This window comes from Lissotriton vulgaris, chromosome 3_1 (genome assembly GCF_964263255.1).
Source record: "Lissotriton vulgaris chromosome 3_1, aLisVul1.2, whole genome shotgun sequence".
Classification (NCBI taxonomy): Eukaryota; Metazoa; Chordata; class Amphibia; order Caudata; family Salamandridae; genus Lissotriton; species Lissotriton vulgaris.
In genome coordinates, this window is record NC_141689.1 from 728120048 (window position 1) to 728192136 (window position 72089).

A 72089-nucleotide genomic window follows, 5' to 3' on the forward strand; every position below is an offset into this window, starting at 1 on the left:
ATCAGGAATTATCATTGGTTGATGGTCAAAAACCGGATTAGATTCAAAACTCTGTGTCTTACCTTTAAAGCCCTTCATCATCTAGGGCCGGAGTTTCTTAAACAGAAGCTCATTCCCTATCACCCTACCCGACAATTAAGATCCATAAATGTACACCAACTAGTGGTGCCACGGTCCAGGACTGTCACTTGGGGAGATAGATGTTTCACCTACACCGCAGCCAGACTTTGGAACACTCTTCCATTGGTGATTAGATCCACACCTACACTGTTTCAATTCAGGAAACTGTTGAAGACCTGGCTGTTTGACCAGTAGTTCCTCTCCTCACCTCATCACCTTTTAAAATTTGATACTGTTCTCTTTGAGGCATTAGTTGAGTCATAGCGCCAAGACGCCTATGGGCATACACCGCGCTTTACAAATCTTAAAAATAAAAAAATAAATAAATAAATGTTAAGATAACAGTGCTCGAAGGGGTTGTGAGAAGGTTCATGCTGAAGTCGGACAATGAATCTACATACATATTCTGACGTACTTTATTAAGCAATCTAAACAATACCTACTCTATGATATCATATGGAAGGATGCTGACCGCTGGAATCAACCAATGAAAACATACCATTCTGACATCAATCTTTCACATTTCTTAAGAATTTTAATGCCCTGCTCAGAAAACCGACCTTCGTCCTCAAAGCTAACTGATGTATATCGGAAAATACACACTCCTAGTGAACAGCTTTTTTGTTTTAAACCCAGAAGTAGGGACCACTATTTCCTGGAAATCCTATACAAAGTCACACTTAGTCACAAAAAAAACTTAAAGAATCGGGACCATTAGTTAAGCTCCAACCTGTAAAGTAAGATGTCAGGCTCCAGATAAATGTAGCAGTTGTGTATTATTTCATAAAGGCATTGAGGCTCCATGCTCTTTTGATGTACATGTGTACTGTTATTTGCAGCAAGAGGACTCGTGATTGGTCCATGTTTGAAGTGGTACAAATTTAGAACGCACCCAGTTCCTGCCTTATTTTTAAGTGCACCGAGATTCTTTCGTGCTAAAGTAACAGTGTCCTTCCATTTGAAGCCTGGGGAGATGCCACGACAAATGCACCGTTGTGTGCTTTCTATGCAGCCCTTGTATGGGGGATGGTGGGCAGAGGATTGTGTGCTCGCGCTCAGCTGTGGAATTCTTTTCAGACAGACAAGGAAGTGCTGTCCAAACAAACGAGTGCACCATCAACCCCACCACGAGAAACCTCCCAGCAACCAAAGCCAAGGGATAAACCTTTTATGCTCATCTGTGGTTCGCCTGTGATAGTACTGTAAATGTTGGACATGGTGCTCTTCTGCTCCTGGACTGGACTAAGTTGCGCTAAGTGACCAGCTGATTTGAACAGACAAAATCCTCAAATCGCTTGAAATATTAGTCTCCATTTGGTTAACAGATACCCTAGGTTGCAGCATCTTATTTCAAGAGTTGTTGTACATCAAATATGTTTGGAAATTAGAGTAATGATTGCAATTGCATTATATAGCCTTAGAATGCAAAAGATCATTTACAAATTCAACCCGTACTTTCATATTGAGAAAGAAAAACTTAACCCTATCAACAGACGCCATTCAGATCTTTCCTGTGGCGATTTCAGATGATTACAGCACACAAATCATAGTTTGGCCTGCAGGTGGCGATAGGCGACCACGTCCAGAAGTTAGTTTCACATCACAGGAGGGGGATAACATTTTGCGGCATTTAAAAAACATATTGTATGGCAAGAATGACAAAATTATGGGACAAGAAAATCCAAATTATGGAGCATATTGCCACATATACAGTGATGATGTTCTTTTTATTTTAACACCAAAGCAATTGGCAAATAAAACCAGCATTGCTTAAGAGCGGATGCCCATTACTCTCAGCAAGCGTGCTCAGATGGAGTGACAGGTGCCGGAAGGACGGAAGCAATGACGGGCAGAGGTGCGAGCAAGGAGGTAACAGCTGGCCAACAACAAGCTCTCTGCATTGCTGTGGGGGGGGTGGGCGGGGTAGTGAGTGAGTGGGAGGGAAGCGCTGGCGAAGCGTTGCGCTTTAAGAGCCTGGTGGGTGGGCAGGGAAGCGAGCGAGTGGAGCACATTCCAATGAAGTCTGGTGCGAGGCGTGGGGGGCGGGGGAGCAGGCATATGGGGTGTGAGTGAGGCCAAGCACGCGCCTAGGGAAGCTTCACGCTCCAGTACACAACATGCATTGTGAGAAATCCGCTTGGTTAAGAGAGTTTGTTCTAACACAATAGTTATGAGTATTAAATTACTCGACCTAAAAAGTCTCCCACGTACGAGAGCTGAATATTTCTTTTAGTTCTCTGTTTCTTTCGTGTTGGCCCCATGGTGCTATTTTTTGATATTTTTGTATCTGTAAACATGGTGTCATGTTTGTTTTCGTTGTTTAATTAAGTATATGATTTTTGTGTTTTCTCTCTTTTCCTTTTTGTATAGTTTTTTGGTAAATTTGCTAGTTTTTGGTCCTGTGTCTCACTATTTGAATGTTATATATATGTGTTTGTGTCACACTTTTTCAGGCCTGATAAAATCCCCAATATGGGAATGAAACGCGTTGGCTGGAGTTTCTATATCTGATGATCTTAAACATTTTTGGAATAAAGAAGTTACTTTTCTATCAATCTTTGTCTATTGCACTTCTTGAGCTGCTTACCCCCATTTGGAAAAATATTGAATGCAGACCACAAGCTTTCAAAAGTTTTGTGGGAGAATATCAAATGCTTTTCTGCTGGTTGTTCGAACTCTGCAGAGAGCTATGCAGCATTGGTTAAAAAAGACAGCAATCGAGTTAGGAAGATTGGTTTCAGATTTCATCTCTACATCATGATCCATCCTGTCCTTGACAGTTTGTTAAACCGCGGGCTCCAACCGCATATGAAAAATGGTTTCATATCTTAAATGAAAAGTTGCGAAGAGAATAAGAGAGAAATATACAAAATAACATTAAATAATGCTTTTGGATACACATTAAAAATGCTGAGAATTGGCACGATTCAATTACCGTTTTTACGATTTCACATGAGAATGTGGAAGTAAACAAGGGCATTGCATTATTTGTGGTTGTCAGTTTTTGAGAGATGTAAACTGCGGGAAGTGGAAAATACAGGATGACTAAAATCCATGTCAAAAGCATCTGGGCTGGTCTGACATTTTCTGCCCACAGAGAAGGGCCTTTTTCTAAACAAAAGGTGTTTTTCCCTGGTGCAGTTCAACGCTGAAAAAAAAACATCTGTTATTCTGTCACCACACAGAGATGGGGAAATCCTTCTTTGGAAAGAAATCTCCTGCAGGAAACCCTAGGAAAAGGTCTCCCATAGGCATCAGGCTCGCCCACGTACGAGAGCTGAATATTTCTTTTAGTCCTGTGTTTCTTTCGTGTTTGCCCCATGGTGCTATACAGAAAGCAGTACCAGTGATTAACACCTGGCAGGGGATTTCTGTCAGTGCTGTGTCAATGTGTTTTTTCGGATTAAAATGAAGGAAACAGTGAGACACTCGGGAACCAAAACAAGAGGTTACCATCAGCCATGTGGTGCTGTGCAGCAAGGCTTACCTACCTTTAAAATAGTTACCGTTATAGGAGGAATGACCAGTGCTTTAAATGGGCCGGTACTCACAGGCACTGCTGAGTACTGGCACTTCTTATTTTTATCACTCTGAGTACAGGCACTTCTCTACTGCCGAGCAGAGTACCAGTACTCATGAAAGGATGGGCACATTGGCTGCTAGGGTTGGTAACCTGTCCTATGACAGTCAAAACACTTCTGTAGCCTTAAGCCGAGCCCCCACTGCAATATTCAGTGGGATTCATTTGCATGATATCCGAGTGTTCACCATCCTGCTGTGTTGTAAGGAATCGAGGCAGCCTATTGACAGCGCAATGAAGAAGGCCATGAAATGTAAGTAGGTTAAATGGCTTTAATCAAACCCGATTCTTTTGTGTGAATGACTGCCTATTGTTATCTGTTTACCTGTGCGTATTTACTTGTGAGAGAAAAGATAGAGGAAGTCAAGACACTCTTGGGGGAATATTAAAGGAAATGTGTGGGAATGTTTGTTTGTGCACATCTGCTTGTTCATTTCTGTGTGTGTATGCATGCTTGAGAATATATAGTATTGTGCCAAGTAACAGCAAATAACTGTTTCCAAGCTGCAAATATTACAAAACAAGGAAATGTTAAAATATCACTGCGTTTGTCTTTTGTCTTCTGTAATGATTTAACCTATTTTGTTCATACAAACCATTTCTAATATATGTTTTGGTATGTGCTACAACTATTATAGAAGTCAATAAGTATGTCCTGTCTTACCTTTGGCCACGCCCCTAGACCAGCCCACTAGCTACATTTAAATGAGTACCTGGTCTTTTTTTTCCTTTTAAAGCACTGGGAATGACACTAAATTATGTAACTCAAAGGCAACGTTTGGAAGAGGGTTTAATGAGAGGCATACTTCTCATCTTATTATCGCCTAGGAAAGCCGAATTCATGTGCACTTCGACCCCCGTACAGCACCTCGCATGGCACCTGCCAGCATTATACAGGGAGTGTTGGCTGGGAAGCATGTGACACTTCAGTACAGAGTCACAGACTTAATTCACATTAATTCATGTTACTATTCAAACACAAAAGGTGAGCAGCGTGTCCTTTTAAGGGGATGATACCATGTATAGGCGACTAAAAGTCGCTGGGACATATTTAAGAGAGGTTTGCGTCATGCGTGCCCCATGTAAAGTGTACATACACAACGCCAAGCTCTAAGTCATAGTCATGAACCCACGCAAACTTTGAGTGGCTTTTTTAATGGCTGAAAAAATATGGAGTAATGCAACACAGAGCAAATCGCTGCATTGCACTACTCTGCGCAAGGGAGGAATTCCATAGGTGTTGAGGTGGGTGTTCCCACGCAAATCCCATGGTTTTTGACACATTCCCAGATTTACAAAACCTGGTGAACCTGGAAATGCAACAAAAAGATGCGCCTCCTGAGGTGAGGCATAACAAGGAGATATATCTTTATTTCTCCTCGTTTTTTCCTCTTTCTATGTATGCTGCATTCGGCAGCAACTATAGAAAGAGGAAAGCTCCTCTATGGATTGTTTTTGTGCAGGAAGGTGCCCTTTATTGCTCTGAAAACATCCAATACATGAAACCTTATTTCTGATTCTAAAATGTAATTCAGACACAAAATAAGGAGAACCACTCCTGTTCCCTGTGGAAAACTGAGTATTTTTTTTTGACTCGGGATCCAGTTTCAGCACAAATCTATACGTAAAGATTTTTAGGTGGGCGCATGGCTTGGAAAGCCAACATGGCAGGCATCTGTTAGGTGAGTTCAGGCCCATCAGGCCCATAAATCCGCAAAAAAATCTGTCGAAAAATACCTTCATGGGTGGACCATCAGCCAACGGATCCGGCTCCACACCTTGATGCCAGAGAGGCGGCACACTGGACCTCGGCATGACCTGGTCCAATCTCATGGGTTGCGGCCTAGACACCGGGGCCCTCATTACCTTGCGGCTGCCCGGCAGACGTGAGTGCCGAAGGTGCTGGACACGATCTAAGTGCGGGCCAAGAGGTGCGCTGCCTAACCGGAGCTCTCCTAGCAAGTCCCCGGATGGAGTGGTGTGGTGCATAGGAAGCCTAGTGAGTCACGACCCCGGCAATGCAGGGCCACCGTAGGAGATACCAGGCCCAGCAGCAACCATAATGACTGCACAACTACCCGTGGTGTGGCACAGGCCTGTCTCTGTTGCACAGGGCATTGACTGCGGCCCTCCGCCCGGCCCTTTGCCCCCTTGAATTTCTGGGCCGAGGCTTACTCTCCTGGCAGCTGGCCACGGTGGCTGGGCCTGTGGTGTCGTCCCGTCTTCTGTGGCTGCTCCCCTGGTGGCAGAGCTTCCCCTTCCAGGCCTGTGGGATCCTTCTGGGACCATAGAAGTCACCTCATCCTGCTCCCCATGGGAGGCTTGTGGCCCCCTGACTCCAATTCCCCTAGTGAAGGCCTGGTGCCTCCTTGGAGTGCCCACGTTTCTGCAGTGAGGTAGGTTCATGGTGCGGGAGCAGATTTCTTTAAGACCCCAGGTGCTGCGTGGCCCTGCTCCCCCGCGGTGTGGAGGGAGCTGGGGTGCTGGAGTTTAGACCTGGGTCTGAGCGGCTGTGTTACCCGGGTCCCTGCTGGACTGGGGATGCCCGGGGACCCTCTGACTGCTGGCCCTCCTGGCGTACACCGGTGAGCATTTGGTGGCCCTGGGGCCTACAGTAACAGTCGGGCACGTGGATGGGTGCTGAGGGTCCAGTAAGTGGGGTCCCTGTAGGGGGCCCACTTAGTGGCCCATCCCTGGGCTGCTGAGGCGGTCAGGCAAGGCCCAGTGCAGCTTGTGGCATGGGGCGGGCTGGTTCTGTGAGCCGCGGACCGTGGTAGCTCACCCAGTCATACTCTACAGAGCTCCTGGAGTGTGGCCAGGCCCGCTTTGGGACTCACCTGTTGTGTGGCGCTAGGAGAGCGACGCAAGGATCCTGAACAGGTACTTTACTCACCATGGGAAAAGACAAGCCCATCGGCCCTGCCACAAAATAAAGTACCATATATCAGTTTACCACCACCCCAGGTGGTATGGGGGTGCGGAGAGTGGGAGCCTCGTGCTAGATAATGCTGCCCTGCTAGCTCCGATCACCAAGGCCTGTGACACACTGGACGCAAAGATCAGCATGTTGGGTTCGGAAGTTTCCTTCCTGAGACAAGACCTCAGGAAAGCCGTCCACCTCATTAACAACGCTGACACCAGGGCATCGTCCATGGAGGATACCGTAGCAGCTCTACAAGACAAAGTCAATAAACTTATGGTGGAAACGCAGGAACTGGCCCCCGGGAGGAGGATGCAAAGGGTCGCTCATGGCAAAATACCATTCGCCTGATTGGCTTTCTGGAGGGATGCGAGGGTACCTCCATGGAACATTTCGTCACACAATGGCAGAAAGCCATCATGCCTGACAACTTCTTGTCCCCTGTTTCATGGAGGAGTGGGCCCACCGGGTGCTCACTTTGAACCCCCCCAGGCCCCCCCCACGAAAAAGCGACCCAGCTTCTTTGTGGTCATTTACTATTGGTGCACATCCCGAGAACCATGTACCTGTATAGAATGTGTGACATCTAAAAAAAAACTTGTGGATTCTGTGCCCGGAGAGACCCCTATCCCATTTTTAGAGGGTGAATCTATGCCAGATTTCACTTAGAAGTGTATTGAATTCTTTGTATTAATGAAATGGGTACTTTGCTGCTAAATTGTTCATAATATATTTCATGTAATTGCCTATTAATCCTTTATATATAACATTTCTAATGGCAACCCTTGCCTGTCATTCTTACAAGAATGTTGCAATGTTTGGTATTGAACTTGATTGAATTGTGCCAGATCCAATCAGGGAGCGCCAAAGTCCTATCAGGGTCTAAACGACTCCTGGCCCTAGCGGTTGGGTCATCCCATGAGTTGGATTTCAGGAGACTTTTGTGCGCTGACAAACAAGAGCTAGCAAAGGTTTGCAGGAGCATATATAAATGTGGTCTTTCAGGATTATTGAAAGACCACATCCTGTTTAGGGTCTCTGATGTAATCATATGGTAACTTTTGAATTCTAATCCGTTTGGAACATCGAATTAGTATGCTGATTACTTATTAGTTGCGGTCAACCTCCGCCTCATATCCTCAAAATAAGTGTATATTGGCTGATGATTTTATGTTAGCAATAGTCAATTGCCCGTATGGAATAATTGGACATCTTAAATATGGCGCACGTTTTTGTTCTATTTTTTCATCCTCATGCTGGAGTGTGATTCACGTTTGTTTATACGTGTTTTTAAAAGAGTGGTACTTAATCTCCCCACGGTGTTATGTAGAGAACGCTTGTAGTCTAAATGCAGGTCATATCCTGATTTACACATCTGGTGATTGAGGCTCTGAGTTTTTTGGTCACTCACAAATGGCGCCTCTTTTCATTTCATTATGCACATTACGTATTGGTTGTGGCTAACCTCCGCCACTTATTCTCAAAAAAAGTGTAATTGGCTGATGAATCTTAGCCATCGTCTTTTGCCTTCATGTAATGATTGGACATCTTACATTTGGCATCAGTTTCTTTCCTGTATATATGTTTTCAGCCTCGTACTGAAGTGTGCTTCACGTTTGCTTATTTTGTTTTGATAAGTGCGAAACGCAATCTCCCAACGGTGCTATGTAGAATATTTTTTAAGCTTTATTAACGCTTGCAGCTAAAATACAGGATATATCCCAATTTACACATCAGAGAAAGAATGCTAAGCCCCTGCATATTGTGACTGAGGCTCAGGGTTTTTGGTTACTTATAAATGGCGGCTTTTTTCGGATGAAAAGCCGATATCACTTCTTCCGACCGGGCTATGTACGCATCTACAATTGGCTGCCCAAATGGGGTTCGGGGTGGAGCCCCATGTATTTGTAGTGATGGTGGGGGGATCTAGGTTTAACATAGAAAAGAGAGGAAGTTTTGGTTGCTGCACTAAGGTAAGGAGATTTAGGATGGACAGAAGTGCTGGGTTCTTGGAAAATGCGGCATGGGTAGCGTAGACCTTAGTGATGGTTTAAGGGCCAACTTGAGACAGTTAGAGAGCGTAATGATTTTTACTATTTAGACTACCTGCTTATTTGCCTGTAAAAAATGGTGCCAATGTGGGGTGTTTTTTAAATGTGATTTTAGTGGCGACTTCTACGAAGTTGTTGTATATGTGATATGGGAGGCGAGGAACGTAGCGCCAGACTGGGGGCAGTGACAGCGCGTATTGGAACCTATTTCCTTGATTATAATAGTTGAATCGGTTTTCTTATTTGAAGAGAGGATGTCAGTATAACTGAATGGATTATGAGTTGTGGTTGATTGTATTTTACTGGCTGCTGGGAATTGGAGTTTATTTTGGGGACGAGGCGGAGAGTTTACACTCAGCTTTGGGGGTGGTCATGTGAAAGGAGAGTACAGGCGAATCCAGGGAAATTAACGTAGGATGACGTGCAATGGTGTGAATTTCTAGTGAAGACCCATGCAACACAGATAGAGAATTCCAATTGTGCCAAACGAGTTTCTAGTCTAATTGTAATTGCTAATCTCTTTGATTTGACAGGACTCTTCATATCTGTTCGGAGTGTATATGGGCCACAGTGCAATACACTGGACCTTATGAATTATTGGAAATTGCTACGAATATTTAGTGGATATAGAGGTATGATACCCTACAAACAATGCCCTCTCTTTCTTTTGAAGATCAATTACTGTGGTCTTTGCGACAAGATGTCTATGATCAGGCTGGAATTGGAAGGTACCTACTTCTATTTGGGAGGTGTCCATACTTTTCCATACAAACTTATCTCTTATCCTTTTACACTATAGATTACACTTGCCCGTTGACTTATCTCCATGGGGCTTTTATTATATTATACGGATTTGTCTCCCAGACAGCCATTGGTTTTTTGGACTTTTACAACAGGTGTGTTTGAGCCGATATGTGATTGTCAACAGTGCGATTGATGAAGATAAGCAGACACTGCCTTGTTTTTTCCCCAAATTGAGGCTGGTTCTATTAACTCGTCATGGCCTAATACCAACATTGACACCATACAGCTAGGAATGCTTGGATTTGGTGATTAAAGGACTTCTTTAGCTCACAATAAATACAAGTCAAATGATATCCTAAGCTCGTAAAGAACATGGGTGGATTCATATAATCTGGTGCCCTACAGACCTCCCATTTGTAACCAGCTCACGCACATTTTAGGACTGGTTAAGTTGTATACTTGCCCTTTATCATGACTTCGCACATATTATGATATGATTTAATGCGCATTTGCACGCCTCTAAACTCCAATCATGTTGTATCTTTCTCGCAGGCTTACATTGGAACACACCCTCCTCTTTTGAGAAGGTTTTGCCAACTGTTCAGAGTCAAGTACTATTACTGAAGGTTATTGTTATTTTGGAGATTTGCACTTTATAAATAATATTTTTTTGGTAAGATATATTATGTGTGTTTTCACTTTCTTGTTCTGCTTTTTAAAATTCTGAACTGTTTTTATGCTATACACTCTATATGCAATTATTCCTCCTCTCTTTTGTTCTCCTTACTTTTACTTGGCAAATAAATAGGAAACACACTGGTTTAATATTTCTATTATGGTGAAACAAGTTTTGTATTCATTGTTCATTGGTGCTCAACAAGTTGTATATTCATTGCTATATAATGTATTTTTAGTTTCATGTAAATATTTTGATATTTTTGTATCTGTAAACATGGTGTCATGTTTGTTTTCGTTGTTTAATTAAGTATATGATTTTTGTGTTTTCTCTCTTTTCCTTTTTGTATAGTTTTTTGGTAAATGTTGCTAGTTTTTAGTCCTGTGTCTCACTATTTGAATGTTATATATATGTGTTTGTGTCACACTTTTTCAGGCCTGATAAAATCCCCAATATGGGAATGAAACGCGTTGGCTGGAGCTTCTATATATGATGATCTTAAAAATTTTTGGAATAAAGAAGTTACTTTTCTATCAATCTTTGTCTATTGGACTTCTTGAGCTGGGCACCCCCATTTGGAAAAATATTGAATGCAGACCACAAGCTTTCAAAAGTTTTGTGGGAGAATATCAAATGCTTTTCTGCTGTTTGTTCGAACTCTACAGAGAGCTATGCAGCAATGGTTAAAAAAGACAGCAATCGAGTTAGGAAGATTGGTTTCAGATTTCATCTCTACATCATGATCCATCCTGTCCTTGACAGTTTGTTAAACCGTGGGCTCCAACCGCATATGAAAAATGGTTTGATATCTTAAATGAAAAGTTGCAAAGAGAATAAGAGAGAAATATACAAAATAACATTAAATAATTCTTTTGGATACACATTAAAAATGCTGAGAATTGGCACGATTCAATTACTGTGTTTTACGATTTCACATGAGAATGTGGAAGTAAACAAGGGCATTGCATTATTTGTGGTTGTCAGTTTTTGAGAGATGTAAACTGCGGGAAGTGGAAAATACAGGATGACTAAAATCCATGTCAAAAGCACCTGGGCTGGTCTGACATTTTCTGCCCACAGAGAAGGGCCTTTTTCTAAACAAAAGGTGTTTTTCCCTGGTGCAGTTCAACGCTGAAAAAAAAAACATCTGTTATTCTGTCACCACACAGAGATGGGGAAATCCTTCTTTGGAAAGAAATCTCCTGCAGGAAACCCTAGGAAAAGGTCTTCCATAGGCATCAGGCTCGCCCACGTACGAGAGCTGAATATTTCTTTTAGTCCTGTGTTTCCTTCGTGTTTGCCCCATGGTGCTATACAGAAAGCAGTACCAGTGATTAACACCTGGCAGGGGATTTTTGCCAGTGCTGTGTTCATGTGTTTTTTCGGATTAAAATGAAGGAAACAGTGAGACACTCGGGAACCAAAACAAGAGGTTACCATCAGCCATGGGGTGCTGTGCAGCAAGGCTTACCTACCTTGAAAATAGTTACCGTTATAGGAGGAATGACCGGTGCTTTAAATGGGCCGGTACTCACAGGCACTGCTGAGTACTGGCACTTCTTATGTTTATCACTCTGAGTACAGGCACTTCTCTACTGCCGAGCAGAGTACCGGTACTCATGAAAGGATGGGCACATTGGCTGCTAGGGCTGGTAACCTGTCCTATGACAGTCAAAACACTTCTGTAGCCCTAAGCCGAGCCCCCACTGCAATATTCAGTGGGATTCATTTGCATGATGTCCGAGTGTTCTCCATCCTGCTGTGTTGTAAGGAATCGAGGCAGCCTATTGACAGCGCAATGAAGAAGGCCATGAAATGTAAGTAGGTTAAATGGCTTTAATCAAACCCGATTCTTTTGTGTGAATGACTGCCTATTGTTATCTGTTTACCTGTGCGTATTTACTTGTGAGAGAAAAGATAGAGGAAGTCAAGACACTCTTGGGGGAATATTAAAGGAAATGTGTGGGAATGTTTGTTTGTGCACATCTGCTTGTTCATTTCTGTGTGTGTATGCATGCTTGAGAATATATAGTATTGTGCCAAGTAACAGCAAATAACTGTTTCCAAGCTGCAAATATTACAAAACAAGGAAATGTTAAAATATCACTGCGTTTGTCTTTTGTCTTCTGTAATGATTTAACCTATTTTGTTCATAGAAACCATTTCTCATGGGTTTTGGTATGTGCTACAACTAGTATAGAAGTCAATAAGTATGTCCTGTCTTACCTTTGGCCACGCCCCTAGACCAGCCCACTAGCTACATTTAAATGAGTACCTGATCTTTTTTTTTCCTTTTAAAGCACTGGGAATGACACTAAATTATGTAAGTCAAAGGCAACGTTTGGAAGAGGGTTTAATGAGAGGCATACTTCTCATCTTATTATCGCCTAGAAAAGACGAATTCATGTGCACTTCGACCCCCGTAATGCACCTCGCATGGCACCTGCCAGCATTATACAGGGAGTGTTGGCTGGGAAGCATGTGACACTTCAGTACAGAGTCACAGACTTAATTCACATTAACTCATGTTACTATTCAAACACAAAAGGTGAGTAGCGTGTCCTTTTAAGGGGATGATACCATGTATAGGTGACTAAAAGTCGCTGGGACATATTTAAGAGAGGTTTGCGTCATGCGTGCACCATGTAAAGTGTACATACACAATGCCAAGCTCTAAGTCATAGTCATGAACCCACGCAAACTTCGAGTGTCTTTTTTAATGGCTGAAAAAATATGGAGTAATGCAACACAGAGCAAATCGCTGCATTGCACTACTCTGCGCAAGGGAGGATTTCCATAGGTGTTGCGGTGGGTGTTCCCACGCAAATCCCATGGTTTTTGACATATTCCCAGATTTACAAAACCTGGTGAACCTGGAAATGCAACAAAAAGATGCGCCTCCTGAGGTGAGGCATAACAAGGAGATATATCTTTATTTCTCTTCGTTTTTTCCTCTTTCTATGTATGCTGCATTCGGCAGCAACTATAGAAAGAGGAAAGCTCCTCTATGGATTGTTTTTGTGCAGGAAGGTGGCCTTTATTGCTCTGAAAACATCCAATACATGAAATCTTATTTCTGATTCTAAAATGTAATTCAGACACAAAATAAGGAGAACCACTCCTGTTCCCTGTGGAAAACTGAGTATTTTTTTTGACTCGGGATCCAGTTTCAGCACAAATCTATACGTAAAGATTTTTAGGTGGGCGCATGGCTTGGACAGCCAACATGGCAGGCATCTGTTAGGTGAGTTCAGGCCCATCAGGCCCCTAAATCCGCAAAAAATCTGTCGAAATACCTTCATGGGCGGACCATCAGCCAACGGATCCGGCTCCACACCTTGATGCCAGAGAGGCGGCACACTGGACCTCGGCATGACCTGGCCCAATCTCGTGGGTTGCGGCCTAGACACCGGGGCCCTCATTACCTTGCAGCTGCCCGGCAGAGACGTGAGTGCCGAAGGTGCTGGACACGATCTGAGTGCGGGCCAAGAGATGCGCTGCCTAACCGGAGCTCTCCTATCAAGTCTGCGGATGGAGTGGTGTGGTGCATAGGGAGCCTGGTGAGTCACGACCTCGGCAATGCAGGGCCACCGTAGGAGATACCAGGCCCAGCAGCAAACATGATGACTGCACAACTACCCGTGGTGCGGCACAGGCCTGTCTCTGTTGCACAGGGCATTTACTGCGGCCCTCCGCCCGGCCCTTCGCCCCCTTGAATTTCTGGGCGGAGGCTTACTCTCCTTTCACCGGAGCGGCAGCTGGCCACGGTGGCTGGGCCTGTGGTGTCGGCCTGTCTTCTGTGGCTGCTCCCCTGGTGGCAGAGCTTCCTCTTCCAGGCCTGTGGGATCCTTCTGGGACCATAGAAGTTACCTCATCCTGCTCCCCATGGGAGGCTTGTGGCCCCCTGACTCCAATTGCTCTAGTGAAGGCCTGTGCCTTCTTGGAGTGCCCACGTTTCTGCAGTGAGGTAAGTTCACGGTGCGGGAGCTGATTTCTTTAAGACCCCAGGTGCTGCGTTGCCCTGCTCCCCCGCGGTGTGGAGGGAGCTGGGGTGCTGGAGTTTAGACCTGGGTCTGAGCGGCTGTGTTACCCGGGTCCCTGCTGGACTGGGGATGCCCGGGGACCCTCTGACTGCTGGCCCTCCTGGCATACACCAGTGAGCATTTGGTGGCTCTGGGGCCTACAATAACAGTCGGGCACGTGGATGGGTGCTGAGGGTCCAGTGAGTGGGGTCCCTGTAGGGGGCCCACTTAGTGGCCCATCCCTGGGCTGCTGAGGCTGTCAGGCAAGGCCCGGTGCAGCTTGTGGCTTGGGGCGGGCTGGTTCTGTGAGCCGCGGACCGTGGTAGCTCACCCAGTCATACTCTACAGAGCTCCTGGAGTGTGGCCAGGCCTGCTTTGGGATTCACCTGTTGTGTGGCGCTAGGAGAGCGACGCAAGGATCCTGAACAGATACTTTACTCACCATGGGAAAAGACAAGCCCATCGGCCCTGCCACAAAATAGAGTACTATATATCAGTTTACCACCACCCCAGGTGGTATGGGGGTGCAGAGAGTGGGAGCCTCGTGCTAGATAATGCTGCCCTGCTAGCTCCGATCACCAAGGCCTGTGACACACTGGACGCAAAGATCAGCATGGTGGGTTCGGAAGTTTCCTTCCTGAGACAAGACCTCAGGAAAGCCGTCCACCTCATTAACAACGCCGACACCAGGGTATCGTCCGTGGAGGATACCGTAGCAGCTCTACAAGACAAAGTCAATAAACTTATGGTGGAAACACAGGAATTGGCCCCCGGGAGGAGGATGCAGAGGGTCGCTCATGGCAAAATAACATCCGCCTGATTGGCTTTCTGGAGGGATGCGAGGGTACCTCCATGGAACATTTCGTCACACAATGGCAGAAAGCCATCATGCCTGACAACTTCTTGTCCCCTGTTTCATGGAGGAGTGGGCCCACCGGGTGCTCACTTTGAACCCCCCCCCCAACCTCCCCCCACGAAAAAGTGACCCAGCTTCTTTGTGGTCATTTACTATTGGTGCACATCCCGAGAACCATGTACCTGTATAGAATGTATGACATCTAAAAAAAACTTGTGGATTCTGTGCCCGAAGAGACCCCTATCCCATTTTTAGAGGGTGAATCTATGCCAGATTTCACTTAGAAGTGTATTGAACTCTTTGTATTAATGAAATGGGTACTTTGCTGCTAAATTGCTCATAATATATTTCATATAATTGCCTAATAATCCTTTATATATAAGATTTCTAATGGCAACCCTTGCCTGTCATTCTTACAAGAATGTTGCAATGTTTGGTATTGAACTTGATTGAATTGTGCCAGATCCAATCAGGGAGCGCCAAAGTCTTTTCAGGGTCTAAACGACTCCCGGCCCTAGCGGTTGGGTCATCCCATGAGTTGGATTTCAGGAGACGTTTGCGCGCTGACAAACAAGAGCTAGCAAAGGTTTGCAGCAGCAGATATAAATGTGATCTTTCAGGATTATTGAAAGACCACATCCTGTTTAGGGTCTCTGATGTAATCAGATGGTAACTTTTGAATTCTAATCCGTTTGGAACGTCTAATTATTATGCTGATTACTTATTAGTTGCGGTCAACCTCCGCCTCATATTCTCAAAATAAGTGTATACTGGCTGATGATTTTATATTAGCAATAGTCTATTGCCCGTATGGAATAATTGGACATCTTAAATATGGTGCTCGTTTTTGTTCTAATTTTTCATCCTCGTGCTGGAGTGTGATTCACGTTTGTTTATACGTGTTTTTAAAAGAGTGGTACTTAATCTCCCCGCGGTGTTATGTAGAGAACGCTTGTAGTCTAAATGCAGGTCATATCCTGATTTACACATCTGGTGATTGAGGCTCTGAGTTTTTTGGTCACTCACAAATGGCGGCTCTTTTCATTTCATTATGCACATTACGTATTGGTTGTGGCTAACCTCCGCCACTTATTCTCAAAAAAAGTGTAATTGGCTGATGAATCTTAGCCATCGTCTTTTGCCTTCATGTAATGATTGGACATCTTACATTTGGCATCAGTTTCTGTCCTATATATATGTTTTCAGCCTCGTACTGGAGTGTGCTTCACGTTTGCTTATTTTGTTTTGATAAGTGCGAAACGCAATCTCCCCACGGTGCTATGTAGAATATTTTTTAAGCTTTATTAACGCTTGCAGCTAAAATACAGGATATATCCCAATTTACACATCAGAGAAAGAATGCTAAGCCCCTGCATATTGTGACTGAGGTTCAGGGTTTTTGGTTACTTATAAATGGCGGCTTTTTTCAGATGAAAAACCGATATCACTTCTTCCGACCGGGCTATGAATGCATCTACAATTGGCTGCCCTAATGGGGTTCGGGGTGGAGCCCCATGTATTTTTAGCGATGGTGGGGGGATCTTGGTTTAACACAGAAGAGAGAGGAAGTTTCGGTTGCTGCACTAAGGTAAGGAGATTTAGGATGGACAGAAGTGCTGGGTTCTTGGAAAATGCAGCATGGGTAGCGTAGACCTCAGTGCTGGTTTAAGGGCCAACTTGAGACAGTTAGAGAGCGTAATGATTTTTACTATTTAGACTACCTGCTTATTTGCCTGTAAAAAATGGTGCCAATGTGGGGTGTTTTTTAAATGTGATTTTAGTGGCGACTTCTACGAAGTTGTTCTATATGTGATATGGGAGGCGAGGAACTTAGCGCCAGACTGGGGGCAGTGGCAGCTCGTATTGGAACCTATTTCCTTGATTATAATAGTTGAATCGGTTTTCTTATTTGAAGAGAGGATGTCAGTATAACTGAATGGATTATGAGTTGTGGTTGATTGTATTTTACTGGCTGCTGGGAATTGGAGTTTATTTTGGGGACGAGGCGGAGAGTTTACACTCAGCTTTGGGGGTGGTCATGTGAAAGGAGAGTGCAGGCGAATCCAGGGAAATTAACGTAGGATGATGTGCAATGGTGTGAATTTCTAGTGAAGACCCATGCAACACAGATAGAGAATTCCAATTGTGCCAAACGAGTTTCTAGTCTAATTGTAATTGCTAATCTCTTTGATTTGACAGGAGTCTTCATATCTGTTCGGAGTGTATATGGGCCACAGTGCAATACACTGGACCTTATGAATTATTGGAAATTGCTTCGAATATTTAGTGGATATAGAGGTATGATACCCTACAAACAATGCCCTCTCTTTCTTTTGAAGATCAATTACTGTGGTCTTTGCGACAAGATGTCTATGATCAGGCTGGAATTGGGAGGTACCTACTTCTATTTGGGAGGTGTCCATACTTTTCTATACAAACTTATCTCTTATCCTTTTACACTATAGATTACACTTGCCCGTTGACTTATCTCCATGGGGCTTTTATTGTATTATACGGATTCGTCTTCCAGACAGCCATTGGTTTTTTGGACTTTTACAACAGGTGCGTTTGAGCCGATATGTTATTGTCAACCGTGCGATTGATGAAGATAAGCAGACACTGCCTTGTTTTTTCCCCAAGTTGAGGCTGGTTCTATTAACTCGTCATGGCCTAATACCAACATTGACCCCATACAGCTAGGAATTCTTGGATTTGGTGATTAAAGGACTTCTTTAGCTCACAATAAATACAAGTCAAATGAGCTCCTAAGCTCGTAAAGAACATGGGTGGATTCATATAATCTGGTGCCCTACAGTCCTCCCATTTGTAACCAGCTCTCGCACATTTTAGGACTGGTTAAGTTGTATACTTGCCCTTTATCATGACTTCGCACATATTATGATATGATTTAATGCGCATTTGCACGCCTCTGAACTCCAAAACTGTTGTATCTTTCTCGCAGGCTTACATAGGAACACACCCTCCTCTTTTGAGAAGGTTTTGCCAACTGTTCAGAGTCAAGTACTATTACTGAAGGTTATTGTTATTTTGGAGATTTGCACTTTATAAATAATATTTTTTTGGTAAGATATATTATGTGTGTTTTCACTTTCTTGTTCTGCTTTTTAAAATTCTGAACTGTTTTTATGCTATACACTCTATATGCAATTATTCCTCCTCTCTTTTGTTCTCCTTACTTTTACTTGGCAAATAAATAGGAAACACACTGGTTTAATATTTCTATTATGGTGAAACAAGTTTTGTATTCATTGTTCATTGGTGCTCAACAAGTTGTATATTCATTGCTATATAATGTATTTTTAGTTTCATGTAAATATTTTGATATTTTTGTATCTGTAAACATGGTGTCATGTTTGTTTTCGTTGTTTAATTAAGTATATGATTTTTGTGTTTTCTCTCTTTTCCTTTTTGTATAGTTTTTTGGTAAATGTTGCTAGTTTTTAGTCCTGTGTCTCACTATTTGAATGTTATATATATGTGTTTGTGTCACACTTTTTCAGGCCTGATAAAATCCCCAATATGGGAATGAAACGCGTTGGCTGGAGTTTCTATATCTGATGATCTTAAACATTTTTGGAATAAAGAAGTTACTTTTCTATCAATCTTTGTCTATTGGACTTCTTGAGCTGGGCACCCCCCATTTGGAAAAATATTGAATGCAGACCACAAGCTTTCAAAAGTTTTGTGGGAGAATATCAAATGCTTTTCTGCTGTTTGTTCGAACTCTGCAGAGAGCTATGCAGCAAAGGTTGAAAAAGACAGCAATCGAGTTAGGAAGATTGGTTTCAGATTTCATCTCTACATCATGATCCATCCTGTCCTTGACAGTTTGTTAAACCGCGGGCTCCAACCGCATATGAAAAATGGTTTGATATCTTAAATGAAAAGTTGCGAAGAGAATAAGAGAGAAATATACAAAATAACATTAAATAATGCTTTTGGATACACATAAAAAATGCTGAGAATTGGCACGATTCAATTACTGTGTTTTACGATTTCACATGAGAATGTGGAAGTAAACAAGGGCATTGCATTATTTGTGGTTGTCAGTTTTTGAGAGATGTAAACTGCGGGAAGTGGAAAATACAGGATGACTAAAATCCATGTCAAAAGCACCTGGGCAGCTCTGACATTTTCTGCCCACAGAGAAGGGCCTTTTTCAAAACAAAAGATATTTTTCCCTGGTGCAGTTCAACGCTGAAAAAAAAACATCTGTTATTCTGTCACCACACAGAGATGGGGAAATCCTTCTTTGGAAAGAAATCTCCTGCAGGAAACCCTAGGAAAAGGTCTCCCATAGGCATCAGGCTCGCCCACGTACGAGAGCTGAATATTTCTTTTAGTCCTGTGTTTCCTTCGTGTTGGCCCCATAGTGCTATACAGAAAGCAGTACCAGTGATTAACACCTGGCAGGGGATTTCTGTCAGTGCTGTGTCAATGTGTTTTTTCGGATTAAAATGAGGAAACAGTGAGACACTCGGGAACCAAAACAAGAGGTTACCATCAGCCATGTGGTGCTGAGCAGCAAGGCTTACCTACCTTGAAAATATTTACCATTATAAGAGGAATGACCAGTGCTTTAAATGGGCCGGTACTCACAGGTAATGACTATCGACACTTCTTATTTTTATCACTCTGAGTACCAGCACTTCTCTATTGCCGAGCAGAGTACCGGTACTCATGAAGGGATGGGCTCATTGGCTGCTAGTGCTGATAACCTGTTTATGACAGTCAAAACACTTCTGTAGCCCTAAGCCGAACCCCCACTTCACTATTCAGTTGGGGCTCATTTGCATGATACCCAGGTGTTCACCATCCTGCTGTGTTGTAAGGAATGTAGGAAGCCCCGTGACAGTGCAATTAAGAAAGCCATGGGAGGTAAAGAGGCTAAAATTACTTTAATTCCACCCGATTCTTTTGTGTGAATGAATGCTTATGTTTGTCTGTTTACCTGTGCGTATTTACTTGTGAGAGAAAAGAGGGAGGAAATCGAGACACTCTTGGGGGAATATTAAAGGAAATGTGTGTGATGATTTGTGTGTGCACATCTGCTTGTTTCTTTCTGTGTGTGTATGCATGCTTGAGAATATATAGTATTATGCCAAGTAACAGCAAATAACTGTTTTCAAGCTGCAAATATTACAAAACAAGGAAATGTTAAAATATCACTGCGTTTGCCATTTGTCTTCTTTAATGATTTAACCTATTTTGTTCATAGAAACCATTTCTCATGTGTTTTGGTATGTGCTACAACTAGTATAGAAGTCAATAAGTATGTCCTGTCTTGGCTTTGACCGCGTCCCTAGACCCGCGCACTCGCTACATTTAAATGAGTACCTGCCCTATTCTTTTTCCATTTAAAGCACTGGGAATTACACTATATTACGTAAGTCAAAGACAACGTTTAGAAGATGGTTTAATGAGAGGCATACTTCTAATCTGATTATCTCCTAGTAAAGTCGAATTCCGATGCACTTTCACAGCCGTACAGCACCTCACATGACACCTGCCAGCATCATTCAGTGAGTGGTGGCTGGCAAGCACACGCCTCTTCAGTACAGATTCACAGATGGTATTCACATGAATTCACAATACTATTCAAACACGAAAGGTGAGCAGCGTGCTCTTTTACGGGGATTATACCATATACAGGTGACTAAAAGTCACTTGGGCATATTTAAGAGAGCTTTATGTCATGCTTGCACCATGCAAAGTGTACATACACAACTCAAAGACCTGGTTCTGGGCACACTAAAGCAGAATGAGGTAACCCAGAGCCCCCCTACAGGTGCCAGAATGGCATCAGGCCCCATCCAATGGGGGGGCCTGGCGAGGTACAAACTCCCCAATGGGAGAACAACAACGACAAGGTGGGAAAGTATGGGGGATATAAGCCACTGCTCCCCCAGGTAGCTCCTATCATCGTGGAGCAGGGGAGCGGCACACAGAGGATTCTTGTCTCATCAGATCATCGTTTGGCAGAGAGGTAAAGCTCTGCTGGTCGGCGTGTCCTTTCGAAGACCGGACGAAGTGCATGTGACCCAGATGTGTTCCCGTTCTAAACCAGCGTTGGGACCCGGTGCTCTGAAACGCTGCGTTTCGGACGGCATACCGGAGGTTGAGTCCCTTTTTTTCATCATCGGTGGGAGGCGGGCTGCGAAAAGCTGCCTGCAACAAGGCAACCATTGTCCTGCTTTCATGGGCCAAATCGCATATCCCGTGCCTAAAAACAACAGCGAGGGCGCCCCCCCCCCAGAGATCTCCCTGCTCCTAGAGGTAACGTGGCAAAGTGTGCATTCCCCGTCATTTTTCTGTGTCAACCGGCCCTGTTTCCAGGATCAGAAGCCCACACACATAAGGTTTGTGTCTGTAGAGTTGTGGCTTAAGGCGGCCAACAAGCATTGGCAATAACAAAAAGAAAGAAACCAGTGCCCAGCAGGCTGTAGCAGCAGCAATTCAAGGAGTGCACGCAGCCAGGAAAGGCAAGGTCACCAGCCAGAAGCCAATTAAAGCATTTGCGTTTGGTAAATAAGGAGGGCGGCAGCACCCCGCTCAGAGGCACGTGCCATAGAAGGTCAAGGCACAGGTGGGCAGCCAGAGGATCTCAATGAGCACAGAAGAAAATGTGGGCTGCATCGGAGGTCCATGGGACCAGCTGGCTGCAGCCACACTTGGGCCACGATGAAGGAGAAGGCACAAGTGGCCAAGAAAAGGGGGACACCACTACACCAGCACCCAAGAGAAGTCGGAAGGTGGCACCCAAACTACCGCAAGCAAAAGTACCCAGGAGAAGAACCCAGAAGAAAGACCTGCCGCCTGTAGCCAGCTCGGCGATGGCAGGAGCCTACAGCAATGCCAGCAGCACAGCAGAAAGGGTTGAGCACATTAATGCAAATGTACAGGATTGCTTGAAATCAATGGCACCCCTGTTGCTCAAGGGGCTGGAATCACATCGGACTGAGAACACAGGGGTGCAGGTTACAGAAGGAGTATCAGGGCTACCCTGGCATTTGATAGACCCGGGCTGCGTGTGCCAAGAATGCTTGCAAGGGCAGGCCTTACAGGGGGCACAGGGGAGCTAAGATCCCCCTTAGCGGCATGGCGCTGCACAAGCACACCAAGCGACCCACCTAGAGGGGTTTCGGCTTCAGAACCTTATGCCAGGCCCTCGCAAGGTCCGGCATCAATGACCACAAGGGCCATAGAATATTGGCGTGCATAACAGTGAAAATATTCACGGGCTACGCTGCAGACCTATAGTCATAGGAGGCCAACATCCATGGGGCACAAAGGCAGTTTCCAGGGGATGCATGGTTGTAATACGACAAAGGTTGCAGGTTAAAGATGGTGAGACAACCAGAAATGGAACGGATGTCTGGCTTTATACATAAAATGATGGTAGCTAATGAAGTGAAAACTTGGGCAGGGAAGAGTGAGCAGCCCTTTCGAGGGTCCTTCTACAATGGGAAGGGCAAGTCTTTTCGTAGACTCAAACAATTCAACACATGGAAACCCCCTCCAGCGGGCCGGCCGCAATCTGCTGGAAATATGATGCAATGAATGCACTTGTTCTTCATGCTAATTCCAACACATATGTTCCACATGTGGGGGGGCCAGCAGCAGGATGCCGTCGCAAGAAGGAACATAAAGGGGACTAGAAAGAGAAGAAAAGAAAACAGTAACACACTCAAAGATGTTTTGGGGACCCAAAGGGGTTACACAACTACTGGCTAGCCAGTAGCCAAGTTCCCTATCAACATACAGCAACTTTGCTGGCTAGCCAACAAATATCACAACAAAACAGATGCTGCAGTCCTAGTAAAAGGGTTTGAAGAGGGGTTCATTATACCATTTGAGGGCCCACTTTCATTAGACGGTGCAAACAACCTAAAATTTATTTGCACTACAAGACCCAGATGTGGTCCTCAAAAAACTGGAAAAAGAGAAGTCCTTGGGTAGGATAGAGGGCCCCCTGCCACCGCACTTGCAAAAGGGTTTGGTAATTTCACTACTCGGGGTAGTTACCAAAAAGGAGCCGGGACAGTTCAGACTAATTCACCATCTATCCTTGCCCGCGAGGACATCAGTAAATGAAGGGATCTGTGCAGAAGCTTGGTCAGTTGGATACGCTACAGTCGACGACACCATCAACTTCGTACAGTCAGCTGGCCATGGGGCTCTCATGGCTAAAGCGGATATTGAGTCAGCCTTCCGCCTCCTGCCGGTACATCCATCCAGTTTTCACCTTTTTGGTTTCCAGTGGGAGAGGGCCCTGTACATCGAAAAAGCAATGCCTATAGGGTGCACAGTGCCCTGCGCATATTTCGAGCTGTTCAGCACCTTCCTAGAATGGGCCCGGTACAACAGGCACCCCGCGGGGGGGGGAAACTTTACTACCTGGATGACTTTTTGTTCACTGGCCCTGCCAGGTCGGCAGAATGTAATGACCCATTGGCAGCATTCCAGGAGTTAGCTGGGGAGGAATCCCATTGGCAGCAGAGAAGACTGTAGGCCGGCTCTAAAGATCACATTCCTGGGGATAGAGCTTGATTCAGTTGCAGGAACAGTCAGATTACCAGAGGAAAAAGTGAGAGATTTCAGGGAGGAAGTAAGGGGCCTCTGCGGCCGCAAAAAGGCAACACTCTGTGACCTCCAACGGTTGAGTGGCAAACACAACTTCCCGGCAAGGGTAATCCCCGCAGGTAGGGTATTCACCAGGCGCCTAACCCAACTAACAGCAGGACTAACACACAAACTCTACCACGTCCGGCTTGGGGCGGGGGTCAAACAGGACTTGCTCATGTCAGACACATTATTAACTGAGTTTAATGGTGTCCTAATCTGGAGAAAAGGCTGGCTGACAGCTAGGCAGAAAGCCCTGTTTACAGGTAGCACAGGCCTTGGGGCGGTCCTGGGTGATATAATGGTGCGCAGGCCAATGGCCAAACAGGTGGCACAAGCAGGACATCACCGGCAACATTACATTCCTGGAACTGTTCCCCATAATAGTGGCCTTAACAGCCTGGAAGCAGGAGCTGAGAAACATGAAACTGACGCTGTGGTCAGACAATAAGGGGGTGGTGCAGGCAATCAAAAGGGGATTGGCGAGGTGCCTTGACACGCTAAGACTAATGCGGCAATTGGTTAAATTGCAGCTGGAGGGAAACCTGGACCTTAAGGCCCACCATATACCAGGTTTGGAGAACGCAGTGGTGGATGCCCTGTCAAAAGTACAGATGAGCAGGTTCAGGGAATTGGCCCCAGGGGCAGACTTTAATGACCCCCTTTGCCAGAACAGCTGTGAGGCCTGGCGGGATAGACTTGTCAGCATCAGTGAATCAAGCCCTTGCCCCAGAGGCGGCCAGGTGGTACAAGAAATACGCAGTGACAGTGATGCAGATAAGGGGCATACAGACACTGGAGAACATGGGCGAGACACGACAAGCAGTTGAGCAATTTATCCAGGTGGCATTCACCAATAAGAAGTCCAGATTGTGGGCACGGGCCCACCTGGCTGCCTTTTCAAATTTCACGAAAATACACACAGGACAAACCCCACTGCAACCCTGTACCTCAAAGCGGTGATGAAAGAGTGGAAGCGGGCCAAAGGGGAAAAGGAAGACAGCAGCCATCCAATAGATTTTACAAGATTGGGCCATCTTATGGACACGCTAAAGGAATGTACAAGGGACATCATTGAGCTAAACCTTTTCAGGGCGGCCTTCTGCACAGCATTCTTTGGAGCCTTTCGAATCAGTGAGCTAGTTGCTCACTGATGTCAGGCAGCTGATGTCAGACCCAAGGCAGCCCTGGTTGAGATATTTCTAAGGAGGTCAAAAACAGATTAGGCCAGCAAAGGAATGATAGTATAGCTCAGGTGCATCAAAGATCACAGATACCTGTATGTACTGAAGGGGGGAACACCGCGCCTCCCTAGGGGCTGCGGCATCCAGGTGGCCAGCCAGGGCTTCAGGTACTTGGGGATCTATATCTCCAGTAACACGAAGGCTCGCTATGACCATAACCTGCTTCCTCCTCTTCTCCGCCTCCGGCGAGATGTGGAGGGTTGGCGCAGACTTCCACTCTCTTTGCTTGGGCGCGTGGCACTATTTAAAATGATGTCCTTGCCCAGGTTCCTTTATGCCCTGCAGAATACTTAGGATCCGGTCCCCGCCCGGTACTTCCGGGAGATCGAGGGCCTTCAACGTGCTTTGCTTTGGGATGGCCGGCCCCGCATCGCTATCACGAAGCTCACGCTTCCGTGGTACGATGGGGGAATAGCGCTACCGGATGTGCGTAGATACTATTGGGCCTCCCAGTTAGCGGCCATCAATCACGGTCTCTATGGCCCGGAAAACAACCCTGGATACGCCATGGACAGGTGGCTCCTGGGTGGCGGAAATAACTATAGGGCGCTCTACTCGGGGTCTCTAGATGGGCGGATGTCGGGTCCAACGAAAACGGTGGTCCATATTTGGAGGGCAATTACCAAGGCGCAGGGCTGGAAAGGTAAACTGACCAGGCTGACCCCGCTATACGACTCGGACATCCTGGGCAAATTGTGGCACACCAAGGGTTTTGATAAATGGGACCTTATAGGCATCTCCAGAGTGGATGATATGTTGTCGAGAGGCGAGATTAAGACCTTTCCCCAGCTACAGGATGAATATCAGTTGGGCACCTCGGAATTTTTCCGGTATGCCCAGCTAAGACACGCATTGCTTTCTGCTAGGCCGGAGGAGGGGGCGATCCCAGAAAGCTCCCCGTTGGAAGATAGGGTGCTGGACGGCCATATGCCGGACAGCGCCATCTCACTGTCCTATAAGAAGCTTATAAATGTCCGTACTGACCTCCTCCTGGGTGTGAGGGATCAGTGGGTGAGTGATGGGTTGGAAATCGATGACGAAGACTGGCAGAGTGCGGTGTCCTCCCCCAAGGAGGTTGCCATCTCTTCTCGTCTTAGACTGGTGCAGCTTAAGATCTTGCACAGGGTTTACGTGACTGGCCCCCGACTTGTGCATATGGGCTACTCGGTCGATGGGCTTTGTCGCCGCGGCTGTGGTGCTCTTGCCACTTTTATGCACATCCTCTGGGAATGCCCCGCCATAGCCTCTTACTGGAGACGTGTGCATTTGATTATGGGTGAGGTGACTGGGGTGGCGGTGAATGCGGAGGCCAGGAGGTGCCTCCTTAACATCTGGGATCCGACGGACCATAACGTGGCTCAGACGCAATGGGTGACCCTTGGCAACATGGTGGCTAAACGTGATATCGCTCAGAAGTGGGGAGCTTCGGTAGCTCCTAAGGTTGTGCAATGGAAAGCCAATATGGATTGGTGTATGGTTAGGGAGAAGACTGTCTATGTTGCCAGGGGTAAGCCCAAAAAGTGGCAGAAGTTGTGGGGGGCCTGGAATACGTACAGGGGAGACATTTGCATACCCCCGGAACCTGTCTCGCTGGAGGAACATCTGTCGCCGTAGCCTGCGACACCAACTGCAATACGCTGTGAATATTATCCTGTGTTCTCCTCCCTCCCCTCCTCGCTCCTGACCTTTTATCCTGTTTTCATACTTGTGTACCCTATGTCCCCCCCCCCCCCTACCCCCCAACAACGCCTCACTGGTTTCTTGTACTCCATTGCCTACCTCTTTGCGCCCTACTTGGCGCTCCTTTTTCTTCTTCTTTTTCTGTGTTCCTTTATATGAAAAAGTAAAATCAACCTTCATTGTGTTGCTGCATTGATTCGTGCACTAATGTTCTCCTGATCCGTTATGCTGCCTTGCCTCCGGGATGTCAGGCTGAATAGCTGTGTGCACTTTTTTCAAATAAAGGTTTTAAAAATTAAAAAAAAAAAAAAAAAGATCACAGATACTGCGCAGTGTGCTGCATGTTCACATACATGATGGCAGGCCCGTTAGGGGACGTGCCGCTGTTCAAACATCAAGATGGGAGTGACTTAAGCAAGTTTCAATTCACAGCAGTGATGCACCAGGCCCTCGCTAAAGCAGGGCTACCCCCAGCTGCATTTAGCTCCCACTCTTTTAGGATTGGCGCAGCAACATCAACGGCACAGCAAAGCATGTCCGAAGTGGGAATGCAATTGGTAGGCAGATGGCGATCCAGGGCATACAGGACCTACATCAGACCCCAGTTAGTGTAGAGCCCTCCGGCTGGGCAGCATTGGGGGCTGTAACAGGGGAAGTACCACAGCCACCAGCACAAGAGACCGCTTGACATTTGTGACCATTGATTCAGCAGGAAAATGCCCTCACCTGGTTTAGGTAGTGGGCCGCTCTTTCGTGTCCAGGATGCAGACTTGGTGGCAGCGGGGTGCCACAGACTGACACGAAGACCAGTGAACACATGCATCCGCTGGCTTGGGCAACCAGGGATGAGATGGAATCAGCTACCAGCTGCCCTCAAGAACCAGCAGCAGACACAGCCTGGCACCCGGACATTTTGATAATACACCTTGGGGGTAACGAACTTGCGCAGTGAGTAAGGAAGGCCCTCCTTCAGGACATCCAGGTGGACCTCATTGGGGCATCCAAGAGCATTGGGAGTACGACAATCATAAGGTATGAAGTGATCAGTAGAATGGTATGGCGGGGAGCTGAGTCACACAAGACAGTTGATAACTTAAGGAGGAAGCTTATCATCACAGTTAACAAATTTTGCAAGACCAGCGGCCTGGAAAACATCAGGCATGGGCTCATCCACCCGGTACGCCTAAAACTGTATGGGCACGATGGGGGGCATCTATCGGAGGATGCGGGTCGTCTGGGATAACCTGTGGGGAGCAATGGTACTGGCAGGTTGCAAGTTAGAAAAAAAAAACTAAAACCTCAGACATAAGGAGATTGGGGGGAGCCACAGGAAGACGTTAGCCTCCCTGATGGTGTGGCGGAGTAGTAATGGTACAATGGTTGGTTAGGGAGACACACCGACAGGGCGATGTGTAGGAGGAGGGCCACTCACTTTGAGATGCCGCACGGCAGGGTGAGTTGGTCGACAAAAGAGGGGGTAGCAAACAGAGACGGCACTCGCAGCCCAGACCCCGCCGGATGGCAGGGCACAAATGAAATTGAGACAGTAGCGAGTTGGGGCCTAAGTCCGGGGGTAAAGCTACCCCCCATACCCAAAGGGCGTGCAGACCAATCAAACGATGGTCCCAGAAGGGACAAGACAAGAGAAAGGACTACAAAGAACTAACAAAAGAACTTTCGTGCCATTTACGAACTGGTGATGTGCATACGATGTACCGCAAAATAATATGCATGACACGCTAAGATTACTCATTATGACCCAAAAATATGACAGTTCGCAAATGATAATTTATAACCAGGGATCATACGAATTATGACCAAGTTGTATGTATGTAATCCTAGTAAACTGTGGCCAACAATGACCACTATAACCACAACGCATGTTGGCTGTTTATTAGGGAACACAAGGCTGACTTGTTTGTGGGTCATGTACACTGGAATGGGCACAGTGCGGGGGTTATGACAGCATTTTGAATGTACACATTGCTTTAATTGGATCAGTTGCAGGTTATCCTGATATTAAGGTCACCAAGGGAGAAAAAGGTCAGCCATTTTGTGATCTTTTTAGGTGATTTGGAAGAGGTTTGGATATTTTTGTTTAATGGGCAGCTGGAGACCTTATGAGTCCTTGGGGGTGTTGGGCGATGATTTTTGGGGATATTGGAAAGGCTTGGGAGATGTAAAACTGTAGCTTTTATTTTATGTTAACATTTTGCAATGTTGTTTGGGAAGTTATAATGTGGTGATAGTGCTCTGGCATGTGAGAGGTGAATTATAATCTATGGGGGGATGGCTGAACAGCCCCCTAAAGCTGATTTCTCCAGGATGACAGCATTTTCTGCATCCTTTGACAATGATATAGACTTGCAAGAGCTCAGATACCTGACTGGGATGGAAACAGGACTAGAAAGAGCAGTAAAGCAGCAACTAACTGGCTGAGTCTTTGTTGTCAATAGGTGCGCCAGGAAATATTTGGATTATTTACTGATAATCTTCTTTCCTCGTTCCAGTAATCACTTAGTGAGTTGAAGGCCCTGTGTACAGCTCTTGATACTATTTGCCAAAGCCTTTTAAATTCTAGAAATGCGTCTTAGAGTTGTTCAGTAACTTCCCATGTACTCCCTTGCCACCCTTTCCCTGTCTAGTTTCTAATAGAAGTGCCCTACAGATCTTAGAAAAAAGCCAACATAGAGGAGCAAGGTACTAGGACATGGAAGAAAGAATCAAGGTAATAAACTTTACTGGTAAATAGTTCAAATATTACCCTTCCTTGTCCCATTCTATTGAAGATGCACCTAAGTAATGTGGCTTTTACATGGTCCTAAAACTTTCCTAGATAAAAACATATTTCTGCCACAGAAGTGCAGCTGGACCCAAGCATGTTTACTAACAACACTTCTAAAAAGGAGTAATGTCACAGCAACAAAAGAATACTTTAGCTCCACAATAAATCATTTTCACAGGCTAATTACAACTTTTAATATGAATTGAATGTTAAGAATGTGACCCACGTTGCTGCTCAGCAAATGTCAACAATTGGAACTTCAGCCTATTCTGCCCATGAGGCAGCCAATCATCTGGGAGGTGGGGGCCATGACAGAACCTGGAAACTCCTTTCCTAAATTTTAGGAAACTTGAGAAATCCTAATTTTAATCTAAAGGTTTAGTGTAGTTAGGAGGATTATAACCAGTCCTCATTGAACCAAAATGACTGAACAAACTGTCACATTGCTAATATGCAGCTGGTTTATGGAGACAAATCTTTATTGCTCTGAAAATATCCAATACATGAAATCGCATTTTTGATTGTGAAATTTAGTTCAGATACAAAATAAGGAGAACTGTTCTTGTTCCCAGTGGAAAGCTGAGTATTTTTTGGGATCAGGACCCAGTTTCAGCACAAATCTGTCCACAAAGATTTTTAGATAAGGAGGCTGACATAAGAAATAACCTAAGTCCCAATTTCTTTTGCTGTAGTTATGGCAACCAAGAAGCAGATCTTAATGGTCAGAAATTCTATGATATCTTTTTTAATGGTTCAGAGGCAAGTCCCTACAAAAATGACAATATCAACAGTATTGGGTACATGCATCATCGTAGGAATTTGCATTTCCTAAATTGCGAAAATTAAGGAATCGCAATTTAGGAATTGCAAAATCCTATGCATCAAGAAATCCTAAATTTTTTTAGGATTTCTTCATTTTCGGAATTTGCGATACCTTAATTGCAAATCGCAATTAATGGAATGACATTACATTGATTCCTATGGGCCTAGAGGCCCATAGGAATCAATGCCGTTTTGCATTTCTATTTTTTGGAATTCGCAATTTGTTGATGCATTGCAAGGGTGCAGAGGGGGGTCCAAAGGACCCCCCCCTGCACCCCTGAAATGTATTTTAAAGTGCATGTTTCACACACACATGTCCTAAGGACACGTGTGTCTGTAACATGGCACTTTCCAAAATGCATTTTTGTGCTTTTTTAAATAATTACGCAAATTAACACGAGGGTCAACCTTGTGTTAATTTGCACTTCCTATTTCAAAATTCGCATTTTTTTAAAAATTGATGCATTACATTTAAGGAATCGCACAAATGCAATTCCTTAAATGCATTCGCATTTTTAGGAAATGCAAAAAAAAGCGAATTTTGAAAAATTGTTTCATGCATCCCAAAAACGTATTTAGGATGCGCAAACGGCGAATTTACCGATTCACACCGTTTGCACTTCCTAAATAGGTTGATGCATGTGCCCCTATATACCTGGTAGGGAATGTATTCCTTATATTTGGTCTTAATAATTCAAAGACCTTAAATAATTGCGGCATCAGAGACGCTCTCCTTGAGAAATCATTCCATGAAGACCTAAATATTCTAATAGGTGTTGATTTAATTTCAATGTTGATAAGGATAACTTCTCTTCAATTCGATTTTGTAAACATTGAAAACTGGAGAGATAACTTCATTTTGACACCAACTATCAAACAATCTCAAGTAATGACAGTATGGGCTCTTAGAGAATCCCTCATACCTGTATGGAGACAGAAGTTTGGATGGACAACCCTAAGTTTATCCAAAATTCAAGACTCTGCAACCTCCAAATCAATATATTCAATTGACTGTAAGTATCTAATCAAACTGAAGATTGAGGTGGAGGGTACGTACCCAAGGAAGAGTCCATTCCTTTGACATTGCTATAAGTTGCCTGAGGAGAGTAACCATGGCCACCTCGGTCAACAGGGTACAACCATAATCATTTCTGGTCTGTCCATCTGGAATTTTGCTAACACTCTGTAAATGAATGGAAAGAGGGGAAAGGGGACCTTTAGCCAAGAACTGAGTAGGGCATCAGCAGCTTAAATTGGAGGTCCTGAAATCTGGAAACAAAGTGTGGAAAAAGAGCCTTCTACCAAGCTGTAAACAAATCTACCTTTGTAACCTCAAATCTTTGCAGATCTCTTAAAACACCACACAACTTACCAAAAACATTTGAAAGATTATGGACACCTGACTTAAATAGTCTGCTTGGAAATAAAATACACTAATACACCCTCCCAATTGACACAAGATTCTTCTCTTTCCATGAACAAATCTGAAAAGTTAACAGATTTAGAGCCTGGGATCCTGTCCCTAAATGATGATTCAGATGCATTTTTAAAACTACGTTGTCTTTGCAAACAACTACTGAAGAACCCCTGTACAGAAGTGAAGAGCCAGCCAAGCTACTCTCATCACAATGCTGTCTATTACTTGAGCTGAATTTCGAAACCAGAAAAAACTTACACTAATTAAACATAGGTTGCATGTATAGCTCCATTCACGATTTGTATTAGATTCATTACATATGGAAGAGGTAATGGCATTTTAGAGTGAAGCTGTACATCTTCACAGTGCTGCTTGATAATCCAAATTTTACATTTTGCAAGGTATAATCTTTGCATAACATGTTCAGCATGCCCTGTTCAAAATGCTGCTACAAATTTGCTATGTGGAAGATAACTAAAATGTTTTCAGTGTGAAGGGTGTGGGATACACTTCACAGTGTCATCATCTAAAGGAGCCCGACGTGTGTATGTCATTATATGCGACTGTAGCCATAACTGAGTGGCAATTTCAGTCAGACCACTTCGCAAGTGAAATTCACCGCACACTAAATGAGCAGCATAGCAAAAATCTGCAAAGTATACATTTACAAAAGAACACAGCAATACTGCAGCTTTATGGTAATTGGTATTTAGCAGGTTGCAAGCCTTAGGTGGGCGAAGACCAAGCCATTTCACGGAGAAAACTAGATGGATTGTGTTGGAAATTACCATATTTCGCATGGTAATGTCCCAGATGTTTGACTTCTTTTGTTCAATCCATTTTTGCTAGTCATAGGACTCTTCACACTCTACTCCTGCTAAGCAGTGGTAAAGTGCTTGCGCTCTTCTCTCTAAACATGTTAGAATTAGCATACCTCTAATAGACACATTTAATTTATTTGTAAGTCCCTTATAAATGGTACCACATGTATCCAGGGTCTGTAAATAAACTGCTGCCAGTTGGCTGCATCACTCATTGTGCCACGCTCTAATGTAGCAAAGTAAACATCTGTTCAGGCCTGCCACTGCAGCCTGAGTATACACTTTTACACTGCCATTTTAACCTAGCAAAGCAAACGTTTTGCCCGGCCTAGACCTATCTTTTTAATACTTATAAATCACCCCCAAGGTAGGCCCTAAATGCCCTTAGGGCAAGGTACATATTATTTATAAATTAGTGCATAATACATAATGTTTTAAATGTACTGGAACTGAAAACCTCCAAAGCTGTTTTTCACTGTGGCAAGGCTGACTCTCCGATAGTAAAACACTGGCTTACACTATAACAAGTTATATTTCATAAGTTTAGTTTGGTAGCAGCTAGAAAAAGTTTCCAGGTAATCAAGTTATAGTAATATAAAAAACAACTCAATGGTCAAGACACTTTTAGAACAATTTTAGAACGTTGTCATGTTCCTGCCTAAAGCCAAATGTCACTTTCTGCCAGTGTCACATAACTACTGACCCCCCCCCCTCCCGCCACACCTGTGGTGAGATGCGGATTGCTTTCAGAGGTAGGACAAAGGGCTTGGGTGTGGGAAGGTATTTTTTCCCTCATGCAGGATAGCTTGGGGCTGTGGCTAGTCCCTTCCTGAGTTCAAATTATGCCTACCCAGTCACTCGTAAATGCAGCTCACACCTAGGCCTGCCTCCCTTTTGTCTTCCTAGAAAAATTGGCCCCAAATCCAATGGGGGGGAGCTTTCTGTCTGTAGATTCAGAGAATTAATGATGCTTTCATGAATCCTAACAATAATTTGCTAGCATTCCATTTGATGATACCACACTGAGGGTCCCAATCATAAAACAAGTATTAGGATCTTAGATGAGTTTTATGAATCCAATGAACGGAAGATATGTTATCAATTATAATTGCATAAAAAATAATGGAATAAAGAACTTGAGGAAAATATATCAACAATGTTGTTATAATGTGTGATGCATTTATGTAGAAATAAATAGCTTCCCATGAAAATAGGATATATTATGTCAAAAAGTAAGCCAGAAGGGATATGGCATAGTGGGTAGCAGAGGAAGTTCAAGGCTACTGTCATCAGTCAACCCTTTAATAGGAAGTGTCATATCCAAGAGTATTTTGCAAAGTATTTCTGCTTCACTAAAAAGCCCTCCTTCAACTTATCTTGAAAGCTTGATCTTAAAAAACGACTACAAAGAAGGTCCTGTAACAGATGGAAGTTTTTATTTTAGGAGCTTTTTTATTTTCAGTGTGACTCATATGTAAGGTAGTGCCAAGGCCAGGTGGCCATTTGGGGTTTTGATAAGTAAGTCAAGAAAACAGAATAGTTGGTCACATTTCATATGAATAGGCCACATTACAACGCACATGTTTAAAACGCATGCCATTACAATACGGTCATTACAACAGCTGCGTTGTCACATTGCATTCCATTACAACGAAAGGCGTTACAACGACTTGATGTAGGGGTGACGCTGGAGTTTGTAATAGTATAATTTACTATTCCAACTCCAGTCTGTGCAACAGTAGGGCAGGTGTTGGATTTTAAATCTAACACCTTCTGCCCCCTACAGCAAGTCATTGTAATGGCTTGCATTGTACGTTTATGCGATGTAACAACGTGGTCGTTGTAATGTCTGCGTTGTAATGGAATGTGTTGAATCGCATGTGTTGTAAACAATGTTTATCAGTTCACATGCACTTGAGATAAGGGTTTATAACATTATGAAAATAACACGTCTGACACTACCGCGGAGAGCATAGAAACATCATCCGTATACCTCCTTCACAGGCATATGTTTCAAGAGAAGAATGAACTGTGGTAGAATGGAGCCAGCAACATTTTTTGCTAAATTGTGGAAAAAGCTCTCTCCCATTGTTGTGTCTTTCATTTGGATAGACATCATCCAAAAAGGTACACTCGTTCTTGTAGAGAGCGATTGTAATAAAAGCTACTGCAAAGTGCTGGGCCCTTTGAAAGGTCAAGGGCATGATAATGGATTATGGTATTGCATGAATTATCACAAATGTGACAGCGAATCGAATGCTGCCAAAAATAAAACAATTTCCGTTATAGTTCACTGACCATAAAGATATAACGCCTCTTTCGATAAATGATGAATCCTACTTGGGGGTATTTGAACGAATATAAATTAATATACCAGTAGAAACATCATGCGCTCTAAGGACATCGCCATGGTGCCATCCCCAGTTTGTCATCTCTCGTTATGTTTTTTCTATTCCTTTTTAATTGTATGTAATATATGCTGTGCTACATGTGAATATCAGAGTAAAGTGTTCCTCTTTACATACTTATTGAAAATTTATAATAACTGTTTTTCTATTTTAATTTAGGCTTGAGAAACTACTGTGTAGTGTAAAATACATTACACAGGGTAGTAATCCGGAAAGATTGTCAAATAATATGAACACTCATTGCTAACAAAAGGCGAGCGAAAGAAGTAAGGTTGGTATGGGACGAAAATAGGGTCAGCGTGGAACGAGCGCCCGGCGCTAAATCACAGAACAAGCAGCGCGACAAAGACTGTTTCTAACAATGAAACTCTGCGAGTCCACCCAGGCCTAATTAATAGGTGAGCGCAGATACACCTCAGAGATCCATAAAATAGAGTAGGCTTTTGAAGTGCACATTAAGTAAAATTTGCAAATATTCACACAAACACTTTCTAAGTGATGCAATAGAGTGGTCTAGAAACATGCTGCCATTAATGTATTCAAAACTAGTCAAACTACCCTCTTTAATGCTCTCTTACTGTCTTCCTTCCTCTCCTTCCACTTCATTCCTTCCCCTTTAGTCGAAGACACGAATTCACATTTCATTTCTCAGAACAGTAAAAGAAAGCATTAATATCTCTTGCTTTGATTCCATGCCCTGCCAGCACGGTTCACTGCATAACTGAGAGCAACCACAGTACAAGCGCACCACCACTGATTCTATAAAGAAGCGCATTCACCGCTTGCTGCTAATTCACACTAGAAAAAACAACGAGAAAGGGAGGAAAACTAACCATTTTATCTCGTGGGATTTTTCCGAAATATTGACACGTAAAAATAATTTCCAAAGTTTTTCTATTACAAAACATGAGGCTAGACCAAATTTTACACTAAAGCAAACTGTAACATTTCTGCTAATGTAATGAACCACTTGAACAGCGTTTTTAAACAAGCGTAAATCTTATACAGAAAGGCCGAAAAGAGCAGCACACTCAGACTTCATTCTACATAAATGATTCAGTCCAGAAATCATTTGCTATTGGAAACATTTTAGATCATACACATATCTGTAAAGATACTTTCCATTGCTAGGGCGACTGGCCCTGAGAATGCCTTTGTATGGAGTGGAATGAACTTTCCCCTGACAGCGGTGTAGTATATTACAACACATCTATACAAAAGAATAAGCACGGTTTTTGGTGGGTACACAAAAAAATTATTAGACTGATCTGAAGAAAATGGGAACACAGGGGCATATGCATCAAGGTAAATACAGGTCGCAAACGGGCCGATTCACAGAATCAGCCCCTTTGGGCCCAGTATTTATTCACTTGGGATGCATCGACCCCAAAGCCATTCGCAATATAGGTAATCACAAATTTTGCAATTACCTAAACTGCAAATGCTTTTAGGGAATCGCAAATTGCGATTTCCCTATTTGAGATGCATCAAGCCTCTCCTAAATGTGACTTTGCATTTAGGAAAAGCTAATTACCATCAACTGCTAGATGATGATAATTTGCAAAAACTTTGACAAATGCACAAAAGTGCATTTTTCAAAGTGCAATGTGGCGCACACATATGCCCTCAGGGATATGTTTGCGCCACATGTACACATATGACATTTTTGGGGGTGCAGCAGGGTGGCCTTTAGGCTCCCTAGCACCCTTCAAATTGCATTTGCAATGTGCGAGTACCTATTTGCTACTCGCAATTTGCAAATGACTTCCCATTCATTCCTATGGGCCTCTAGGCCCATAGGAATGAATGGGAAGGCATTCTTTAATAGCGAGTCACAATTTGCGAGTCACTATTAAGGAATTTGTAGGAATCACATTTTTTTGTGATTCCTACATGCCTAAGGAAATGCGACTCCTAAATAGCGATTCCCTAAAAATCGCTATTTAGGAATCGCCATTGCATACTTTGATGCATGTGGCCCATAGACCTTGAAAACTGCACTATATGTGCATTTAATTATTTTGTTTAATTGTTATATCAAAGATAGAAAAAAGGTTTTGGGGAATCAAGAGGTATCCTTTTCCATTTGGTTGTGGTGATTCTTTAGGGGCTAGTTGAACTGAATTATTGATTTTGATTTTCATTGACCGAACACATACCCTGATGGGTGTGTGCAGTGTAAGACTTAACTGAATAATCTCCTCTTTAGGGTCACTCAAAAAAGCCAAGTTTTCAGAGATTTGAAGAAAAGGAGATGGATACCCTGATGTCACGGGAAAACACCAAGAGAATTCTAGCATTTGGTTGTTAGATATGTAAGGAATTACCTCCTGTTCACATCTTTCAGTTTTTGTAGGGTTGTAGTATCTGAAGTTATGTTGGTGATAGGTGAGGCGGTTTCACTTTATAGTCAATCAATCAATCAATCAAGGCATTTGTATAGCGCACTACTCACCCAGAGGGTCTCAAGGCGCTAGGGGAGGGGGGTCCGCTACTGCTCAAACAGCCACGTCTTGAGTTGTTTCCTGAAGGCGAGGTGGTCCTGGGTCTGGCGGAGGTGGGTCGGGAGGGAGTTCCATGTCTTGGCGGCGAGGTAGGAGAAGGACCGTCCCCCTGTGGTGGCTCTTCGGATGCGGGGGATGGTGGCGAGGGCGTGGCCGGTCGATCGAAGCTGGCGTTTGGGAGCGTAGAAGTATAGCAGTATCTAAAGCACAGACTCCTCAATTTGCTGAGTTTTGCAATGGGGAGTGAGTGCCAGTCAGAGAGATGGAGGTAATGTGGGTCTGTGTAAGGCAAAGGTAAGCTACTCAGCAGTGTCGTGTATCTCATTTCAAGACCATGTGGCTAAGATTATGCATTGCTTTAATCGCCACTCCAGCAGCACCTTTAAACAATTTACAAACAATAAAACCACAATCTGAAACCAGAATACCGTAGTCCATAAGTATTTCCCTCATAGAACACTCTTCCTCTTTTAAATGCTGCTACTGAGAAAGATAAGTAACATGAGTGAAGGTTAAGTTTGGAATGTGAAGAGTGTTTTTATTGTATAATTTAAAAATGTATGAATGTCATGTTTTTTTACTCATAAAAGCATCATGTGCATTTAGTTAATATTTATAAGGATAAGTGGGTTCTATCATCAAAAATATAGCGTGATTGCTGCGTGCGAACTCACAAGTTTTGGAGGCCATATTAGTTTGGACTTAAATAGCCAAATAAACAAGGAAAAGTGTTAGCACTCTAAAAACTCACCGTTCATCAGCAGAGATTAACTGTAAAACGATTGTTTGACAAGAGAGAAGATTAAAAGTTTGAGGGAGAGTTTAATATAAAGATTTTAGAATTATATTAGTGTAAATATATAGTTTAGATTTGTTTTAGTGTGCACTTATAGTTTAGAGGGATTTTAAATGTATGGATTCTGTACAGGGAAATATTATGGAAATAACTGGGTCAAAAGTAAGTGAACAGGTTATTAGAAGATTAATGCAAGATAAAATGAAAGCACAGGTTGATGAAAAGGAGGAAATTAGAGGTGAGAAGGGAGGAAAAAGTAAAAAAAAAAAGACTGAACATATTGAGAGCACTGCCATGTCCAAAAAATGAAAGGATGAATTTAACTCCATCAAAAAGAAGCGTGTCCAAATTGCCACACAATGACAAAGTGTCCAAAGCGACACACAAGATGATGACTTCTATGAGATGGAGTTGTACGACATGGTTCAATGTCTGATAACAATAGAGACTTTGATATATTTGTCTTTGACTTACATCAGGATGACAAGCTCAGTGCTGAAGTAAAATATATTGTGGGTGCAACCTCAAAGGATTCCCCAGGGTCGTGGACCAGGTTCAGCGGACTCGATAATTCTCACCTCGTGCCTACTCTAACCAGAGATCACACTCAGCAACTCTGGGCATTAGCTTGCCTCATCTCCACAACGGCCCCGCACATACGGCGGGGATGCCTGGTTTCACCTTGGAGATACCCAGTAGGGACCATCTCACAGGGAAAGCCAGCACGGGTTCCCCAGCGGTCTATTGCGCAGGGATACTCCTTCAGGAGTCAATTCTAGCGCGCTAGAAACCCGCAAATTAAAGGAGGTTATAAAAAAATGCAAGCACGTCTGTTAAAGAGTGTGTAAGGAAACCCCTAGAAATTGAAGTAAGGAGAGAGTTAAGGGCTGAGTGCTCATGGCCTGTAATTGATGAGAAAGTTTTTTGCACTCCAAATTTAGACTCAGAGATGATTAGTTTTTCATTTTGGCTGGGAAGAGACCCATGCAAAGGTCTTGGAAGATCCTTAAAACAGTGCCAAGACAAGGTACTGAATGTTTTCAGTCGTTCAGCAAGGATCTTGGATATGGTGGAGGTGGCTCACATCAGTGAGTTAACCGTAGATCAAGATTTATTGCGTGGTTGGAGTTTGAGAGCTATACTTTTAGGGAATGCAATTGCAGGTTTAATGGATGAGAGAAGAAAAACCATTCCAATGAAGATTAGCTCAAAATTGATTGGGGGGCATGGCTGAGAAAGAGCCTATAGAAAATGCAATAGGATTACTATTTGGTGAAGGATTGGTTAAGAGTTTAGACAAGTATGTCTGTACTTCTACTGCCTTAGATAAGGCACAGCTAAACATGAGGAAAGTATTCAGAGAATGTAATTTTGTAAGGGGTAGGAGAAGGGAACGTTCAATTGGCCGAGGAGTTCAAAGGTCCCAATTTAACTATCATAGCAGAAGGTATGGAGGGCGCTACCAAGCCTCTATGAGTTTCTACCTAGGTAGAAGAAGAGCAGACAGGTCAAGAAGAGGAAGATTTTCACATGGATGAGGCCAAAATTGTTCGGGATCACATGGTGAGTAAGGACACTATTTTAGTTTTTTCCCAAGGAAAAGTAGGGGTTGATTACTACACTATGAGAAGTTATGGGAAAACATACCTTAGGATCCAGGGGTACTAAAAACTACACAAGGTTACGAAATGGAGTTGGTTGAACAACCACAACAGATAAAGGAGCACAGGGAATTACGTTTAACAGAAGAACAAAAATCAGTAGTGGATTCAAAGATAAAATCCATGATACAAAAAGAAGTAATATGGCATATAAAAGAAAGTACCAGGAATTATATGAGCTCTCTCTTTTTAGCATAGAAAAAGGACAAAGGATGGAGGCCAGTAATAAGTCTGAGGGAATTAAACAAGTTCTTATTGTATAGACATTTCAAGATGGAAGGAATCTATTTTTTAAGACGTTATTGAAAACCAATTGGTTAGTGCCATTTTTTATGTGTCCCGGACTTTGTGTTGGAAACAGATACTAACTTGAGATGCTGGAGGGCACAGCTAGGAAAGCAACAGACAGGTGGAATATGATCAGAAAAAGAGAAGATGAGACACACAAATTGTTTGGAATTTACAGAAGGGTTAAATGCATTGCAAAACTCCAAATACATTTTGAAAGGTCAGACAGTGTCAATGAAGATGGACAATACATAAGCTGTAGCATATATCAATTGATTAGGAGGGAGCAGATACCATGGTTACAGAATTAAATATCTTTAGTATTTTTGCTTGGAACGCAGGTTAAAGGTGAAGGCGGAGAACTTCCAAGGACAGCTAACATTATCTGACTCACCACTTCCTTTTTATGAAAAGGAAAAAGAACAAAAAAATGTGGAGGGGAAAAGGTTATATAGGTGCAAGATAATAATTTGACTTAACAGATTTTAAATTCACAGGGAATACATACATAGTAATAAGTATGTAAATTATGCTGATTACTTATTTATTTCCTTATTAATTTATTGTTCTGGTGGAGAAGTGTGGCTCAATGGTTAGAGCGGCAGACCCTGATACAGAGGTCTAGCCTGGGACCAGGGTTCAATTCCCTGCCTCGGTGGGTCTTGGGCTCAAAATTCCACGGACCTGATAATTCTCGCCTCAGTGCCTATTCCAATCATGGAGTCCCACTCTGCAACTCTGGGCAATAGCTTGCTTAATCTCCACAACGGCCCCCACAACGCTAAGGATGCCTGGCCTCCACCTTGGGGTGCCCAGGAGTGGATGCCTTACAGGGAAAGCCAGGATGGTTTCCACAGTGGTATTCGTACAAGCGCCTTGAGACCCTTGCTGGTGAGTAGTGCGCTATACAAGTATCAATTTACAATTTAAGAGGAGTAGCTGGGTAGTTTCAGTTTCACCAAGTAGAGAAGATTAAGAGGATTAAAGTAGAAGGGTTTTATTGCATTTAAAAGAGGAAAAGTATTCTATGAGGAGAATATTTATTGACTATGGTGTTCTAGTTCATGATTGTGGTTTTATTGTTGGTAAGTTCTTTAATGGTGCTGGAGGAGAGGCAATTAAAAAATAATGCATTATGTTAGCCTCTGTGTCTTTAATGAAATCTTGGTTCTCTAGTCATAACATTTGGAGAATCACCATTCTCCATGTAGATTCACTGTAGTCCAAAGAATTATGCCCTGAACCAGTGTTTTTCAAAAATTAGGTGGATCAAAACATTTTCTGAAGTGCTTTTATATCGTAAAAACAGATGTAATTTTATTTACTTTGGAGGTCAGAGAAATTGACTGATCCAAAAAGAAACCCAGGTTCCACACAAAGTGTACCAGAATGGGGGGAGGGGGCAGCTTGGATCTTTACTTCACAGATTTGGCAATTATTTTTTTTTAACAGAGTTTTATATGCAAACTTGACCCGAATCGAGTATCAGTAAGCTTTACATTGCACCAGTTGCATTATATGGGACACATGCTTTTGTTAGGCATGGGGCGATTAAGTGATTTGCCCACAATCACAGGATGTTTGTGTCATTGCAGAGACTCGAACCCAGTTCCCCAGATTCGAGGTCGACCGCCGTAGCTGCTGGGCCAACTCCTCTCCTCTATGCAGATGCAAGAACAACAACATACCTCTTTCATATCTATATTCAGTTTTACATAGTGATCCTCATCCAACTGGGAATCGGAAAGGAATGAAGTAGGTCTATTGAACAGTGTAGCCTGATGAGAATCTGCTTGTCATCAGTATCAGACACTAAAATAAAAACTAAAGGAGCATGAACACCTTGCCTGTAAAGCCCACATACATTAGATATTCTGCTAGAGGAACGAATGGGAGACAGATTGGCAGATTGAACACAGCTGGTGAGATAAGACTCCAGAGGAGGTATAACATTTAACAAATCATGTAATACCAAATCAAAGGCTGCAGAGAGGTCTAATGATGCGAGAGTATTTGTGCCATTGCTATTGCTATCGATGATCTTGAGCTCATCAAATATTAGAACTAACATGGATTCTATCTGTGAAGTGATTATAAACCCGTTATTACTATGTCTTGGGAAGATATAAACACAAATCTCTGAAAACTAAATTATACAGACTGATGTTCCAAAATGTATATACATTTAAACACAAGAAAAGTTCATATTAATAACATTTATAAAAACAGATTTTAATCCACAATCATGATTCATCAGTTCTATTAGTCCATCTAATGCTTTTTTTAACATGTATAGTTTTATTCTGATACCATGTCATAAGATTTATCACATAAGAAAGCTACATTCTTCCTTGTCGTTTTCATTGAAACAATAAAAGAAGCCATAAATATGCTCTTGACACATAAGATTTTACTAGTCAAAAACAAGATTGTTTCTGATCTCAGCATTATGACCTAAGCTAACACATGTTTTCCAGATACAATACTTCTTCAGGGCTAATATCGAGATTTATTAGAATTTTTCTTTCGACAGACCCATTTCCAATGTAAAATTTTGCCTTGTATTTCCTTGCTCTTTTAATGACTAGCAACTATTTTTCCTCATATACAATATCTCATCATTACAGGTCCAATTGTCATGCTCCCAAAAGAAGAAGATGCCTTGCATTTCCATGCCAAACGTTTCCAGAACTTCAAACAGTCAAACACATTGTGGCTGATATTCCACTTCAAAGGAACCAAACCAGATGTAAAGGAATGGTTGTATGGTTCTCTTAAGGTTAAACTGACATGATCAATGGCAAGACTGATACGGCACAGGAATCTGGAAGGGAGGCAGCCACCCCTCCCAACACCACCCGTGGGAGGAGACAGACACCGATTTGAACTTTTGGAAGGCGGGGGGGCCTCACGACCCCCCCCGGCCGTATTTATTAAAATATGAAACAAAATTTAAAACTTTAAATAAAAACGTTTCATGAATCATGTACAAATTCAACTTCAATTACATCTTGATGAAGACAGATTTTTCAGGCTAACCTTAACAAAACTCTAATACAAAGGTTTCCTAGCCGAGTCTAGCATCCTGATAAATGCATTACGTTTGAATTTGTACAACCTAACATTAAGGGCCAACGGCAAGGTCTTAACCGGTGTCAGATCCCTATCACCAACTTCCCGCCCTCACGGTATGAGTGGCGCATGCGCAGAGGACTTTACCCTCGCCGCCAATTGTAACTTCCCTTGTCGCGGGGGCCCCCTTTCACTCGACTCCATCTTAAGGTCGTCCGAGTTCGTGTGCGAGGTCTCCGTAAGAAGGACAGCGTGGACACCCCCCCTTCCCCACAATCTCTTCCGCCGGAGCGGATATCCGGCCCCCGGGAAATTCGTGGGAGGGGCATATAGCTGTCTCCCCCTGGGAGGGGCCTATGGCCGTCTCCCCCTGGGCGACCCATCCGTAGTGGGTGCCGTCCCCGCATGGGAGGGGCCAATGGCCACCCCCCCCGGGCGCTCCCATCCATAATGGGTGGCGCCCCCCCCTAGGGACCTTGAAATTACTGCTCACCGATCATGACCTTACCGCCTGACCAAAGAATAAATACGACAATTGTTTTACCTACTAAGGAAAAGAAAAAACTATGACTAAACTTGCAACAGCTTGATTATTCACCGACTTCAACATTGCTACAAAGGGAAAAAAGGTCCTAAAGCAAAGCACAATCTTTATTGAATTCATATCTTTACGTTTCTACAAAAGGACAAAATGACCTACACGCAAGTCTACAATTACATGCATACTCTCGTCATACATTTATGATGCAAGAAATGATTGCCATACATGTTTTATTACATCAAATAACACCATTCGACATTTCTTTACTTCACAAACTCTGCAACAAGGGGCTGGTGGGTGGGTAAAAAAGTGCAGCTTGTTCCCTTGAGGGCTCACGAGCGACGAGTGGTGCAGCCTTCAGAGCGCAGGAACAAGAGGAAGCTTCGTTGGATCCCCACGCTTTTATCCAGCTGCGGGAGGGCGGGCCCCGCCTTAAGCACGCCCATCAGTGCACGGACTTCTGGGCGGGTGTTTAGGACAACCTCTACTGGGCGGGAGGAGCGTGTTCCGGCCACGCCGCTTCGGGCATACCAGCCGGGACACGCCCCCCGCCCACAATGGTTTCCCGGGGGATTGGGGCACCCATCCATATGTTCGGGGGGACCGAGTGGACTCCCCTTTCCATATGGGGCGTAAAGCCCGCCACCCCTCCCAACACCAATTCCCCGTGGGAGGAGACAGACACCGATTTGAACTTTTGGAAGGCGGGGGGCCTCACGACCCCCCCGGCCGTATTTATTAAAATATGAAACAAAATTTAAAACTTTAAATAAAAACGTTTCATAAATCATGTACAAATTCAACTTCAATTACATCTTGATGAAGACAGGTTTTTCAGGCTAACCTTAACAAAACTCTAATACAAAGGTTTCCTAGCCGAGTCTAGCATCCTGATAAATGCATTACGTTTGAATTTGTACAACCTAACATTAAGGGCCAACGGCAAGGTCTTAACCGGGGTCAGATCCCTATCACCAACTTCCCGCCCTCACGGTGTGAGTGGCGCATGCGCAGAGGACTTTACCCTCGCCGCCAATTGTAACTTCCCTTGTCATGGGGGCCCCCTTTCCCTCGACGCCCTCTTAAGGTTGTCCGAGTTCGTGTGCGAGGTCTCCGTAAGAAGGACAGCGTGGACTCCCCCCCTTCCCCACACTCTCTTCCGCCGGAGCGGATATCCGGCCCCCAGGAAATTCGTGGGAGGGGCATATAGCCGTCTCCCCCTGGGAGGGGCCTTTGACCGTCTCCCCCTGGGCGACCCATCCGTAGTGGGTGCCGCCCCCCGTGGGAGGGGCCAATGGCCACCTCCCCCCGGGCGCTCCCATCCATAATGGGTGGCACCCCCCCTAGGGACCTTGAAATCACTGCTCACCGATCATGACCTTACCGCCACAGGCCAGATAGTTGACCGACTATCTGGCCCCCCCACACCTCCTATAGGTCATGTCTCCTCAAACCCACTAGCCAAGCTACGATGTCTCCTTTCAGTAAGTCATTACCAGTCCTGGACAGGTGCACCCCATCATTCGAATAACAGTGATCGCCCCTGATACACCCATGAGAAATGCTTTGGAGATGAGCAGAGCGAAACAATTTCTCTATTTTTTTGTTGACCCTCCTTACCGAGTGGTTCAACGCTGTCATAGACAAACCTCCCCGCCATACCCTCCTGGGAATCATGTGGGACCAGGCAATCGTACATCCCGGGAGCCTTTTGGCTAACCAGCTAACTACAGACAGTATGTGCTCAACTAACACCCGTCTTCCTAGTCTCACCAAGTCATTGCCCCCTACGTGCACTATGACTACAGATGGCGGGGACCTGTGCCACCCTAATAGTTCCTCCACAAAACTTTGCAATCGGTCAATACAGAGGCCGCCCTTCCCATGGAAGGTCACTCTGAACCCATATTCCTCAGATGTGTGGATCGCATCACCTGCCTTGAATATGTCCCCGGCATGCCTCACGTATGAGTGGCCCACGACCCAAACCACTTGATCTCCATTCCGGGATCCTTTCCCGCTGGTCAGCTGATGCTGGGCCGCTCCCAATTTCCACCCCGCTTCACAGGCTCGTGAAACTGTAATCCAAACAAAAGACAACAAGCGTGAGTGCATATCAACATTCTTTCACAACATGTGCAGGCGCACATATCTCTTGAAACAATTCGAGGACCAACGGCCTAGTTGTTTCACCTCATCTGCCTGCAGCCCCCGAGCAGTAGCTTCTGTAGCGGCCCCTATTCTAAATGAATGGGTCCCAAAATCACACGGGTTCAAGCCCGCTGCTGCAATCGTAATAGCCCGCACCCTCTGAAATTGAAATTTTGTCAATGGGGTGCCGTCCATATGTCTAAGCAGGGCCCCCCACCATGTTGTCAACCTTTGCTTCAGGTAGGCCTCCACGTGCCTTACTGGACAACCAGGATTCCCTGGAGCGCGCTGCAACACCACACTATTCCCCAGTGCCTCTTGGTCCATTTTTGACCTGGCTATGGAGATCAGTAGAGAATCCCCCCTCACTTGTATGTGATCCCTACGTAGACCTCCTTCCACATCTTGCTTATTCCCTGCCACCAGTTCACTCACCCGCAGGGCCCCATAAAATGCCAATGTGAAAGCTGCTCGGAACAGTATTACCTCACTGGGCGAGGAGCATGTCTCGTCCAGTTTAGTCAGTAAGGTGGTCAATTTATCAAACCCACCGGCCTTCCTTATGAAGAGCCACAAAAAATTGGAGCAAGGACTCCTCCTGCCCCCACCTATGTTCCCCTGCCGGCCCAAAAAGGCGCAGTATGAACGGACCGCCCCTTCATACGCTCTCCTTGTCCTAGGCGCTAAACTGGCTGCCACGAGGTTTTGTAGTACGGGGCACCGATCTGCCACAGTGCTTCGGGAAAGGTGCCGCCACTAGCTCAGCTGAGGGTAGACAATCCCTGAAAGCTGAATTTTGGAACGAGAGAGTGCATCAGCTGCATTATTCAGTACTCCCGGCACATGTTTTGCCCTGAACTGCACGTTAAATCTCATGCATCGCAATACAATCTCTTTCAACAGTCGCAAGATCCATTTGCAGTGTGCTGCCTGCTGATTAATGCACTCAACCACTGTCATGTTGTCTGACCAAAACACCACTGAGCGGTCCCTAAAGTCCTCCGGCCATGCCAACAGGGCCACCCAGATGGGGAATAATTCCAGGAAACCAATGTTATTTGTTAGGCCGCTTGTTCGCCACCACGCCGGCCATGTTTGTGCCGACCACTTGTTTCCGAAGATTGTTCCAATCCCCACACTGCCCGCCGAGTCGGTCCATAATCCGAGTTCCACCGACGAGGCAGGGGGTCTGTTCCATACTACTCGACCATTCTAGTCCGCCAAGAATACCAGCCAAATACGCATGACGACGCCTACCGACCGCAAGGGTACTGCTACGCAAAAATTTCTGGATCCAGTCTGACGCCTGGGGATAGTCTAAGGTAAGGAATCTTTCACTAACTAATGTCTCTTACAGATATATCGTTACACAAGTAGTAACTTGTGCACTCGGGCCACTTCTCAGTCCATTGTTCTTTTGCTCACCTGGTCGCCTCAGACAAAAAACAGCCATGTGAAACTCAGTCTTCGTAGTGATCCAGTGTTAACGGTCTAGCATCTTCCCTCTGAACAGAAACACAAGCAACCCCAGACAGTTTTTGGCATATTTGGGTCACTTCAGCAGGGTGTGTCTTGAGTCCTATGCAACAATAAACACGTGCCCCATGTCTGAACATGCCCATTGCACGCAGGATATCTCATTAACGAAAGGAAAAAAGTGAGAGGTGGAATGCTTGAATTAATGTCAACCACTGGTTATTTTTCGGGACCACATCCCCGTCCATTGTTCTCTTGCCCATTATGGTACCTCAAACAGAAACCAGCACATGCAACTCAGTCTTGATCCTGCTCTATTGGCAACAGCCCATCCCACATTGCCACAGTAGGTCCCCTCTGAATTTGGAGTGGTGTGGCTCACTGGTTAGAGGTGGCAGACCCGTAAGCAGAGATCGGCCCGGGACCAGGGTTCAATTCCCGACGCGGCAGGGTCGTGGACCAGGGTCCAAACGGACTCGATAATTCTCACCTTGGTGCCTACTCTAACCAGGGAACACACTCGGCAACTCTGGGCATTAGCTTGCCTCATCTCTACAACGGCCCCCCGCAGATGCCAGGGATGCCTGGTTTCACCTTGGAGATACCCAGAAAGGGATCATCTCACAGGGAAAACCAGGACAGGTTCCCCAGCAGTCTTCAGCGCCAGGATACTCCATGGAGTCGCAGTGCGCTTTACAAGTACACCCAGATTTACATTTACATTTACAAATAACTCCAGACATGTTACTGCCTACTTGAGCCTCTTCGCTGGGGTTTAGCTTGAGTTCTATGGCACATCAAGCAGAGGACCTACGTCTGGGCATACCAAGCCTTCCAACCACTCATTTTTCGTATTACTCAGTGCGACTCACTAAGTGATGCAGGTATGCTCGGATGAAGTCCCCTGCTCACTCTGCACTGGAGCCAAGCAACACTGCACTGCCAAGGCTTTACTTTGTTTAAACCGGTCTAGGGTTGCTTGTTTTCTAGTTGATTCCTACGGAATGCCCGCCATCCATTGGGCAGTGCGCCCCAGCATACACCTCAATCTTGCAGGTGGAAGTTATGACTTTTGTACTGAAACAGGACATCAAAGTTGTGCCCTTAAAGAAGAGGGGTAGAAGATTTCATTCCCACTTCTTCTTGGTTCTCAAGAATGACAGCAGCCTTAGCCCTATTCTAAACTTGAAGCTCTTCAGCCTCTTTATCTGTTACAACAAATTTTAGATTCTGTCCCTAAGTCAGTTTCTACTAGTTCTGAATGCACAGGATTGGATGGTGTTCCTTGATGTCTAAGACGCCTATTTCCATCTGCCCATCCTCTCAGCACAAAGCTGTGACCACCTCAACTTCACCAATGTGAAATACTGCTCTTTGGTCTTATGACCATTCCTCAAGTTTTCATATACTGCCCTTCTCTAAGGCCCACCATGGATTGAGCCATGGATCGAGAGAAAGGGCAAGCCATCGGCATCACTCTTAAAGCAAAGGTAAGCTGACCCACTGTCTGTTGTAACTGGTGTAGGGTCACCTTCTCCGTCCGGAGACACTGTACCAGGGAAGCCCTAAACTTGGCCACCTTCTCAGTCGGCAGACGGAAACACCCCTCCTCTGAGTCTAGTTCTATACCCAGAAACTCGAGGGAGGTAGTCGGCCCCACCGTCTTACCTGGCGCCAATGGGACCCCAAAACCCCGCATGAGCACGCAGAAGTCCTGCAATGCCTGCGCGCAGTCCTGAGTGCCCGCTGGGCCCAGAAAGAGGAAATCATCCAGATAGTGCATCACATGTCTATGCCCTGTGGCTTTTGTGAACACCCATTCTAAAAAAAAGCTAAACATTTCAAAATAGGCACATGAAATTGAACAACCCATAGGCATGTAGTATTTTCCCTGAAACGTGAATCCCAGCAGGCGCTGGTCTTGAGGGTGTACTGGGAGCAACCTGAATGCGGATTCAATGTCTGATTTAGCTAACAATGCACCGGGGCCCAGGTGATTCAACAGTACTACTGCGTCATCGAACGATGCATACTTCACTGAACATACCTCGGGGTCAATCGCTTCATTTACTGTGGCCCCCATCGGGACCGATAGATTGTGAATGAGTCTATACTCCCCTGGGTATTTCTTCGGAACCACTCCTAACGGGGAACACACAAAATCCACTACTGGTGGGCCGCCAAATGGTCCTGCCACTCGCCCCAAGCTAACTTCTTTCGCTATCTTTTTGGCGGCCACTGTTGGGTTGTGTTGAATAGACAACTGGTTTTTACAGGAAGAGTTCCCCCGAAAATTGGTCGCCGGGATCCTGAAGCCATATGAAAAGCCATCCCTCAGAGTCCCGGTGGACGCATGATCTGGGTATCCGTTCAACCAAGGGGTCAAAGCCAAGATATCTACGGGCGAAGATGTTTGCTTCCGATGCACCGCATCAATCCTGCTTGGGACCCCCCTTTCGCCCTGTACCATTGGCCTTAGATCGGCAAGTGGTTTCCGGGTGTGAGGAGTTCCCACAGCCCGAGCACGCGTGCCAGAACCTACACGTTCCCTGAGGCCTGTTACAAGTTCCTTTGTTAAAGCCCCAACACACCCCTCGCTTGCTTCCGTTCCCGCCCGACCTAGGCTGGGACTCCCCCCCGGAGCTCGCCCGAAAAGGCTGTGACTGTCTCTGATGGAATCCCCCGGAGCCGTTTGTGCTTGACCCTGAAGCACTCGCCGGTCCTGGCAAGAGCTGTGTATGCCATGACACTGTATCCAAACAATCCCATGTCAAGGCCTGGTTAAATTCCTTCGCTTTTCTAAAGGCCATATCATAGCCCTTCCATTCATTTCCCCCATACATCGCATGGAAATTCATAATCCTGTTCTGATAACATGCCAGGTCACTCAACACCTCTGGTTTACGTTCTCCGATAATCGCCACAAAGATAGAAAAGGCCCTGATCCAGTTCACCATTTTCTCTTCGACCCTGAATTCTGCCATCTTGGCCCGCCATACACTGGGGTGCCACAGATCTTTCTGGGTCTTTGCATATTCTAACACACGATGGTCAGTCAACAGTGGAAACATGTTAATGTACTTGTCTCCCCACACCATCTCTTTCGTAACCATGGGAACATGTTGAGCTAAACTTTCCCGCCTTGAGGGTACCGGGCCCTCCCCCACCATCGGTAACGATCTCTTACCGGCTTCAGCCGTGCTCCCAGCCGTGTCCGTTGTCTTCTCCCGGTTGTCAGCCGTGACCACCTTCGCCACCTGTGGGGAAATAGAAGGCACATTCGCTGTCCCGGCATCCCTTGCCTGCCTTAACTGCTCAATAAGTACTCTGGCTTCTTCGGCCGGGTCTCCCGCAGCCGCCGATCCCCCCGCTCCCTTCTTTAGCCATGGTAATACTGCTGCTAAATGAAGCGCCAATTCCGAGGGCATCTGGTCCTCCACCAGCGGCATGATAACCACGGGGATAGGCATCCCCCAGTCCGGTCCCGGTACCGGGCTGGTCGCTGGTGCTACTGGAATGGGTGGAATATCTCCCGGCACTGGGGCCTCGCTGGGACCCGCCTTCCCCTTCCTCTTCTTACCCTTATCCCCTGGGGTGACGTTCGGCAAAGCCGGTCCAATGACCCTCTTAGGTCGTCCCGAGGGGGCATCCTGGGCCTCCACCTGTTTCCTCAGGGCAGCCAAGCCGCGATCCAGCCGGTCTACCTTACTGAATTTTCGGTCCATCACCGCCACTTTGTTCACCAACGTGCGCAGCATCCTTTCCATCTCCGAGCTCTTTCCGGGCTTCTTGCCAGGCATATCTGTAATCGATCCGCACGACCTGTCCTCCGGGAGCGACTCGATCTTCAACTACGCCTTGATTACTGAAAGAGAAAAACAAATATTACAAGTTCTCAAAAAGTGCAGCTTGTTCCCTTGAGGGCTCATGAGCGACGAGTGGTGCAGCCTTCAGAGCGCAGGAACAAGAGGAAGTTTGTTGGATCCCCGCGCTTTTATCCAGCTGTGGGAGGGCGGGGCCCCGCCTTAAGCTCGCCCATCAGTGCACGGACTTCCGGGCGGGTGTTTAGGACAACCTCTACTGGGCGGGAGGAGCGTGTTCCGGCCACGCTGCTTCGGGCATACCAGCCGGGACACGCCCCCCGCCCACAATGGTTTCCCGGGGAATCGGGGCACCCATCCATACGTTCGGGTGGACCGAGTGGTCTCCCCTTTCCATTATCTGGTTTGGCAAACTGATTCTGGTACTTAATTGGAAGGATGAGGTTTTGGTGGTTGATAGAATAACACTACATTTTTTACTTTGTTATGAAAATAGTCGACAATGAGACCCTAAGGGGTCTATTAAATAAGCTTTTATCCTGTGTTTGTGTCACAGAAAGTGATGAAAAAAGCCCCAAAATATTTTTTCACCTATTTACTTTCCAGCATAAAACCTGTTATACGCTGTAAAATCACTTGAAAGTAAAGCAAAGCAGAGCATATTACCTCTTTGCATTACTTAGCGCCAAGGGGGTGTACCATGGGGGCGCTTCCACATAAGATTTCTAATGCTAAGCCCTATTTACTTAAAAAAGTAGGCAAGGTTTAGTGTTAGAAAATAGCCCCCATTTCAGATCGGTGCTATGAAGGAGAAATGCTTTCATTTCTCTTTTTTTCTGACTTTGCATGTGTGCTGCACTGTACAGCACGTATACAAAGTGCAAAACCGTTTAAAGTTACTCTACACATAGCATTACAAAACCTATGCTAGACTCACTCAGACACCCTTGTACTACGATACAAAAGTGTGAGCTTGATGCACGGCTACACATTTCTGTGCTGCGCTAGGGAGAGGGGGGAAAAGTGCCATATTTCTGTAAATATGGCGCTCTCCTGCACTCTCTTCCTCATGCAGCATTTGTGATTGCTGCACTGTGCTGCTTGACAAACTAGCAAATTTGTCTCAAGGGGTCTATTTACTAAGATTTTACGCTGTGTTTGCACCACAAAATTGCCACACAATGATGCTAAACCTTTTTTCAACTATTTACTTTCCCTTGAAAGCAAAGAAAAGAAGTGTGTAGCACAGCTTTGCATTACTTAGCACCAAGGGGACCTACCATGGGTGGTGCATGCACGTTCCCAACCACCCAAGGTTTCTGACTCTAAGCCCTATTTACTTTAAAAGTAGACAAAGTTTAGCGTCAGAAAATAGAGCCCAGTTAGTATAAACATAGTATTTTGTACTGGAAGGTTTGCCTTCCAGTACAAAACCAATGCAAGACTCGAGAAAAAACACTTGTAGTATGGTGCAGAGGGGCGTCCATGGTGCTAGGCTACACATTTCTGTGCCAGCATTCGGAAGAGTGGTGGAGAGGGTTATATTTCTGTAAATATGCCGCTCTTCTGCTCTCTCCTTCTCACCTAGTGCAGAATTTGCAGCTGCTGCTCTGTGCCACGTGAAAACTAGTAAATCTGTCCCAAAGTTCTTTTGCAGGAAGTATGGGGACAGTAAGCACACAGGATTAATTAAAGGTTTGACTGTAATAATAATGTATTTGTTTTAGTAGTTGACCATGGAAATCTAAGAAGCATATTAAGACAATAATGTTGGTACACTCACTTTTTTAAACCCAAAGAGCATTAATATATTTATTGTTACTAAGGGGCTGTAAACTGACCCCCAAGTGTAAATCAAGTTTTTTGCAAAGTTATTTTTGACTGCAAGGTCAAGCATCAAAGTGAATGGTGTAGGTGAGCTGAATTTATCTGAGCTTCCAAGGCCAACATTATCCAAGATTCATACCAGGACACCCACAGGCTACATCATCCCCACAAAGGAGATAAAGAATGTTAAAAGCGGAGATGAAACTGATCTGCTTGACCTTCAACTAGACCCTATTTGGTGTGGATGCAAGGTGTGGTGTGGGGCACCTGGATATGGGCATGTGCAGGATGAAAAGGCATTACAATGGTCATTCCGTGCTAAAGGCAGTGGCATGAGAGAGGCAATGTTAACCAAGTGAGAGACATTGAGGTCTAAGATGTGACCTGTGAATGTGTTAGAGAGAAATGATACATTCTGAAGCAGTTCAAAAGAGGCAATGAGTCAATAAGGCAATGCGTGTCTGGGCAGTCAGATCCATATATGAGTCTCACACTGAAAGTAATGTAGAGGCTTTGAGGACCATTGAAGCAAGATATTCCATTAAGTGTAGACCAAAAATGAGCTGACAATTTGGGTTTTTAACATACAAGTTGGATGTAAAGTGACATTTTTTATCCTAGCTGTTCAGTGGACACAAACATGACAGGATGGAAACTCATGTTGGAGATTAGATTCCTGAACACAACCTCTAAATTGAATCCATAGTTCTGGAAGTGGTTTATGAGCTGGATTAAAAAAATACAGGGATATTGCCTCAGCTAGATCAGACCCAGAAGAGTCATCATAATGTCCATGAGAAGTCTGATAATAACAATAACAATGTCAATGGTATGCTTAAGGAGTGTCTGCATAAAAACATGTAGCCTATATTACCTGATGTGGCAGAAACTGTAGTATGAGCCTTTGTGGAATTCAGTGACTACAGGGTGTGCTCACGAGAGGGCTCAAACACGCTCTTGGCTGGCAAGAATGGATGCAGAGTTGTATCATGAGATATGATGCATTAAGTCAAGAAAAATAAAGACTCAAAACTAGTTGGTCGAATAGCTCTGGTAACAGCTAGCGCATGGACATATGAACTGGGCCTTTGCCCTTAGTGATTCATTGAAGCATCTGCCATTTGGCCAAAAACAGCATAGCTTAATCGCTGCCGACATGTGTCAGACAGACAGTCTCATGGCCAAAGAAAAAGGCCACTAAAGGGGAACAGGCAATTAACGCTGGCAATAAATATATTTCCTGCCTGCATAAAACAAAACTTGGTTAAAAGGATTTTGTCTATTGAAAGCATGTGTTTAGGGTCAGTTTCTGTAGCTCTCAGTTCTTCCACATATACGGCTCACGGTTGCCAATGTACAGTAAAGCTCAGAGACTACACCCACTACTGTAAGATTTATACAGCGTGTGGCTGCAAATGGCTGGACAGCACAGTACTGATTTTCTTACCCTCTTCCTGGCTGCAGGTTCCATGGGAGATTGAGGGCCTTCAGGCAAGTAATGTGTGCAAACACAACCACAATTCACATTATGCACATTTCAAATGTACATGCTGCAGTTCATGAATCTGCCCTTATTTGTTTCATTATTGCACATGTTGTAAAAAATTGGGTCATTGGTTGAATGAGGTGTAAACCATGGCCAAGCAGCAACCAGAATTCTTGTCAGTGAGAGGCGCACACCAACCCTAAAATAACCTGTGCTCAACCCTCTTGTAGCTTGCCACAGAGCAGTCAGCCTTAACTTGTGTAAAATATTTCTGCAACACCACTTCAAACAGTAATAAAGTGACAACACCACCAAAAAAATGATCCCACACCAAGTTAGAGAAATAGAACTTGCTTTAATAAATAAATCAATATAAAAATGACAAAAATCCAATCAGTAGACCAGACATATTGAATTAAAGAAAACTGAATATAGCACCAAAAAAGAAAACAGAGGAGATGCGTTGTTCAAGCTGGATCACAGAGGCTGGCAAATCACCTTAAGCACACTTCTAAGAGTCCAGGACTGGGGTGGTACCACTTGGCAGGGTCGACTCACAGATGATACAAACCAGGTGCAAGGTTGTTGGACGCCTGTTGTGTCCCTGAGGTTTCATGTGACCCAGAGACAGGCTACAGGCACCAAACAGCTGTGACAGGGAAATGCCAAAGTTCTAAAAGTCTAAAAGTGTTAAAGAAAAAGGGCCAACCCAGTAACCCAGGGAGCTGGGCTGGACAATAGTTGTCAAAAAGGTGGTACCTATGTGGGAAGTGTAGCCTTAGACTTTCACGGCAATAACAACTTAAAAAAAACTCTTCTGTCGGTTTATTTAAATTTAGCAGTAAATTAATGTATTTAGTTAATTATATTCATAAATGACACAGCATGCTTTTTTAACAAAAATACATTTTTCAAAACAAAAAATAATAAAAAGAAGATGCTCCTATACAGTGGTGGTGCAGTGGGATTGGGTAAAGTGACTAAAAAGTGAGCTTGTGCTACATACAAACTGAATAAGTGACTGATTGTGACAGTATGTTGTTACATATGGCACTCATAGTATGAGTGTCAAGAACCACAATCAAAATTTAAAATAAGTCCACATAAATTTTTGTCGACATACCGATCCCTTAACACAATTATTTAGATTGGGGTCATCATAAGGACATAATAAGAACGGGAAACACCAGTTTATTGGGACAAAGAATGAATGCATGAATAGTGGTATTTCTACAGCGTACAGCTACTCCGAGGACTGTCCCAGCACTAAAACAGAAAGTAAGCAGCAGAGGCTGAAAGAATTAGAGGGTGAAAAGTCATGTCTTGAGTTGTTTTCCCACTTTCAATTTGACGTAGTCCAATGGGAAGTCTATTCCAGGCTTGAGGGCCCAGAAGAGAGAAGGACTTGCCTCCATTTTTTGTCAGCCTAACTCTAGGAACTTTGGCCGGATGGCCATGGGAAGAACGAAGAGTTCTAAAGGGAGGGCAGAAATGGATCCTGGAAGACAGGTACTCAGGCCAGAGTGTTTCGAGGCTCTGTGCATGAGGACCAGCGCCTTGAACAGGGTCCTTTTATCAACAGGGAGCCAAAGCAGGTCCTTCAGGAGTAACAATACCGAAGTTCAACCAGATAGTTTAAGAACCAGACAGGCCACCGCATTTAGGATGGCCTGCAGTTTCCTCAACAAGATTTGCGATCCCCAAATTTGCACGAATTCAGCAAAAAAATCCACGAGTTCACGCGAAAATCTGCGAACTCGCAGATTTGTGACCACGTGTGTCTGTAACTTTGACACCACTCCCATAGGCGCCAAGGTCCCTCGAGTGAGCTGTCCATCATAGTGAGGAAAGGGCAGGAAGACGTTGCATTCCCTAGTGTGTGTGGGGCAGGCCAAACGGACAGGGCTTCAATGCAAGTTCACATGCCTTGTTTATAAAGGGTCAGAGACCGATCAGAGCAGCAGATGAGAAGAAACAGCCTCCTGGTCACAGGATTGCGCTCGAGAAACTTGTGGAGGCAAATACCTCCATCAAGGATTACATCTAATTGTAGGCGGTAGATATGGGGAGGAAGCACACCTGCCTAGCCTCGCCTGTGCTCACTAGTTGTTTGGGCTGATTATAATGCGTTACTGAATTTGAGCTTCAACTCGGCACCTACTTTATTTTATATCTGTAAGTGCTTACTGTTGAGGTTTTTTGTGACAGAAGCATTGTGCCAGAATGAATCCTGCCTGCATATTTATCCACGAAGATGCCCCGTGTTGTGCCATACCTCTACTCAACTGAAGTACTTTCTACTGGCTAATCAGTAAGTGCTACCTCATTGGGTAAATGTATAGTGCTTTTGCTACACTACAACTGCGTAAAGAGTTGTCTCCAGTGACCACGTGTGTCTGTAACTTTGGCATCGTGCCAAAAGGCGTCGAGGTCCCTCGAGTGAGCTGTCCATCATAGTGAGGAAAGGGCGCGAAGACGTTGCATACCCAAGTGTGTGGGGCAGGGCCAAACGTCAGGGCTTCTATGCGAGTTCACATGCCTCTTGTTTAGAAAGGGTCAGACCGATCAGAGCAGCAGATGAGAAGAAAGCAGCCTCCTGGTCACAGGAAGTACACAGGGATTGCGCTTGAGAAACTCGTGGATGCAAAGACCTCCATCAAGGATTACATCTAATTGGCGGTAGATATGGGGAGGAAGCACACCTGCCTAGCCTTCCCCATGCTCACTATTTTGGGCTGATTATAATGCATTACTGAATTTGAGCTTCAACTCGGCACCTGCTTTATTTTATATCTGTAAGTGCTTACTGTTGAGGTTTTTTGTGACAGGAGCATCGTGCCAGAATGAATCCTGCATGCATATTTATCCATGAAGATGCCACCGTGTTGTGCCATACCTCTACTCAACTGGAGTACTTTCTACTGGCTAATCAGTAAGTGCTACCTCGTTGGGTAAATAAATCTGTATGTGAAAAAAAAGAAGAAAAAAAACCCCACTCGTGAATTTTCGAATTTTCGGCAATTTTGCGAAATTCATGGATCGCGAAATTGCCGAAAATCCACAAATTTCACGAGCGTAACGGATTTTTGGCCCATACTTACAAATGTTGTGGAGGGCACACATACAAGGCATTGGCATAATCCAATATGAACAACACAAGGAACCAAATCGGTCTATGAGCCAATTTCTGATTGTAGAGACAAATAGTGAAAACATAGTGCAACTAACCAAAGGTGCAAAGGTGGCGATTTAAAATAGGGTGATATGTCTCAAACAAACTATTTTAATAAGAAACAAGGAACATCCTCTAATTTAAAAACAGGAACAGCGCAAACGACAGTATGAACCAAATATCTTTCGCGATATGGGCCAACATGTTTCTGGCAAAACGTCCCTAGGCTTTCATCAGGGCCACTGTTCTTTTACTTGTTGCTACTGTTAAGCTATGTGTGTACTAAATAGTGCACCAAATAAAGTTGTGAGAAAGTTACAAATAATAAAGGTTGAAAAACAATACAACCTGTACCAACATTTTTGTACTAATCCTCCATGTCAATAACAATCCAAAATGACAGGGGACCGGACCTCACCTCACCTGGACCGTGCTCAGGTATACGAGGCCCCGCTCTCTCTGTTGGTGCCACCAAACACTCCTGAGGCTTGGGGGATTTTTCTCTACCATCAATAGTTGGCTATCAGTTGGTGGTTCACAGTTAACTGTGGACTAGATCCAGTATCAACAACTTACTGTGTGGCATGTGGTCTTAATAATCAAAGGACCCGCCAATTCACAAGTTGGACGGCCAAATGATATGACTGATTACTTGGCCTGTTTGATGGTTATCCACGATGAGATGATCTGGATCTTGTTGATCAGTTTTTTGAAGTAGTTCCACATTTTGTGTTCTTAGTTCACTGCTCTTGTGTTTTCCTTTTCTTGCTCCTTGTAATTTGCTAAACGGTGACTGTAGCACCAACTGACATAGTGTTATCAATGTCAGTTAGGCCAGAAGAAATTGGCTCATAGATCGATTCGGTTCCTTGTGTTGTTCATATTGTGTAGCTGGGGATATGAACAAAGATCAGGTCTTTAAACTCTGTATCCCTATGACCCTCCTTTCTCGGTTTGTTTTGATATTGGCATAATCCAGCCTGGATACAATCAAAGTCAGGAACACAGTTTTCCTCACCGGCAAGGAGAGGATCTGTAGAATTGTTTAGGCAGTTCTCATTAGGCCAAAGCATGTGCTGACTACTATGTTAACTTGGCCATGTAGTGTCAAGTGTTTGTCAAACTTGACTCTCAAGTTTTTCACTACATCAGCTTGCAAGTTTGGTAGAGCCCCATCTGGCCAATGGGTTTGCAGGTTGAGAGAAAAATTGAAGCCATAACTAGGAATCTCTGTCTTGTCGGTGATGCATTTAAGCTGAATAATACTCATCCAGTGGAACACAGCTGACAGGCATGGCTTAATGGCTTTATCAGTAATAGGCTATCACTTCCTGAAACAAAACAGCAGCTTAGAGTTATTGGAAAATGAGATTATCTTGGCTGCAAAAGACTCTACAAATGCCGCTTAAGGGGTCAAATAGATGTTAAACAAGGTGGGCTAAGGGCTAAGCCCTGGGGCACTCCAATCGAGACACTGCTGTTGCAGGGCGAGAAAGGTGGCATCCAATTCTCTTCCTATCTGTTAATGTTAATGTTAATGTTAATGTTAATGGAATTTATACAGCACACGAATACCCGCAGGTGTCTTGGGGCTAACGGACTCAAATAGCTGTGCTGAAAAAACTACTGTCTTCAGTTGTTTCCTAAATTCTAGATGATGGGTAATTTTCCTAAGATGTAACGGGAGAGAGTTCCATTCTTTGATGGTGTTAAAGGTGAAACTCCTCCCACCCCAATTAATCTTTTTGTAGCTAGTTGGCTGCATAAGGTAGGCATTAGCTGAACGCAACACTCTATTTGGAGAATACCATCTAAACAGATCCTCTAAAAACGTCGGCCCCTGTCTGTGTAATGCTTTATGAGCAATACAGAGGCTCTTAAATTGTATCCTCTGACAGACAGGCAGCCAATGAAGTTATCTGATTTCAGTTCTGGCTGATTGGAATTTTGGAATATCTAAAATCAGTCTTGCGGCCGCATTTTGCACTGCCTGTAACTTCCTCAGTAGAGTTGATTGAACCTTGACATACAAGCTGTTGCAATAATCAAGTTTATTCAAAACTAAGGAGGTTACTAGAGATTTTCTACATGATTTCGGTATGTATGGCAGAGCTTTTCTAATAGTTTTTATCATCCAGAATGAGACCACCACTTCCTTAGAGACTTGTTTTTTAAAGAGCTTTCCATCTATAATAAACCTGAGATTCCTAGCTTTATCCACAGGCGAGGGAGTCCAAGAATGTCTGGCCACCAAGCTGGAGACCAGGCAGGAGAAAGATTTCCAAACATTATCACCTCTGTTTTATTGGAATTCAACTTTAAACAATGAGTGGTCATCCAATGACTAAGGTACAACAAACAGTTATGAAGATTAAGAGTGTGATTAATATCCTTGTTCACTGTAGAAATCACCAACTAAGTATCATCAGCATAGGAAGTCGGGATAAGATTAAAACTTCTAATCAGAGACGCCAGCTCTGCTACATAGATATTAAAAAGTGTAGGGCTCAACGAAGAGCCCTGTGGGACCCCACATGGGAGAGTAAAAGGCGCCAACCGAAATTTTCCCAGATGTACTGACTAGTTCTCTCAGATAACAATGAAGACAAAAGGGCAAGGGCTTTGCCTCCTATTCCGATCTCTCTCAAGCGTTGAATTAAGAGGGAGTGATCTACCGTATCAAATGCAGCAGAGAGGTTTAGCAGCACCAAGGCTTCTGATCCTCCACTGTCCAGTGATACGCGAATTTCCTCTGTGGTTTTGATCAGAGCAGAGTCCGTACTGTGACTTGCTCCGAAGCCAAACTGGCTGTGATCAAGAACTTGATTAGTGGTCAAAAAATGTGCCAGTTCGGCATGCATGATCTTTTCCATTATCTTAGCAGGGAGAGGAATTCTTGAGATCGGCCGGTAATTAGCAGTATCCAATGCATCCAGATTGCTTTTTTTAATAGGGGGAGTATACAAGCCTTCTTCCATACAGTGGGAACAACTCCCTGCTCTATCATTTGATTAAATATTATGGAGAGATGGGGGCCAGTATGATTATTGATGGTTTGTAAAGTTTTTGGAGGGCATGGGTCTTCTGGAGATCCCAACTTACTCATAGTTATTAATTCAATAATTTGGGCTGATGAGGTCGGTGAAAAATTAAACCCAGAAGTATACTCACTAGGGGGATGAGCAGTTGTTTTACCCTCTGCATTTGAATGGGTGAATTGTTCATAAATATGTTCCACCTTGGATTTAAATGAAAATGCCAGGGCATCACAGAAATCTTGATTAAGGATAGTAGGATCATCTTGTTTTACTGTAGTTATAATTTCCATTGTGCAAAAAAGTTCTTTGCTTGACCCACTAGCTTTTTCAGTCTTAGACGTGTAATAGTGAGTTTTCTCTACAACCAACTTTTTCTTAAAGGCTGATATCATAGCTTTGTATCTATTTTGTTCTATAGAATCATAATTTTTCTGCCAAGTTCTTTCTTGTCTTCTACATGCCTGTTTATCTATCCTTAAGGCAAACCAAGGGGCCAAGGGTATTTGCCTGTTTTTATTGATCTGAGTATTAGCGGCCAATTTTGCAAAGCTGGTTTCAAGCCAGAGAGTGTATTTTTTAGTTGCCAGGTCAACATCTCTTACCACCTCCAGTTCGCTCCTACCGAGTTCATAGACCAAAGTACTATGGTCAATTTTGTGCCAGGCCCTGCTTATAATCTTTGGTTTCTCCTTGTTTGAATTATTACAGCATAACTGTTTATATTTAAAAAGAATTGCTTCATGGGCCGACCAAATCAGCGGGAGAGTGGTTACGTTAAAAATGGCTGGATCATTGGTAAACAAACCATCAAGAGTATGTCCTGCCGTATGTGTGGCGCCATGAATCTACTGGTTAAGGCCATATTCCGACGTTAAGTCCAACATTTACTCAGTATCTATATCCTGCGTGTTTTCTAGATGAAAATTCATATCTCCCAGGACTGTAAAAAATTGTGAATGGAGACTAAGCTCAAGCCCAGAGTGGAGACTTCCCAAGAAATCCGCTTTAGGGCCAGGGGGATGGTATATCAAAAGGCCTTTGAAAGATTCTTGATGAGAGATGTTAATTTTTAAAAGAAGCGCTTCACAGGCTAATGATTCAATTTCTGAGCAAAAGGCGCCAAATTCAACTTTATGTATCACAGCAAGACCACCACCTCTTTTTGCCTGTCTATCTAATCTAACATTATTGTAGCCTGGTGGAGTCGCTATATTAAAATCAAAGTTTGACGAGTCATCCCCCCAGATCTCAGTCACAAAATAAATATATAAATTTCGTGATTCATAATGAAATCTGCAATTTCATATTTATGTTTCACTAGTGATCTAGCATTAATAAATGCTAGTTGTAATTCTTAACTTTTAAGGTAGTTGATGTGGAGTGCAAAAAAACGATGGATTTGGGCCCAGATCTTTGGACTGGGGTGAATGTGTGACATTGATCCACATTCTGTCCATCACCTGTTTTGTTTGCAATACCGCCATAAGTGCGCTGGGGATGCTCAGACGTGGGTCCCAGGCACTCCACACCACTGGAGTCAAGCTAGCCGGGCTGATGAGAGGTGTTACCTCGAAACCGGTCCGGTCCTCGAATGCTTGATTCCGTTCTGGGAAGGACATGGCTTTTGTAGTTCGGACTGGACTGTTCCCATGGGGCACAGGGTCAGAGCTGATTTGCATATCGCCATTGTCTAACCCAGGGTGGTGTGGAGTGCAAAAAAACGATGGATTTGGGCCCAGATCTTTGGACTGGGGTGAATGTGTGACATTGATCCACATTCTGTCCATCACCTGTTTTGTTTGCAATACCGCCATAAGTGCGCTGGGGATGCTCAGACTTGGGTCCCAGGCACTCCACACCACTGGAGTCAAGCTAGCCGGGCTGATGAGAGGTGTTACCTCGAAACCGGTCCGGTCCTCGGATGCTTGATTCCGTTCTGGGAAGGACATGGCTTTTGTAGTTCGGACTGGACTGTTCCCATGGGGCACAGGGTCAGAGCTGATTTGCATATCGCCATTGTCTAACCCAGGGTGGTGTGAAGTGCAAAAAAACGATGGATTTGGGCCCAGATCTTTGGACTGGGGTGAATGTGTGACATTGATCCACATTCTGTCCATCACCTGTTTTGTTTGCAATACCGCCATAAGTGCGCTGGGGATGCTCAGACGTGGGTCCCAGGCACTCCACACCACTGGAGTCAAGCTAGCCGGGCTGATGAGAGGTGTTACCTCGAAACTGGTCCGGTCCTCGGATGCTTGATTCCGTTCTGGTAAGGACATGGCTTTTGTAGTTCGGACTGGACTGTTCCCATGGGGCACAGGGTCAGAGCTGATTTGCATATCGCCATTGTCTAACCCAGGGTGGTGTGGAGTGCAAAAAAACGATGGATTTGGGCCCAGATCTTTGGACTGGGGTGAATGTGTGACATTGATCCACATTCTGTCCATCACCTGTTTTGTTTGCAATACCGCCATAGGTGCGCTGGGGATGCTCAGACGTGGGTCCCAGGCACTCCACACCACTGGAGTCAAGCTAGCCGGGCTGATGAGAGGTATTACCTCGAAACCGGTCCGGTCCTCGGATGCTTGATTCCATTCTGGGAAGGACATGGCTTTTGTAGTTCGGACTGGACTGTTCCCATGGGGCACAGGGTCAGAGCTGATTTGCATATCGCCATTGTCTAACCCAGGGTGGTGTGGAGTGCAAAAAAACGATGGATTTGGGCCCAGATCTTTTGACTGGGGTGAATGTGTGACATTGATCCACATTCGGTCCATCACCTGTTTTGTTTGCAATACCGCCATAAGTGCGCTGGGGATGCTCAGACGTGGGTCCCAGGCACTCCACACCACTGGAGTCAAGCTAGCCGGGCTGATGAGAGGTGTTACCTCGAAACCGGTCCGGTCCTCGGATGCTTGATTCCGTTCTGGGAAGGACATGGCTTTTGTAGTTCGGACTGGACTGTTCCCATGGGGCACAGGGTCAGAGCTGATTTGCATATCGCCATTGTCTAACCCAGGGTGGTGTGGAGTGCAAAAAAACGATGGATTTGGGCCCAGATCTTTTGACTGAGGTGAATGTGTGACATTGATCCACATTCTGTCCATCACCTGTTTTGTTTGGAATACTGCCATAAGTGCGCTGGGGATGCTCAGACGTGGGTCCCAGGCACTCCACACCACTGGTGTCAAGCTAGCCGGGCTGATGAGAGGTGGTACCTCGAAACCGGTCCGGTCCTCGGATGCTTGATTCCGTTCTGGGAAGGACATGGCTTTTGTAGTTCGGACTGGACTGTTCCCATGGGGCACAGGGTCAGAGCTGATTTGCATATCGCCATTGTCTAACCCAGGGTGGTGTGGAGTGCAAAAAAACGATGGATTTGGGCCCAGATCTTTTGACTGGGGTGAATGTGTGACATTGATCCACATTCGGTCCATCACCTGTTTTGTTTGCAATACCGCCATAAGTGCGCTGGGGATGCTCAGACGTGGGTCCCAGGCACTCCACACCACTGGAGTCAAGCTAGCCGGGCTGATGAGAGGTGTTACCTCGAAACCGGTCCGGTCATCGGATGCTTGATTCCGTTCTGGGAAGGACATGGCTTTTGTAGTTCGGACTGGACTGTTCCCATGGGGCACAGGGTCAGAGCTGATTTGCATATCGCCATTGTCCAACCCAGGGTGGTGTGGAGTGCAAAAAACCGATGGATTTGGGCCCAGATCTTTTGACTGGGGTGAATGTATGACATTGATCCACATTCGGTATCATCACCTGTTTTGTTTGCAATACCGCCATAAGTGCGCTGGGGATGCTCAGACGTGGGTCCCAGGCACTCCACACCACTGGAGTCAAGCTAGCCGGGCTGATGAGAGGTGTTACCTCGAAACCGGTCCGGTCCTCGGATGCTTGATTCCGTTCTGGGAAGGACATGGCTTTTGTAGTTCGGACTGGACTGTTCCCAGGGGGCACGGGGTCAGAGCTGATTTGCATATCGCCATTGTCTAACCCAGGGTGGTGTGGAGTGCAAAAAAACGATGGATTTGGGCCCAGATGTTTTGACTGGGGTGAATCTGTGACATTGATCCACATTCGGTCCATCACCTGTTTTGTTTGCAAAACCGCCATAAGTGCGCTGGGGATGCTCAGACGTGGGTCCCAGGCACTCCACACCACTGGAGTCAAGCTAGCCCGGCTGATGAGAGGTGTTACCTCGAAACCGGTCCGGTCCTCGGATGCTTGATTCCGTTCTGGGAAGGACATGGCTTTTATAGTTTGGGCTGGACTGTTCCCATGGGGCACAGGGTCAGAGCTGATTTGCATATTGCCATTGTCTAACCCAGGGTGGTGTGGAGTGCAAAAAAATGATGGATTTGGGCCCAGATCTTTTGACTGGGGTGAATGTGTGACATTGATCCACATTCGGTCCATCACCTGTTTTGGTAACAAAAGCAGGGCAGGGGTCTGAGAGGAAGCCAGACTTAATTATCAAAATGGCAGCCCTAGAGTCATCCATTGAGATTGGATCAAAAGAGGAAAGTATGCAAGTTACGTTGATGGGGGGTGGAGGATCAATGATTGCTATTATGGTTAAACCTTTTTGGGTTTCTAAAATGTAATTTTTTTAAAAATCGGGCCAGTTCACACCACTTGATCGTAGAAGCTTTGCTCTAGTGGCAAGCCACCGGGTCTAAGAATTGTTTGACTATTTTAAAGATCCCTTCTGCCTAAGTTTACACCATTTAATCCTTCCTTCGAAAAACATTCTTTTACTGGAATTAATTAGATAGGTATACGTTTTTAGTGTCGACTTGTATTTAGCTTTGTACGCCAAACTACAATTTTCAACCTATTTGAATGATTTTTTCACCTGCCTCAGAGCTTCATTGAACCAGGGGCAAGAGAGCTTGGTTTGGCCTGTCAGGCGTCTGGGGAGAGAAGCTAACTGTTCACTGAGGAACAAACACTATTGTCAAATACCTGTGCATTTAGATCAAGAGGACCAGGAAAGTTTGGTGCAGTGTTTTCTAGGATGCTTAGCCTATCCTGAGGGATCCTGGGAAAAGGTTGAGTGCTATTAAATGTGGAGGAAGTTCCACGACTTCCATGTAAGACCATCTGCCATACGATATGGATCAGATAATGGTCAGAAAAGGGAAGAGGAAGGGGATCCAACCGACATAATCTAATATTAGAGAAGACTAGTTCAATAATGTGTCCATCAGAGTAGGTAGGTTTACTGACCATTTGCAAGCGGCCATGAGGGGCCATAATATCTTTGAGTGTCAGTGTGTCTTAATCAGAGAGGGAGTCTAGATGAATATTAAAGTCACTTAATATGAGACAGTGTGAGAAGCGTAGCAAGACCTATGCCACCGCTTCATTGAGGGAATTTAAGAAGAGGCCAGCAGGGTCAGGGGGTCTCTAGATCGGAATGCACCTGACCATATATTGGGCATACAGTGGCAGGCAGAAAACAAAGGCTTCTGCCTCTAACAACTCATCCACCCAAAAGGTGGAGCATGAGTAAATGTGTTTAAAAGTAATGCCAGTACCTCCACCTCTACCATTGGCGCAGTCAAGGCTCTGAATCTTATAGCCTGCGGGAATGGCAGATTCCAAGATAGGTTTGCAAGAGGTCGACAGCCAAGTTTCAGTAATGAAAATGACCTCCGATCTCTTAATGCAAAGAAGGTCATGGACGCATACTGCATGCTTATGCAGGGACCGCACTTTAACACGTAAACTTTAATAGTGTCAAGGCTTTGTTTGTTGGAGAGGCTGCCTTGGGCCACTCTAGGAGGGTGTACCTTAAACTCCAGGCCACATTGAGTGCAGTTGGGGGTAGCAGGGCCGGACTGGGATCCACAACCGGCCCTGGCAAAGTGCTCGGCCGGCCCCCTCTCCCTACTCGGGGGAGGGGGGGGGGGGGGGGGAGTTGGAGGTGCTGCCGAGCTCTTTGCCGGGGTTGGTTTTCGACCGATTTTGGTAAAAGGCCGATTTTGCAGAAAAGGCCCTGTAACAAAAACGGCCCACAGGGGCTCAAAACAGGCCCCCACCCTTGTGGCACACCGGGGGATTGCCCGGTGCCCACTATGGCCAGTCCAGCCCTGGGGGGCAGTATCTGTCTTGTGAGGGAGTAGTGTGTTAAGACAGGTAGTCTGGATGTTAAGGGCAAGTAGCTCCTCCTTTGAATATTTCCGTCTTTTCCTAGCGTTCCTTATCAAAGTAGCATAGTGGCTGGCACTGGGCGCTTCTGGGACGCTGACGGGTGTAGACGGGCATGCCTTAGCCACACCAAGGATGCACTCGCTGCATGCGTCTGCATTAGGCTCAACTTAAATGCTGGTATGCAGGCCAAGCAGGGAGAAAGTGTCCCTGCCCACTACAAACAAATGAGCAGGGAAGTTAAATGAATTACACCGCCACCATAGGAAAGTAGTGTGAGGAGCGTAGAGCACTTCCAGCGCTTTGTAGCAGAAAAAACAACAGTCACCCTTTCAATTTCCAATTCCAAAATGTCATGGGAATTTAAAAAGGAATTCTCCCACGCTAACAAATTCAGTAAAAAAGCAGTAAAATGTAGCAAGTAAGAACAGAGTAAAGCAAAAATAAAAGCAATAAAAATGATCCGCAAATATGGATGTGTCTCTCACTGTCTCAAGGGATAATCTCCAAACTGTATTAGACTAGCCAGGAGATGTGTTAATAATCCTTTTCTGCATGGCTGCCACTCTTTTGGAATCTGAAGGCCAGAAAAGAATTGGGGCAAAGAGACCCGCAAATGTAGGTGAGCACACGCTGTCTCGAGGGAAAATCTCAGCGAACAGAATTAAAATGACCAAGGACTATGCCAATATTCCTTACCGGCATGGCTGCCCCTATTAACTGGGGAATATTTTAATATACGGACATTGTTTACTTGTATGCTGTGTGCTGCAAAATCAGCGCTCTTGCACATGCGCTTTCACTAGGACTGCTAATACTTTGGGGGTTGAATAGCAAGCCACAAAGTTTTGGAAGTGCAGTCAGCGGGCTAGATGTTCAGCCGCGTATCCCATACATGCAGAGGCTGGCGCAAGCGCGCAGTGAACATGCCGCTGGCGTGCCAAAGGCAAGCCTGACTGCACCCATCCGCATCTGGATCGCGGCCAGTGCCAGCCATGCTGCTCGTGGTTCTCCTCTAATCAGGATTATCAGGACCATAGAGCAGCTACTTCCCATCTCAAAATTGGGCTGTATAAGGCATAAGTGTTTTGATTTTGGGCTGGTGGGGGAAGGAGCGTTGTCATCACAAGCTGCATTGTATGACCTGCCCTTTCAAACTGGATATGACGCATTTGCAAGGAGTGGGGAATATCATTATACCCGCAGGTGCGTTGAATATTCTATCCACATCCAAATCTAGTTCCAGGCTCTCTATCAAGGCATGCCTCGTCAACTGTAGATCTCTCCCTAAGCATGCAAATGATATTTGGCTCACTCTAAAGACCAATCACTGGGACATCATGTTTGTAACTGAAACTTAGCTTGAGAGAGAGCACGAACTCTCACATATCTCTGGACATCCCTGCAGGATACAGAATGGCTAAAGTTGATAGGACTAGCAACAGACTAGGCGGCAGCCTTGCTATGATTATGCGACATGGCTGGGAGATTTCGTACAAGAGAATTGAAGATACTGGGGCAATTGAGGCCATGTCCTTCTGTATTAAATTCTCTACGGCCTCCTCTATGGCAGGAATCTTGGTCTATAGACCCCCGAATGCAGTGACTGCCCATTGGCAGAAGTTGTACGATACCATTGCCGATCTCTCACTAAGACACACTAACCTCACTGTTCCCAGTGATTTTAATGTCCACATGGACAATGTGAACTGCCCCTTAGCAGTTCAACTGGCTGATACCCTCCATGGGCTAAACCTGTTTCAAAAGGTATAATCACCCACGCATAGAGCAGGCCACACGCTTGATCTACTTTTCACAAGTTACCATACGCTACTGGTAGCGGAATTTTTAAATGTGTTCTTGTCGGATCACTAGCTGGTCCCTTTTAATTTAACGTGGGTCACCTGCAGTAATCAGGTTAGATTGTCCTTTGAGGATAGGAGAAACTGGAGGAAGATTTCACCTGAATCTATGGGCTGAGAGCTGCAAAATACTTCCCCTAAGCTTACAGACGATCCGAGCCATGATGCTTCTATCTTCAATTGGTGGATTGATTCAGCCCTTCACAAAATAGCCACAATTAGGACCATTAAATTGGCCATGAATAAACCTTCTGCCCCTTGGTTTAGCCTGGAGCTTCGCATAGAGAAAAGCTTTTGTAAGAGGCTGGAGAACTACGAACCTTTTGCCAAGTGCGAATATAACAATGGTCCGAGACCTCTATCTTTGCAAACAAATTGAACAATCAAAATTCTCAAATTAGGAGCATGTACCTATTGATCAGCTTGTCAGACGTTGGTTAAGGGTGAATCGGACTTTGAACGTTGCAGACGCCTCGTGTTGGGTATCTACGCTTTGTGTGGCTATTAATGAAAAAAGACACTGTTTAACTTGGATTCAACATACGCTTCCGAATATTTGAAAACTGTTGTCTTGGGCACTTACGCTCCCTGTGGATATTAAATTGGAAAATAATTATCATTCAAGGAAGAAGAATTGCATTATAAATTAGCGTGATGATGTTCCCGTAAAATGTACCCCACAGAGGCCTCATACTAACTCAGGACTGTGGTGGTGTATTATCACATGCTTCCTGAAACACTAAGGCGCACACTTAAGAAGGATACGAGAATTCTACACCATTGAGGAGAATTCTGGTTTAACCATCACACCAGCACGTACAACAGGGATCTTTTAGGATTGAATTGATAGATGCAATTGATGTGGGAATTATAACCACTTTGATCCCGAGAAGGGGTCATCATATAGATCCCTGGTTTGCCCCGTTAGAGTATGTCCTGAAGAAGACTCGCATGGCCCAGGCATAATTAAGCGTATGGCTGTAAGACGAGTCGAAACGTCGGCAATATATTGAAACCTGGACCAGTGAAACGAAACTTTGAATTTCATATTCTTGGTTGAAATTGATACAATAGATTAAAAGATTGTACTTGTATTTGTAATTGGATGCTGTTGCCTTTTTCATTGATGGAGTGGAGCTGATCAATAGGTACATGCTCCTAATTTGAGAATTTTGATTGTTCAATTTGTTTGCAAAGATAGAGGTCTCGGACCATTGTTGTTTATTATCGATGTAATACCCAGGTCCAATACCTTTTGGGTTACCCCATTTTTTTTAATGGTTAAGTGCGAATATAAAGCAGCACTGAGGGATGTCGCAAAAAAGATTAAGTCCTCTGACAATTCCACAAAAAAAGTTTTTAAGATAGTCCAGGGTTTTGTGAAACCACAAGAGTACAATCCCTCCTTCAATGGCTCTCTGTGAAGGTTTAGCTAGATTCATCCAGAATAACATTTTAGCTATTTATTCCTCCTTTCCATCTCTGGGACAATTTGATTTGACAACTCATAACCCACACTATCTGAGCACATGGTCAGATTTCCACCCTTATGTCCTGAGGTGTCACTGGTGGAACTAAACAAAATAAAATCAGGTTCCCCGTTGGACCTCTGCCCGGTTAGATTTTTTAAGTTATTAGCCCCCTGGCTCAATTTGACATTGAACTCCATCTGGAACTCTTCATTAGAAACTGGGGTCTATCCAACCAGCTGGAAACATGCATATGTCTGACCAATCCTCAAAAAAGAGGATGCAGATCCAGCAGAGCTAAAACATTTTAGGCCAATATCTCTTCTCCCTGCCAAAATTCTGGAAAAAGATGTACAGAGACAACTGTCAGACTTTTTGGAGTCGAATAACCATGTGCACGACTCCCAGTCTGGATTTAGGTTGGGCTACAGCACGGAAACAGGTCTGCTTGGAGTGGCTGAGTCGATTCGTGAAACCGTAGATCAGGGTAGCTGCGTGATGTTGGTACTACTTGACCTGTCCGCAGCCTTTAATACGGTGTCACATAGGATTCTCCTACACAGACTCAACCAATAAGGAGTGAGGGGAACGGTGCTAGCATGGTTCCGTTCATTTCTTGATGGTTGCTCTCAACAAGGGTTTCTCCACCCCATGTCTCCAGTGCCAGCCCCCTTATGTGTGGTGTCCTTCAGGGCTTGGCTCTGAGCCCTATCTTACTCCCCTTGTAGCAGTTGTTTAGCAATGTGCTACGCTGATGATACACAACTGGTGTTCTCTTTTCGAGAACAAAACGAGACAGCTTTTGCCAATTTTAGGCAGTGTCTCCTGAATATCTAATCATGGATGACAGATAGCTGCTTAAAATTAAACACTTACAAAACATAGGTTTTGTTTTCTAATCAATCCACCCCCCTGGTCGGAACTTGGGTGGCCGGTAAATGACTTGCGTGAAAACCCTTGGTGTTCCTTTCCCCTACTTTTTTCTGCAGGAACCCGCCTTGTTTGTGTATACAATAGGGAGGACATATCCCTTCCAACCCCTTCAGTGAGGACCTCTCTGTCCTTCGAGGGTCCAATTCTGGGTTCCTTAATCTTGTGTATCAAGGGGCAGATTTACAAGCCGCTTTTGCGTCACTTTTCCCATGTTAAAAGTGACGCAAAAGTAAATAAGCCCCCAGGTATCTCAGGACAGACAGTCTCCCTGCTTGTGTCCTAGCTGAGAACAATATAAGACCGAAGCCTTGCAGTAGCGAAAAGCGAATTTCAGTGATTTTCACTACTAGGACATGTAAAACTTAAAAGTACATGCCCTACTTTTTAAATACATTGCACTCTGCCCTCTAGGCTGTCCAGGGCCCACTCTAGGGGTTATATATATATATGTTAAAAATGAAGGTTGGACCTGAAAAAAAGGTTTCTTTCTTCAGGTTAAAACGGCAGTTTGAAACTGCACACACAGAGGCTGCAATTGCAAACTTGAGACATGTTTAAAGTAATACTTAGGTGGGTGGCACAACTTGTGCTGCAGGCCCATCAGTAGCTTTTAATTTACAGGACCCAGGCACAGAGACTTACAATTATATTAAATATGGCAATTGGGTGTAAGCCAATTCTATCATGTTTTAAGGAGAGAGCACAAGTACTTCAGTACTGGTAAGCAGTGGTAAAGTACTCAGAGTCCTAAAGCCAGCAAAAACAAAGTCAGCCTAATGGGCCAACAACACCTGCGGCATTATGTGCGAAATTGGTGTAACCAATATCATAAGCATCACAGAAGCTACAGACCAGCAAGTATCAGACTTGGGATGAGAAATTAGATTGTGAGGCTATTGTCAGCTAGATGCTTCTGGCATCTAGCTGGCAATAGCCTCACAATAGCCTCACAAAAGGCACGCTATTGGTGATAACTGATAATGCAAACAATTAAGGGCACATTAAGATTTCAATATGTCTAGGAATTCATGCATGTCC